The 72,089-nt window shown below is 42.0% G+C and overlaps 3 protein-coding genes across 5 annotated transcripts; 1 reads left to right on the top strand and 2 right to left on the bottom strand.

The window, feature by feature from the left end:
* Nucleotides 1–42,599: 42,599 nt before the first annotated feature.
* Nucleotides 42,600–45,353, top strand: EMB3129 (GTP-binding family protein). The gene is made up of 9 exons (XM_048684129.2): nucleotides 42,600–42,870; nucleotides 43,034–43,177; nucleotides 43,315–43,431; nucleotides 43,513–43,656; nucleotides 43,752–43,838; nucleotides 44,201–44,316; nucleotides 44,444–44,625; nucleotides 44,762–44,819; nucleotides 44,909–45,353. Exons 1-9 carry the CDS (start codon nucleotides 42,724–42,726, stop codon nucleotides 45,030–45,032), a joined length of 1,119 nt encoding a protein of 372 aa, XP_048540086.1. The 5' UTR covers nucleotides 42,600–42,723; the 3' UTR covers nucleotides 45,033–45,353.
* A 124-nt stretch (nucleotides 45,354–45,477) lies between these two features.
* On the bottom strand, nucleotides 45,478–52,768 carry LOC125519238 (protein PSK SIMULATOR 1). Of its 3 annotated transcripts, none has more exons than XM_048684107.2 (13): nucleotides 52,562–52,767; nucleotides 51,815–52,444; nucleotides 50,543–50,868; nucleotides 50,060–50,152; nucleotides 49,886–49,976; nucleotides 49,221–49,308; nucleotides 48,173–48,270; nucleotides 47,945–48,014; nucleotides 47,078–47,178; nucleotides 46,735–46,851; nucleotides 46,510–46,586; nucleotides 46,379–46,423; nucleotides 45,478–46,295 (listed from the first exon to the last, which is right to left on the bottom strand). In XM_048684107.2, exons 2-13 carry the CDS (start codon nucleotides 52,112–52,114, stop codon nucleotides 45,764–45,766), a joined length of 1,938 nt encoding a protein of 645 aa, XP_048540064.2. In that variant the 5' UTR covers nucleotides 52,115–52,444; nucleotides 52,562–52,767; the 3' UTR covers nucleotides 45,478–45,763. The 3 variants fall into 3 exon arrangements, with proteins under 3 accessions (XP_048540064.2, XP_048540068.2, XP_048540073.2); XM_048684111.2 differs by having other exon boundaries at nucleotides 51,815–52,440; XM_048684116.2 differs by lacking the exon at nucleotides 51,815–52,444 and having other exon boundaries at nucleotides 52,562–52,768.
* Nucleotides 52,769–58,671: 5,903 nt separating this feature from the next.
* LOC125519272 (uncharacterized) lies at nucleotides 58,672–62,172 on the bottom strand. The gene is made up of 5 exons (XM_048684133.2): nucleotides 61,640–62,172; nucleotides 60,363–60,821; nucleotides 59,870–60,247; nucleotides 59,722–59,789; nucleotides 58,672–59,489 (listed from the first exon to the last, which is right to left on the bottom strand). Exons 1-5 carry the CDS (start codon nucleotides 62,057–62,059, stop codon nucleotides 59,276–59,278), a joined length of 1,539 nt encoding a protein of 512 aa, XP_048540090.1. The 5' UTR covers nucleotides 62,060–62,172; the 3' UTR covers nucleotides 58,672–59,275.
* Between the last annotated feature and the right edge of the window lie 9,917 nt (nucleotides 62,173–72,089).

Below are 72,089 nucleotides of genomic sequence, written 5' to 3'. Positions count from 1 at the left end.
CAACGCGATAAGGGGTTGTCAATCCGTACACAGCCACTTATGAGAGTGAGATCTGATAGATATGATAAGATAATATTTTTGGTATTTTTATGATAAAGATGCAAAGCAAAGTAAAAGCAAAGTAAAAAAGCCAAGGAAATAACTAACTATTGGAAGATTAATATGATGAAGATAGACCCGGGGGCCATAGGTTTCACTAGTGGCTTATCTCAAGAGCATAAGTATTTTACGGTGGGTGAACGAATTACTATTGAGAAATTGACAGAATTGAGCATAGTTATGAGAATATCTAGGTATGATCATGTATACAGGCATCACGTCCGAGACAAGTAGACCGGCTCCTGCCTGCATCTACTACTATTACTCCACTGATCGACCGCTATCTAGCATGCATCTAGAGTATTAAGTTCATGAAAAACAGAGTAACGCCTTAAGCAAGATGACATGATGTAGAGGGATAAACTCATGCAATATGATGAAAACCCCATCTTGTTATCCTCGATGGCAATAATACAATACGTGCCTTGATGCCCCTACTGTCACTGGGAAAGGACACCGCAAGATTGAACCCAAAGCTAAGCACTTCTCCCATTGCAAGAAAGATCAATCTAGTAGGCCAAAACAAACTGATAATTCGAAGAGACTTGCAAAGATAACCAATCATACATAAAAGAATTCAGAGAAGATTCAAATATTGTTCATAGATAGACTTGATCATAAACCCACAATTCATCGGTCTCAACAAACACACCGCAAAAAGAAGATTACGTCGAATAGATCTCCACAAGAGAGGGGGAGAACATTGTATTGAGATCCAAAAAGAGAGAAGAAGCCATCTAGCTAATAACTATGGACCTGTAGGTCTGAGGTAAACTACTCACACTTCATCGGAGAGGCTATGGTGATGATGTAGAAGCCCTCCGTGATGGATACCCCCTCCCGCGGAGCTCCGGAACATGCCCCAAGATGGGATCTCGTGGATACAGAAAGTTACGGCGGTGGAATTAGGGTTTTGGCTCCATATCTGATCGTTTGGGGGTACGTAGGTATATATAGGAGGAAGGAGTACGTCGGTGGAGCAACAGGGGGGCCACGAGGGTGGAGGGCGCGCCTGGGGGGGGGGGGGTAGGCGCGCCCCCCTACCTCGTGCCTTCCTCCTTTATTTCTTGACGTAGGGTCCAAGTCTCCTGGATCATGTTCGTTCCAAAAATCACGTTCCCGAAGGTTTCATTCCGTTTGGACTCCGTTTGATATTCCTTTTCTGCAAAACTCTGAAATAGGCAAAAAACAGCAATTCTGGGCTGGGCCTCTGGTTAATAGGTTAGTCCCAAAAATAATATAAAAGTGGATAATAAAGCCCAATAATGTCCAAAACAGTAGATAATATAGCATGGAGCAATCAAAAATTATAGATACGTTGGAGACGTATCAAGCATCCCCAAGCTTAATTCCTGCTCGTCCTCAAGTAGGTAAATGATAAAAAAGATAATTTTGATGCGGAGTGCTACTTGGCATAATTTTAATGTAATTCTTCTTAATTGTGCTATGAATATTCAGATCCGAAAGATTCAAGATAAAAGTTCATATTGACATAAAAATAATAATACTTCAAGCATACTGACTAAGCAATTATGCCTTCTCGAAATAACATGGCCAAAGAAAGTACATCCCTACAAAATCATATAGTTTAGTCATGCTCCATTTTCGTCACACAAGAATGCTCTCATCATGCACAACCCCGATGACAAGCCAAGAAATTGTTTCATACTTTAGTAATCTCAAACCTATAAACTTTCACGCAATATATAGTGTTACTATTCATCACCCAGGGTGTCAATATTATTTCCTAGTTATTTCCTTTGTTTTTTACTTTGCTTTTATTTTACTTTGCATCTTTATCACAAAAATACCAAAAATATTACCCTACCATATCTATCAGATCTCACTCTCATAAGTGACCATGAAGGGATTGACAACCCCTTATCACATTGGTTGCGAGGAGTTATTTGTTTTGTGTAGGTACGAGGGACTCGCGCGTAGCCTCCTACTGGATTGATACCTTGGTTCTCAAAATCTGAGGGAAATACTTACGCTACTTTGCTGCATCATCCTTTCCTCTTCAAGGAAATCCAACGCAGTGCTCAAGAGGTAGCAAGAAGATTTCTGGCGTCGTTGCCGGGTAGTCTACGCAAAAGTCAACATACCGAGTACCCATCACAACCCTTATCTCCCGCATTACATTATTTGCCATTTGCCTCTCGTTTTCCTCTCCCCCACTTCACCATTGCCGTTTTATTCGCCCTCTCTCTCTCTATGCCCTCTCTTTCTCTATTTGCCTCTTTTTGCCCGCTTGCTTTTTGTTTGCTTGTGTGTTGTTTGCTTGTTTGTCACAATGGCTCTACCTAGATTTGGTGATCTTCGCCTTAAAAGGTTAGAAGAGATCGAAAGCAATGTCAGGAGTTTTATGATTTTGCAATTTGAGCATAATAATTTCTTCAGAAACGAGCTTAAGGAACAGAAAAGTTTTATGAGTTTTATGAATAAAGAGCTCGATGATATGTCTAAAGAATTTGATGGTTTAAGATCCCAAATTGCTCGTCTTGAGAAATTGACTACTGAAATTTCGGATAAGCAGGCTACCTTAGTTAATAGGATGGCCGCTAAACCCGATTTTTATGAAAATAAAGATGAAGATCTAAAAGTTTTTGATGTGTCCCCTATTAAATCTTTGTTTTGCAATATGAATCTTGATAATGATGGGACTGAATATGATCCACCTTTACCTAGAAGGCGTTCCAAAAATTCGAAGTTTTTAGATCTTGATGCTAAATTTGATGAAAGTGGGATTGAAGAAATTAAAACCCTAGATGTTGCTAAACCCACTATTTTGGATTTCACGGAATTTAATTATGAAAATTGCTCTTTGATTGATTGTATTTCCTTGTTGCAATCCGTGCTAAATTCTCCTCATGCTTATAGCCAAAATAAAGCGTTTACTAAACATATCCTTGATGCCTTGGTGCAATCTTATGAAGAAAAACTTGCGTTGGAAGTTTCTATCCCTAGAAAACTTTATGATGAGTGGGAACCAACTATTAAAATTAAGATTAAATATCATGAGTTCTATGCTTTATGTGATTTGGGTGCTAGTGTTTCCACGATTCCAAAGACTTTGTGTGATTTGTTAGGTTTCTGTGATTTTGATGATTGCTCTTTAAACTTGCACCTTGCGGATTCCACTATTAAGAAACCAATCGGAAGAATCAATGATGTTCTTATTGTCGCAAATAGGAATTATGTTACCGTAGATTTTATTGTTCTTGACATAGATTGCAATCCTTCATGTCCTATTATCCTTGGTAGACCTTTCCTTAGAACGATTGGTGCAATTATTGATATGAAGGAAGGAAATATTAGATTCCAATTTCCGTTAAGAAAAGGCATGGAACACTTTCCTAGAAATAAAGTTAAATTACCTTATGAATCTATTATGAGAGCCACTTATGGATTGCCTACCAAAGATGGCAATACCTAGATCTATCCTTGCTTTTTATGCCTAGCTAGGGGCGTTAAACGATAGCGCTTGTTGGGAGGCAACCCAATTTTATTTTTATTCCTTGATTTTTGCTCCTGTTTAGTAATAAATAATTTACCTAGACTCTTTTTTGGTTGTGTTTTTTGTGTTTAATTAGTGTTTGTGCCAAGTAGAACCGTTGGGAAGACTTGGGGAAAGTCTTGTTATCTTGCTGTAAAAAACAGAAACTTTAGCGCTCACGAGAACTGCTGCCATTTTTATTTGGAAAGTGATATTTAGTTAATTCTTTTTGTAGATGATTAATAGATAAATTCATCAAGTCCAGAAATTTATTTTATAATTTTTGGGGTTCCAGATCTTGCTCTAGTTACAGATTACTACAGACTGTTCTGTTTTGACAGATTCTGTTTTTCGTGTGTTGTTTGCTTATTTTGATGAATCTATGGCTAGTAAAATAGTTTATAAACCATAGAGAAGTTGGAATACAGTAGGTTTAACACCAATATAAATAAAGAATGAGTTCATTACAGTACCTTGAAGTGGTCTTTTGTTTTCTTTCGCTAACGGAGCTCACGAGATTTTTCTACTTTAAGTTTTGTGTTGTGAAGTTTTCAAGTTTTGGGTAAAGATTTGATGGATTATGGAACAAGGAGTGGCAAGAGCCTAAGCTTGGGGATTCCAATGGCACCCCAAGATAATCTAAGGACATCTAAAAGCCAAAGCTTGGGGATGCCCCGGAAGGCATCCCCTCTTTCGTCTACTTCCATCGGTAACTTTACTTGGAGCTATATTTTTATTCACCACATGATATGTGTTTTGCTTGGAGCGTCTTGTATGATTTGAGTCTTTGCTTTTTATTTTACCACAATCATACTTGCTGTACACAACTTTTGAGAGAGCCATACATGATTTGTAATTTATTAGAATACTCTATGTGCTTCACTTATATCTTTTGAGTTATATAGTTTTGCTCTAGTACTTCACTTATATCTTTTAGAGCACGGTGGTGGATTTGTTTTATAGAAACTATTGATCTCTCATGCTTCACTTAGATTATTTTGAGAGTCTTAAATAGCATGTTAATTTTCTTAAATAATCCTAATATGCTAGGTATTCAAGATTAGTAAAAAAACTTATGAGTGTTTTTAATACTAAGAGAAGTTTGATTCTTGATGATTGTTTTGAGATATGGAGGTAATAATATCAAAGTCGTGCTAGTTGAGTAGTTGTGAATTTGAGAATTGCTTGTGTTGAAGTTTGCAAGTCCCGTAGCATGCACATATGGTAAACGTTATGTAACAAATTTGAAACATGAGGTGTTCTTTGATTGTCCTCCCTATGAGTGGTGGTCGGGGACGAGCGATGGTCTTTTCCTACCAATCTATCCCCCTAGGAGCATGCGCGTAGTGCTTGGGTTTTGATGACTTGTAGATTTTTGTAATAAGTATGTGAGTTCTTTATGACTAATGTTGAGTCCATGGATTATACACACTCTCACCCTTCCATCATTGCTAGCCTCTTCGGTACCGTGCATTGCCCTTTCTCACATTGAGAGTTGGTGCAAACTTCGCCAGTGCATCCAAACCCCGTGATATGATATGCTCTTTCACACATAAACCTCCTTATATCTTCCTCAAAACAGCCACCATACCTACCTATTATGGCATTTCCATAGCCATTCCGAGATATATTGCCATGCAACTTTCCACCATTCCGTTTATCATGACACATTCATCATTGTCATATTGCTTAGCATGATCATGTAGTTGACATAGTATTTGTGGCAAAGCCACCGTTCATAATTCTTTCATACATGTCACTCTTGGTTCATTGCATATCCCGGTACACCGCCGGAGGCATTCATATAGAGTCATCTTTTGTTCTAGCATCGAGTTGTAATCATTGAGTTGTAAATGAATAGAGGTGTGGTGATCATCATTTTCTAGAGCATTGTCCCAAGTGAGGAATTAAAAAAAAGGGGGGAGAGAAAGGCCATAAAAAAGAAGAGAAGGCCCAAAAAAGAGAGAAAAAGAGAGAAGGGACAATGCTACTATCCTTTGCCACACTTGTGCTTCAAAGTAGCACCATAATCTTCATGATAGAGAGTCTTTTGTTTTGTCACTTTCATATACTAGTGGGAATTTTTCATTATAGAACTTGGCCTGTATATTCCAACAATGGGTCTCCTCAAGTGCCCTAGGTCTTTGTGAGTAAGCAAGTTGGATGCACACCCACTTAGTTTCTTTTGTTTAGCTTTCATACATTTATAGAGCTAGTGCATCCATTGCATGGCAATCCCTACTCCTTGCATTAACATCAATCGATGGGCATCTCCATAGCCCATTGATTAGCCTCGTTGATGTGAGAGTTTCTCCTTTTTGTCTTCACCACATAACTCCCATCATCATATTCTATTCCATCCATAGTGTTACCAGTACGCGACTATTGCTTTCGCTTTCACCACTCGTAATAATAGTGATCTTATATTTGTATTGCAAAATGGAGAGGGCAGATCCCATTCCTCGAATGCAAAGGACAAGAAAGACGGATTCTGGCTAGAAGGAAGGGTTCTCGTATTGGTTCTTCTGGTGCCATATTTTTATCAAAAGCATGGAAACTATCTAATCGAAGATAGAATTCACGCCTGTGAAAAGTAAGCAATTTCATCATTTTCCTTCGCAACACAGCTCACTAGTGTTATGTCCATGGCTCGCGCTCATATATTGCGTGAAAGTTTATAGGTTTGAGAATACTAAAGTATGAAACAATTTCTTGGCTTGTCATCGGGGTTGTGCATGATGAGAGCATTCTTGTATGACGAAAATGGAGCATGACTAAACTATATGATTTTGTAGGGATGAACTTTCTTTGGCCATGTTATTTCGAGAAGACATAATTGCTTAGTCAGTATGCTTGAAGTATTATTATTTTTATGTCAATATGAACTTTTATCTTGAATCTTTCGGATCTGAATATTCATAGCACAATTAAGAAGAATTACATTAAAATTATGCCAAGTAGCACTCCGCATCAAAATTATCTTTTTTATCATTTACCTACTTGAGGACGAGCAGGAATTAAGCTTGGGGATGCTTGATACGTCTCCAACGTATCTATAATTTTTGATTGCTCCATGCTATATTATCTACTGTTTTGGACATTATTGGGCTTTATTATCCACTTTTATATTATTTTTGGGACTAACCTATTAACCAGAGGCCCAGCCCAGAATTGCTGTTTTTTGCCTATTTCAGAGTTTTGCAGAAAAGGAATATCAAACGGAGTCCAAACGGAATGAAACCTTCGGGAACGTGATTTTTGGAACGAACATGATCCAGGAGACTTGGACCCTACGTCAAGAAATAAAGGAGGAAGGCACGAGGTAGGGGGGCGCGCCTACCCCCCCCCCCCCCAGGCGCGCCCTCCACCCTCGTGGGCCCCCTGTTGCTCCACTGACACTCCTTCCTCCTATATATACCTACGTACCCCCAAACGATCAGATACGGAGCCAAAAACCTAATTCCACCGCCGCAACCTTTTGTATCCACGAGATCCCATCTTGGGGCCTGTTATGGAGCTTCGCCGGAGGGGGCATCCATCACGGAGGGCTTCTACATCAACACCATAGCCTCTTCGATGAAGTGTGAGTAGTTTACCTCAGACCTTCGGGGCCATAGTTATTAGCTAGATGGCTTCTTCTCTCTTTTTGGATCTCAATACAATGTTCTCCCCCTCTCTTGTGGAGATCTATTCGATGTAATCTTCTTTTTGCGGTGTGTTTGTTGAGACCGATGAATTGTGGGTTTATGATCAAGATTATCTATGAACAATATTTGAATCTTCTCTGAATTATTTTATGTATGTGATGTCTACTACACAACCTTCTTCTTGTAGACGTTGTTGGGCCTCCAAGTGCAGAGGTTTGTAGGACAGTAGCAAATTTCCCTTAAGTGGATGACCTAAGGTTTATCAATCTGTGGGAGGCGTAGGATGAAGATGGTCTCTCTCAAGCAACCCTGCAACCAAATAACAAAGAGTCTCTTGTGTCCCCAACACACCCAATACAATGGTAAATTGTATAGGTGCACTAGTTCGGCGAAGAGATGGTGATACAAGTGCAATATGGATAGAAGGTAATAGTTTTTGTAATCTGAAAATATAAAAACAGCAAGGCAACTAATGGTAAAAGTGAGCATAAACGGTATTGCAATGATAGGAAACAAGGCCTAGGGTTCATACTTTCACTAGTGCAAGTCCTCTCAACAATAATAACATAATTGGATCATATAACTATCCCTCAACATGTAACAAAGAGTCACTCCAAAGTCACTAATAGCGGAGAACAAACGAAGAGATTATGGTAGGGTACGAAACCACCTCAAAGTTATTCTTTCCAATCAATCCGTTGGGCTATTCCTAAAAGTGTCACAAACAGCCCTAGAGTTCGTACTAGAATAACACCTTAAGACACAAATCAACCAAAACCCTAATGTCACCTAGATACTCCAATGTCACCTCAAGTATCCATGGGTATGATTATACGATATGCATCACACAATCTCAGATTCATCTATTCAACCAACACATAGGACCTCAAAGAGTGCCCCATAGTTTCTACCGGAGAATCACGATGAAAACGTGTGCCAACCCCTATGCATAGGTGCATGGGCTGAACCCGCAAGTTGATCACCAAAACATACATCAAGTGAATCACGTGGTATCCCATTGTCACCACAGATACGCACGGCAAGACATACATCAAGTGTTCTCAAATCTTTAAAGACTCAATCGGATAAGATAACTTCAAAGGGGAAACTCAATACATTACAAGAGAGTAGAGGGGGGAGAAACATCATAGGATCCAAATATAATAGCAAAGCTCGCGATACATCAAGATCGTATCACCTCAAGAACACGAGAGAGAGAGAGAGAGAGAGAGATCAAACACATAGCTACTGGTACATACCCTCAGCCTCGAGGGAGAACTACTCCCTCCTCGTCATGGAGAGCACCGGGATGATGAAGATGGCCACCGGAGAGGGATTGCCCCCTCCGGCAGGGTGCCAGAACAGGTCTAGATTGGTTTTCGGTGGCTACAGAGGCTTCTGACGACGGAACTCCCGATCTATTGTGCTCCCAGATGTTTTTAGGGTATATGGATATATATAGGAGGAATAAGTACGTCAGGGGGGCCACGAGGGGCCCACGAGGGTGGAGGGCGCGCCTAGGGGGGTGGGCGCGCCCCCTGCCTCGTGGCTTCCTCGTTGATCCCCTGACGTGCACTCCAAGTCTTCTGGGCTTCTTCTGATCCAAAAATAAGTTCCGTGAAGTTTCAGGTCAATTGGACTCCGATTGATTTTCTTTTCTGCGATACTCTAAAACAAGGAAAAAACAGAAACTGGCACTTGGCTCTGGGTTAATAGGTTAGCCCCAAAAATCATATAAAACAGCATATAAATGCATATAAAACATCCAAGGTTGATAATATAATAGCATGGAACAACCAAAAATTATAGATACGTTGGATACGTATCAGCATCCCCAAGCTTAATTACTGCTCGTCCTCGAGTAGGTAAATGATAAAAACAGAATTTTTGATGTGGAATGCTACCTAACATATTTATCCATGTAATTCACTTTATTGTGGCAAGAATATTCTGATCCATAAGATTCAAGATAAAAGTTTAATATTGACATAAAAATAATAATACTTCAAGCATACTAACAAAGTAATCACGTCTTCTCAAAATAACATGGCCAAAGAATGTTCATCCCTACAAAATCATATAGTCTGGCTATGCTCCATCTTCACCACACAACATATTTAAATCATGCACAACCCCGATGACAAGCCAAGCAATTGTTTCATAATTTTGATGTTCTCAAACTTTTTCAATCTTCACGCAATACATGAGCGTGAGCCATGGATATAGCACTGTAGGTGGAATAGAATGGTGGTTGTGGAGAAGACAAAAAAGGAGAAGATAGTATCACATCAACTAGGCGTATCAACGGGCTATGGAGATGCCCATTAATAGATATCAATGTGAGTGAGTAGGGATTGCCATGCAACAGATGCACTAGAGCTATAAGTGTATGAAAGCTCAACAAAAGAAACTAGTGGGTATGCATCCAACTTTCTTGCTCACGAAGACCTAGGGCATTTTGAGGAAGCCCATCATTGGAATATACAAGCCAAGTTCTATAATGAAAGATTCCCACTAGTAAACGAAAGTGAAAACATAGGAGACTCTCTATCATGAAGATCATGGTGTTACTTTGAAGCACAAGTGTGGTAAAAGGATAGTAGCATTGCCCCTTCTCTCTTTTTCTCTCATTTTTTATATATTATTTTTTATTTGGGCTTTCTCCTCTTTCTTTTTTATGGCCTCTTTTCTCTTCTTCTTTTTTATTTGGGCTTCTTTGGCCTCTTTTATTTATTTATTTTCGTCCGGAGTCTCATCCCGACTTGTGGGGGAATCATAGTCTCCATCATTCTTTCCTCACTGGGACAATGCTCTAATAATGATGATCATCACACTTTTATTTACTTACAACTCAAGAATTACAACTCGATACTTAGAACAAGATATGACTCTATATGAATGCCTCCGGCGGTGTACCGGGATATGCAATGAATCAAGAGTGGCATGTATGAAAGAATTATGAATGGTGGCTTTGCCACAAATACAATGTCAACTACATGATCATGCAAAGCAATATGACAATGATGGAGTGTGTCATAATAAACGGAACGGTGGAAAGTTGCATGGCAATATATCTCGGAATGGCTATGGAAACGCCATAATAGGTAGGTATGGTGGCTGTTTTGAGGAAGGTATATGGTGGGTTTATGGTATCGGCGAAAGTTGCGCGGTACTAGAGAGGCTAGCAATGGTGGAAGGGTGAGAGTGCTATAATCCATGGACTCAATATTAGTCATAAAGAACTCATATACTTATTGCAAAAAATCTATTAGTTATCGAAACAAAGTACTACGCGCATGCTCCTAGGGGGATAGATTGGTAGGAAAATACCATTGCTCGTCCCCGACCGCTACTCATAAGGAAGGCAATCAATAAATAAATCATGCTCCGACTTCATCACATAACGGTTCACCATACGTGCATGCTACGGGAATCACAAACTTCAACAGAAGTATTTCTCAAATTCACAACTACTCAACTAGCATGACTCTAATATCACCATCTTCATATCTCAAAACAATCATCAAGTATCAAACTTCTCATAGTATTCAATGCACTCTATATGAAAGTTTTTATTATATCCCTCTTGGATGCCCATCATATTAGGACTAATTTCATAACCAAAGCAAATTACCATGCTGTTTAGGACTCTCAAAAATTATATAAGTGAAGCATGAGAGTTCATCTATTTCTATAAAATAAAACCACCACCGTGCTCTAAAAGTATAGGTGAAGCACTAGAGCAACAACAAACTACTCTGAAAGATATAAGTGAAGATCAATGAGTAGTCGAATAATTATGCAACTATGTGAAGACTCTCTAACATTTAAGAATTTCAGATCTTGGTATTTTATTCAAACAGCAATAAAAGCAAAATAAAATGACATTCTAAGAATAGCAAACATCATGTGAAGAAGCAAAAACTTAGGATCGACCGAAACTAACCAATAGTTGTTGAAGAAGAAAGGTGGGATGCCAACCGGGGCATACCCAAACTTAAACGCTTGAGACTTCTTGAAATATTATATTGGGATGCCTTGGGCATCCCCAAGCTTGAGCTTCTGTGTCTCCTTAATACCTCTCATATCACGGTCTCCCTAAATCTCAAAAGCTTCATCCACACAAAACTCAACAAGGACTCATGAGATAAGTTAGTATAAACCATTGCAAAAACCTTATCATCCTCTACTGTAGAAAATCATTAAAATTATTATTCAACATTGCATACTAAATGCCTCTGCATATTTAATAGTCCTATCCTCAAATAGAATCATTAAAGAAGCAAACATATGCAAACAATGCAAACATAACAGCAATCTGCCTAAACAGGACAGTCTGTAAAGAATGCAGCAACATCCATACTTCTATAGCTCCAAAAATTATGAAAGAAAATTCACACTGTATTAAATTTATCAGATCTTAATATGCAAAAGGTTTCAACATTTTATCACATTCTGAATTTTCTAGGGAATTATTGCAACAACGGTAAACTTTCTGTTTTCAAACAGCAACATGAAGACTTGTGAAATGGGCATAGTAAAGGCTATCAATGCCACTTTTATTGAAATAAGAGATGAAAAACATTGTTATAAATAACAGCAAGCAAATCCTAACAAAATAAATTGACGCTCCAAGCAAAACACATATCATGTGGTGAATAAAAATATAGCTCCAAGTAAAGTTACCGATGAACGAAGACGAAAGAGGGGATGCCTTCCGGGGCATCCCCAAGCTTAGGCTCTTGGTCATCCTTGAATATTACCTTGGGGTGCCTTGTGAATCCCCAATCTTAGGCTCTTTCCACTCCTTATTCCATAGTCCATCGAATCTTTACCCAAAACTTGAAAACTTCACAACACAAAACTTAACAGAAAACTCATAAGCCCCGTTAGTATAAGAAAATAAATCACCACTTAGGTACTGTTGTGAACTCATTATAAATTCATATTGGTGTAATATCTACTGTATTCCAACTTATCTATGGTTCATACCCTCCGATACTACTCATAGATTCATCAAAATAAGCAAACAACACATCGAAAACAGAATCTGTCAAAAACAGAACAGTCTGTAGTAATCTGGATCAAACGTATACTTCTGGAACTAATAAAATTCTAAAATAAATTTCTGGACGTGAGGAATTTATCTATTAATCATCTTTAAAAAGAATTAACTAAATATCACTCTCCAATAAAAAATGGAAGCAATTCTCGTGAGCGCTAAAGTTTCTATTTTTTACAGCAAGATCAACAAGACTTTCCCCAAGTCTTCCCAAAGGTTCTACTTGGCACAAACACTAATTAAAAGCATAAAATCATAACAGAGGCTAGATAAATTATTTATTGCTAAACAGGATCAAAAGGCAAGGAACAAAAATAAAGTTGGGTTGCCTCCCAACAAGCGCTATCGTTTAACGCCCCTAGCTAGGCATGATGATTTCAATGATGCTCACATAAAAGATAAGAATTGAAACATAAAGAGAGCATCATGAAGAATATAACTAGTACATTTAAGCCTAACCCACTTCCTATGCATAGGAATTTTGTGAGCAAACAACTTGTGCGAACAATAATCAACTAGCATAGGAAGGTAAAACAAGCATAACTTCAAAACTTTAAGCACATAGAGAGGAAACTTGATATTATTGCAATTCCTACAAGCATATATTCCTCCCTCATAATAATTTTCAGTAGCATCATGAATGAATTCAACAATATAGCCAGCACCTAAAGCATTCTTTTCATGATCTACAAGCATAGAAAATTTACTACTCTCCACATAAGCAAGATTCTTCTCATTCAGAATAGTGGGAGTATCATAAGAGACCCGAATACTATAAATTGTTTCCACATTAAAAGAGTAATGTTCAGAAAAGGGATAACCATAATAATGACAAGTTTTATAAATATAATCACTACTTTTTATAGCATAAGTATCATCACAATAATCATCATAAGTAGGAGGCATGCTATCACCATTATAAATTTGCATATCAAAACTTGGGAGACTAAAAATATCATCTTCATTAAGCGTAGCATCCCCAAGCATGGGACAAACATTAATTGCAGCAAATATATTCTCAAAAACATCATCTTCATCAAACATAGCATCCCCAAGCTTGGGCCTTTTCATATCATAAGCATAATCACTCTCATCATTAATACTATGGATAGCACCAATAGTATAGCAATTATCATATTCTTCCAAGCAAGTGCCAAAAAGATTTTCAAGATCATAAGAAGTATCATTATCTTCCACAATTGTATTTTCATGAGGCACAATAGTAATAGGAGCAGCATTATTTGGGGGATATATCTTTTTACCTCTCTTACTTTTTCTTTTCTTTATGTAATTGGCAATATAAGGATTTTCAATGCAATTCACCGCACAATACATATAAATTTCCTCTAGATTAAAATGAAGAACTCTATCAAGGGAAAATTTTGGAATATCCTTAGCTATACATTTCATTTCTTCATAACCCAAGAGCAAACTAAGTTCATTATGATGTGCAAGGGAAATCAAGTCATCACAATTTTTGGACACGATACGATCATGAAACAATTTGCATTGGGTACTGAAATGATCATGTTCATTGCAGAGTTCACAAGTATGGCTAAGAAAGTTTAAATTTTCAGCACAATCATCTAGCTTTTCTTGCAATAATTTAGTTTCTAAGTACTTATGCCTCTTGCAATATCTATCTTCCCTATTTGGTGTGTACTTACAAACCCAATGCACTCCACAAAAATTGACATGTTTATAGGAGACATTTTCATCATAACTAGTCTAATCATCATTAGTACTATGGATATTCAAGGAGTTCATACTAACAACATTGCAATCATGCTCATCATTCAGATATTCAGTGCCAAACATTTTAATGCATTCTTCTTCTAACACTTTGGCACAATTTTCCTTTCCATCATACTCACGAAAGATATTAAAAAGATGAAGCGTATGAGACAAACTCAATTCAATTTTTTTATAGTTTTCTTTTATAAACTAAACTAGTGATAAAACAAGAAACTAAAAGACTTGATTGCAAGATCTAAAGATATACCTTCAAGCACTCACCTCCTCGGCGACGGCGCCAGAAAAGAGCTTGATGTCTACTACACAACCTTCTTCTTGTAGACGTTGTTGGGCCTCCAAGTGCAGAGGTTTGTAGGACAGTAGAAAATTTCCCTCAAGTGGATGACCTAAGGTTTATCAATCCGTGAGAGGCGTAGGATGAAGATGGTCTCTCTCAAGCAACCCTGCAACCAAATAACAAAGAGTCTCTTGTGTCCCCAACACACCCAATACAATGGTAAATTGTATAGGTGCACTAGTTCGGCGAAGAGATGGTGATACAAGTGCAATATGGATAGAAGATAATAGTTTTTGTAATCTGAAAATATAAAAACAGCAAGGTAACTAATGGTAAAAGTGAGCATAAACGGTATTGCAATGATAGGAAACAAGGCCTAGGGTTCATACTTTCACTAGTGCAAGTCCTCTCAACAATAATAACATAATTGGATCATATAACTATCCCTCAACATGCAACAAAGAGTCACTCCAAAGTCACTAATGGCGGAGAACAAACGAAGAGATTATGGTAGGGTACGAAACCACCTCAAAGTTTTTCTTTCCAATCAATCCGTTGGGCTATTCCTAAAAGTGTCACAAATAGCCCTAGAGTTTGTACTAGAATAACACCTTAAGACACAAATCAACGAAAACCCTAATGTCACCTAGATACTCCAATGTCACCTCAAGTATCCGTGGGTATGATTATACGATATGCATCACACAATCTCATATTCATCTATTCAACCAACACATAGGACCTCAAAGAGTGCCCCATAGTTTCTACCGGAGAATCATGATGAAAACGTGTGCCAACCCCTATGCATAGGTTCATGGGCGGAACCTGCAAGTTGATCACCAAAACATACATCAAGTGAATCACGTGGTATCCCATTGTCACCACAGATACGCACGGCAAGACATACATCAAGTGTTCTCAAATCTTTAAAGACTCAATCGGATAAGATAACTTCAAAGGGGAAACTCAATCCATTACAAGAGAGTAGAGGGGGGAAGAAACATCATAGGGTCCAAATATGATAGCAAAGCTCGCGATACATCAAGATAGTATCACCTCAAGAACACGAGAGAGAGAGAGAGAGAGAGAGATCAAACACATAGCTACTGGTACATACCCTCAGCCCCGAGGGAGAACTACTCCCTCCTCGTCATGGAGAGCACCGGGATGATGAAGATGGCCACCGGAGAGGGATTGCCCCCTCCGGCAGGGTGCCGGAATGGGTCTAGATTGGTTTTCGGTGGCTACGGAGGCTTCTAGCGGCAGAACTCCCGATCTATTGTGCTCCCGGATGTTTCTAGGGTATATGGATATATATAGGAGGAAGAAGTACGTCAGGGGGGCCACGAGGGGCCCACGAGGGTGGAGGGCGTGCCTAGGGGGTGGGCGCGCCCCCTGCCTCGTGGCTTCCTCGTTGATCCCCTGACGTGCACTCCAAGTCTTCTGGGCTTCTTCTGGTCCAAAAATAAGTTCCGTGAAGTTTCAGGTCAATTGGACTTTGTTTGATTTTCCTTTTCTACGATACTCTAAAACAAGGAAAAAACAGAAACTAGCTCTGGGCTCTGGGTTAATAGGTTAGTCCCAAAAATCATATAAAATAGCATATAAATGCATATAAAACATCCAAGGTTGATAATATAATAGCATGGAACAATCAAAAATTATAGATACGTTGGAGACGTATCAGTATGATTGGTTATCTTTGCAAGTCTCTTCGAATTATCAGTTTGGTTTGGCCTACTAGATTGATCTTTCTTGCAATGGGAGAAGTGCTTAGCTTTGGGTTCAATCTTGCGGTGTCCTTTCCCAGTGACAGTAGGGACATCAAGGCACGTATTGTATTGTTGCCATCGAGGATAACAAGATGGTTTTTTTATCATATTGCATGAATTTACCCCTCTACATCATGTCATCTTGCTTAAGGCGTTACTCTGTTTTCATGAACTTAATACTCTAGATGCATGCTGGATAGCGGTCGATGAGTGGAGTAATAGTAGTAGATGCAGGCAGGAGTCGGTCTACTTGTCTCAGACGTGATGCCTATATACATGATCATACCTAGATATTCTCATAACTATGCTCAATTCTGTCAATTGCTCAACAGTAATTCGTTCACCCATCGTAAAATACTTATGCTCTTGATAGAAGCCACTAGTGAAACCTATGGCCCCCGGGTCTATCTTCATCATATTAATCTTCTAATGCTTAGTTATTTCCTTTGCTTTTTTACTTTGCTTTTATTTTACTTTGCATCTTTATCACAAAAATACCAAAAATATTATCCTATCATATCTATCAGATCTCACTCTCGTAAGTGACCGTGAAGGGATTGACAACCCCTTATCGCATTGGTTGCGAGGATTTATTTGTTTTGTGCAGGTACGAGGGACTCGCGCGTAGCCTCCTACTGGATTGATAACTTGGTTCTCAAAAACTGAGGTAAATACTTACGCTACTTTGCTGCATCATCCTTTCCTCTTCAAGGAAATCCAACGCAGTGCTCAAGAGGTAGCACTCAACAACGCCAATGATTCAATCAAGCAAGGGGCTCCTAAGTCGGGGAAGGCTCTGATACCAACTTGTAACACCCATGATGCGGCTATATCTCCCACGTGTCGGAGCACGACTTAGAGGCATAGCCGCATGGTAGGTTTTTCGCAAGAGGGGTAATCTTCACACAATCCCATGTACTGAATAGAAAGGGATAAAGAGTTGGCTTACAATCGTCACTTCAAACAATACATAAATATTATACATCATCCAGAATACAATCAAGGTCCGACTACGGAACCAAAAGAAAGAAAGACAACCCCAAATGCTAGATCCCCGATCGTCTGAACTGGGCTCCACTACTGATCCACTGGAAAAGAAACAACACAATGAACACGATCTTCATCTAGCTCCCATTTGAGCTCGGTTGTGCCACCTGCACTGGTATCATCGGCGCCTGCAACTATTTGGAAGTATCTGTGAGTTACGAGGACTCCGCAATCTCACACCCACGAGATCAAGACTATTTAAGCTTATGGGTAGGAAAGGGTAGTGAGGTGGAGCTGCAGCAAGCACTAGCATATATGGTGGCTAACATACGCAAATAGGAGCGAGAAGAGAAGCAATGCAATGGTCGTGAACTAGGAGTGATCAAGAAGTGATCCTGAAACTACTTACGTTCAAACATAACTCCAAAACCGTGTTCACTTCTCGGACTCCGCCGGAAAGAGACCATCACGGCTACACACGCGGTTGATGCATTATAATTAAGTTAAGTGTCAAGTTCTCTACAACCGGATATTAACAAATTCCCATCTGCCACATAACCGCAGGCACGACTTCCGAAAGTTCAAACCCTGCCGGGGTGTCCCAACTTAGCCCATCACAAGCTCTCACGGTCAACGAAGGACATTCCTTCTCCCAGGAAGACCCGATCAGACTCGGAATCCTGGTTACAAGACATTTCGACAATGGTAAAACAAGACCAGCAAGACCGCCCGATGCGCCAACATCCCGATAGGAGCTGCACATATCTCGTTCTCAGGGCAACACCGGATAAGATAAGCGTACAGGTACCAACATAACCCAAGTTGCCAAGGGACGGTCCCGCACGGTGCTCTGGTTCGGACTAACACTTAGACAAGCACTGGTCCAGGGGGGTTAAAATAAGATGATCCTCGGGAGAGCGACTCCCAAGGGAAAAGTAGGTGGTGGTGAGGCAAATGGTAAAACCAAGGTTGGGCCTTGCTGGAGGAGTTTTATTCAAAGCAAATTGTCAAGGGGTCCCCATAACACCCAACCGTGTAAGGAACGCAAAATCAAGGAACATAACACCGGTATGACGGAAACTAGGGCGGCAAGAGTGGAACAAAACACCAGGCATAAGGCCGAGCCTTCCACCCTTTACCAAGTATATAGATGCATTAATTCAAATAAGAGATATTGTGATATCCCAACATAACCATGTTCCAACATGGAACAAACTGAATCTTCACCTGCAACTAGCAACGCTATAAGAGGGGCTGAGCAAAGCGGTAAAATAGCCAAACAACAGTTTGCTAGGAAAGGTGGGTTAGAGGCTTGACATGGCAAAATGGGAGGCATGATATAGGAAGTGGTAGGTATCGCGTCATAGCAATAGAACGAGCAACTAGCAAGCAAATATAGAAGTAATTTCGAGGGTATGGTCATCTTCCTGAGATCCCGCAAGGAAGAAGAACGAGTCCATGAAGAAGACAAACAGACGTAGTCGAACGGATCCTCACAAACACGACGTTATTAGAACTAACCTGAAGAAGCAACACCGGAAAGAAGCAAACAACATAGTAAACAACCACCACATAAGCATGGCATGATGCACAACCAAGTATGATGCATGTCCGGATTAATGAGGCATGGCATGGCAAGGTGCACAAGCCAAACTACAAATTAAGTGGAGCTCAATATGCAACGAGTTGCATATTGATGGAACACCACATGTCTTATTTAGTTCTCTCTCGTTTAGGTACCCAACAATATTAAAAGTTGTTAAACATGTCAAGAGATGAAGCATAATAAAACTACCTAACTCGGCAAGTTTAAATGAGGCTAGAAACAACAAGCAACAAGTCCGGAAAACCTCATGTGCATATATTAGGTTTGGTACTGTTCTGCCCTAAATCATATTTTAGGGTTGTTAAACAAGAAAGAAGAGTGCACCATGTTAAACTGGCATTTTTCTACCCCATTTACATATAAAATTTATTAGATTTGGAGCTACAGTTAATTAGTTATGAATTAAAGCATTTTAACATGGCATAGGAGAAAATTTAACCAAACAACATTTTAAACATGTAAAACATTCATGAAAATTGCAAGTTATTAATCTACAAAAAATTCTAAGCATATTTCATACATAATGTTTTTACATATGATGCACGGTTGTTGAGTTTTAATATGCATGGAGTATGAGGGTTTTTCTGCAAAACTGGAAATCCTGGAATAAAAGATTAACAACGCAGCGCAGGAAGAAAATCTATGGGCCGAAACTGGCAGGCCCAACTGCACAGGGGAAGGTGGGCAACTGCTCACCACTGGGCCAAGCCAAAGTTGGTGGAGAGGGGAGAGACCGGCAGGCTTCGGCTGGGCCTTGAGGCGCTGCAAGAGGAGGCCCACGCACGGTCAACGCGAGCGCTCTGGCAGCGCAGCTCGATGCAGAAAAGTACTCGCTCATCTTCAGCGAAGAGGAAGCAGGGGTGCGGCGGCTGGGAGCCGAACTCCAACGAGCGGGGCAAAGGGGCGGCGAGACGAGGGACTTGGCGACGGCGGCGGACTACAGGTGCGGCGGCCTGGAGCGGCATCGATCCAGTCATCGCAGCGGGCGTTGGAGCGGCGAGGCTCGATGTAGAGGAGGCGCACCCTCTGCTCGACAGGAAGCAACGGCGGCAGCGAAAACTGGCAGCGGGCTTGACGCGGGAGGAACCGGGAAGCATGGCGGTGGCGCTCCTCGAGGAAGGGTCTTGCAGCGAAGAACTCCGGTGAAGAAAGGGAACGGGGTGGTTGCGCCATTGCGGGTGACGAACTTGGCGACAGGGACGACGCGGGGACGGCCTGATCCGGGCGGCGGCTCTGCGAGGGACTTGATGCGGGCTTCGACAGGGACGCAGGGTCGAAGACGAAGGCGCGAGCGAGCGAGGATCGAGCTCGTGCATCCGTGACGTCCTGCGGGGCAAAGACAACATAGAGAAATTTGAGCGACACAGAGAGAGAGAACTCGAGGAAGAGGGAAGGAAGCATGGGCACAACCTTGGTTCGGGAGGAGCTCGTCTCCATCAATGGAGGAAGCAAGAGGCGCGAATCCAGGGAGATGGTCGGAGGCGGGAGAGGATCTGGATCGGGTGCGGCTTCGGTTGGTCTGATGCTGCAAACAAGGGAAGGAGAGAGGCTGGCTGCGGGCTTGGATCCCGAGGGGGATTTGGTGGAGTGGCGGCGGCTGCGGGATGGAATGGAATAGATGGATTGGACAGGTAGGGGCTAGGGTTTAGACTGTTATAAATAGCACGTGGGTTTTTGGTTAGGGACTAAATAGGACCCTCCGATCTTAATCAGACAGTCCCGGATAAATAGGCTAGAGAGTCCAAATGAGAAACCGGTGATGTTTTGTAGATGTTTGGGGATGATCCGGACCCGTCGGTAACGACAGAGCGGGTCGGGTTCGGGATAGCTTTCGGACGCGTGCGCGAGGAGGGTCGCGGGCTAACGAGAGAGGTTAGATTGGACCTGGCGGTAGGTAGTGGACTGTGCAGAAAGCCTTGGGCTGAGAGAAGAGAAGAGAGAGAGGCCCGGCGCTGTTTTCGGAGACCAAAAACGTCCGACGATAGACCGGCTATACTGCCGCTATAATTATCCGCTCGGTCGTCAAACAGACTCCAAATGTGATGAAACTTGACAGGCGGTCTATCTACGCTATAATAAGACCACACGTCAAATTTCATCCCATTCCGAGAACATTTCCCAGCCACTTATAAAATAAATATTTCGGACGTGCCGCGGGCGCGTGCAAGTGTGTATGGGCTCATAACGGACAACGGGGAGAACTGGGGGACCCGTACGGATGCAAGTTTTGAAAACATGATGATGCAATGCACATGATGACATGGCAAGATGCAACACACAAGCGAAAGACAAGGCAACAACAATGAATAACTGGAAGACACCTGGCACATCGGACTCGGGGCGTCATAGCCATCCTCAGTCTTGGGGGACACGAAGGTCTCTGGCGCTCCCTTAGGACTTCTTATTTGTACTTGGCCAAGTGGGCCCTTTGTAGACATCGAGGCCGGGCTCCCTTGAGAGAGCCACCCCCGGTGCAGGACACTGCCAACGGCCTAGATTGCATATCCTCCCTGTAGAACCCTAGCCTCCAACGCTTATATAAGGGGAGTCAGGGGAACACCTACGGATCCAATATAGAGAAGAACAATTGTTGGTAGCAAACCCGTACTCCATTGTAATTCCTCACACTAGGTTTTCCCATCACCATTAATAACAAGAAGTAGGATGTAGGATATTACTCTCCGAGGGACGGATCTGGGTAACTTGTGCGTGCGGGCACCGTCCCAGTGAAGGAAATATGCCCTAGAGGCAATAATAAAGTTATTATTTATTTCCTTATATCATGATAAATGTTTATTATTCATGCTAGAATTGTATTAACCGGAAACATGATACATGTGTGAATACATAGACAAACAGAGCGTCACTAGTATGCCTCTACTTGACTAGCTCATTAATCAAAGATGGTTATGTTTCCTAGCCATAGACAAAGAGTTGTCATTTGATTAACAGGATCACATCATTAGGAGAATGATGTGATTGACTTGACCCGTTCTGTTAGCTTAGCACTTGATCGTTTAAGTTTGTTGCTATTGCTTTCTTCATGACTTATGCATGTTCCTATGACTATGAGATTATGCAACTCCCGTTTACCGGAGGAACACTTTGTGTGCTACCAAACGTTACAACGTAACTGGGTGATTATAAAGGTGCTCTACAGGTGTCTCCGAAGGTACTTGTTGGGTTGGCGTATTTCGAGATTAGGATTTGTCACTCTGATTGTCGGAGAGGTATCTCTGGGCCCACTCGGTAATACACATCACTCAAGCCTTGCAAGCATTGCAACTAATGAGTTAGTTGCGGGATGATGTATTATGGAACGAGTAAAGAGACTTGCCGATAACGAGACTGAACTAGGTATTGAGATACCGACGATCAAATCTCGGGCAAGTAACATACCGATGACAAAAGGAACAATGTATGTTGTTATGCGGTTTGACCGATAAAGATCTTCGTAGAATATGTAGGAGCCAATGTGAGCATCCAGGTTCCGCTATTGGTTATTAACCGGAGACGTGTCTTGGTCATGTCTACATAGTTCTCGAACTCGTAGGGTCCGCACGCTTAAAGTTCGATGACAGTTATATTATGAGTTTATGGTTTTTGATGTACCGAAGGTAGTTCGGTGTCCCGGATATGATCACGGACACGACGAGGAGTCTCAAAATGTTCGAGACGTAAATATCGATATATTGGACGACTATATTTGGATACTGGAATGGTTCCGGGTAAGATCGGGATAATACCGGAGCATCAGGAGGTTATCGGAACCCCCCGGGAGGTATATGGGCCTTAATGGACTTTAGTGGAAGGAGGGGAAAGGAGCAAGGGAGGCCCCCCCCAAGCCCAATCCGAATTGAGAAGGCCCCCCCTTTCCTTCCTCCCTCCTTCCTCTTCCTTCCCTCTCCTTCTCCAAATAGGAAAAGGAGGAGTCCTACTCCCGGTGGGAGTAGGACTCCCCCCTTGGGCGCGCCTCCTCCCCTCCTTTATATACGGAGGAGAGGGGCACCCCATAGACACAACAATTGATCTCTTGGATCTTTTAGCCATGTGCAGTGCCTCTCTCCACCATAGTCCACCTCGGTAATATTGTAGCAGCGCTTAGGCAAAGCCCTGCGACAATAGAACATCATCATCGTCACCACACCGTCGTGCTGACGAAACTCTCCCTCAAAGCTCGGCTGGATCGGAGTTCGAGGGACGTCATCGAGTTGAACGCGTGCAGAACTCGGAGGTGCCGTGCGTTCGGTACTTGACCGGTCGGATCGTGAAGACGTACGACTACATCAACCGCGTTGTGCTAACGCTTCCGCTTTCGGTCTACGAGGGTACGTGGACACACTCTCCCCTCTCGTTGCTATGCATCACCATGATCTTGCATGTGCGTAGGAATTTTTTTGAAATTACTATGTTCCCCAACAGTGGCATCCGAGCCAGGTTATATGCATTGATGTTATATGCACGAGTAGAACACAAGTGAGTTGTGGGCAATACAAGTCATACTGCTTACCAGCATGTCATACTTTGGTTCGGCGCTATTGTTGGATGAAGCGGCCCGGACCGACATTACGCGTACGCTTATGCGAGACTGGTTCTACCGGCATGCTTTACACACAGGTGGCTGGCGGGTGTCAGTTTCTCCAACTTTAGTTGAACCGAGTGTGGCTACGCCCGATCCTTGAGAAGGTTAAAATAGCACTAAATTGACGAACTATCGTTGTGGTTTTGATGCGTAGGTAAGAACGGTTCTTGCTCAGCCCGTAGCAGCCATGTAAAACTTGCAACAACAAAGTAGAAGACGTCTAACTTGTTTTTGCAGGGCATGTTGTGATGTGATATGGTCTAGACATGATGCTATATTTTATTGTATGAGATGATCATGTTTTGTAACCAAGTTATCGGCAACTGGCAGGAGCCATATGGTTGTCGCTTTATTGTATGCAATGCAATCGCCCTGTAATTGCTTTACTTTATCACTAAGCGGTGGTGATAGTCGTAGAAGCAATAGTTGGCGAGACGACAACGATGCTACGATGGAGATCAAGGTGTCGCACCGGTGACGATGGTGATCATGACGGTGCTTCGGAGATGGAGATCACAAGCACAAGATGATGATGGCCATATCATATCACTTATATTGATTGCATGTGATGTTTATTTTTTATGCATCTTATTTTGCTTTGATTGACGGTAGCATTATAAGATGATCTCTCACTAAATTTCAAGATAAAAGTGTTCTCCCTGAGTATGCACCGTTGCCAAAGTTTGTCGTGCCCAGACACCACGTGATGATCGGGTGTGATAAGCTCTACGTCCATCTACAACGGGTGCAAGCCAGTTTTGCACACGCAGAATACTCAGGTTAAACTTGACGAGCCTAGCATATGCATATATGGCCTCGGAACACTGAGGCCGAAAGGTCGAGCGTGAATCATATAGTAGATATGATCAACATAGTGATGTTCACCATTGAAAACTACTCCATTTCACGTGATGATCGGTTATGGTTTAGTTGATTTGGATCATGTGATCACTTAGATGATTAGAGGGATGTCTATCTAAGTGGGAGTTCTTAAGTAATATGATTAATTGAACCTAAATTTATCATGAACTTAGTACCTGATAGTATTTTGCATGTCTATGTTTGTTGTAGATAGATGACTCGTGCTGTTGTTCCGTTGAATTTTAATGCGTTCCTTGAGAAAGCAAAGTTGAAAGATGATGGTAGCAATTACACGGACTAGGTCCGTAACTTGAGGATTATCCTCATTGCTGCACAGAAGAATTACGTTCTGGAAGCACCGCTAAGTGCCAAACCTGCTGCAGGAGCAACACCAGATGTTATGAGCACCTGGCAGAGCAAAGCTGATGACTACTCGATAGTTCAGTGTGCCATGCTTTACGGCTTAGAACCAGGACTTCAATGATGTTTTGAACGTCATGGAGCATATGAGATGTTCCAGGAGTTGAAGTTAATATTTCAAGCAAATGCTCGAATTGAGAGATATGAAGTCTCCAATAAGTTCTATAGCTGCAAGATGGAGGAGAATAGTTCTTTCAGTGAGCATATACTCAAAATGTCTGGGTACCATAATCACTTGACTCAACTGGGAGTTAATCTTCCTGTTGATAGTGTCATTGACAGAGTTCTTCAATCACTATCACCAAGCTACAAGAGCTTCGTGATGAACTATAATATGCAAGGGATGAATAAGACAATTCCCGAGCTCTTCGCAATGCTAAAGGCTGTGGAGGCAGAAATCAAAAAGGAGCATCAAGTGTTGATGGTCAATAAGACCGCCAGTTTCAAGAAAAAGGGCAAAGGGAAGAAGAAGGGGAACTTCAAGAAGAACAGCAAACAAGTTGCTGCTCAGGACCTAAGCCTGAGACTGAGTGCTTCTACTGCAAACAGACTGGTCACTGGAAGCGGAACTGCCCCAAGTATTTGGCGGGTAAGAAGGATGGCAAGGTTGTTGGAAATATGCCCTAGAGGCAATAATAAAATGGTTATTATTATATTTCCTTGTTCATGATAATTGTCTATTGTTCATGCTATAATTGTGTTATCCGGAAATCGTAATACATGTGTGAATACATAGACCACAACACGTCCCTAGTGAGCCTCTAGTTGACTAGCTCGTTAATCAAAAGATAGTCATGGTTTCCTGACTATGGACATTAGATGTCATTGATAACGGGATCACATCATTAGGAGAATGATGTGATGGACAAGACCCAATCCTAAGCATAGCTCAAAGATCGTGTAGTTCGTTTGCTAGAGCTTTTCCGAATGTCAAGTATCATTTCCTTAGACCATGAGATTGTGCAACTCCCGAATGCCGTAGGAGTGCTTTGGGTGTGCCAAACGTCACAACGTAACTGGGTGACTATAAAGGTGCACTACGGGTATCTCCGAAAGTGTTTGTTGGGTTGGCACGAATCGAGACTGGGATTTGTCACTCCGTATGACGGAGAGGTATCTCTGGGCCCACTCGGTAATGCATCATCATAATGAGCTCAGTGTGACCAAGTGGTTGATCACGGGATCATGCATTACGGTACGAGTAAAGTGACTTGCCGGTAACGAGATTGAACGAGGTATTGGGATACCGACGATCGAGTCTCGGGCGAGTAACGTACCGATTGACAAAGGGAATTGTATACGGGATTGATTGAATCCTCGACATCGTGGTTCATCCGATGAGATCATCGAGGAGCATGTGGGAGCCAACATGGGTATCCAGATCCCGCTGTTGGTTATTGACCGAAGAGTCGTCTCGGTCATGTCTGCGTGTCTCCCGAACCCGCAGGGTCTACACACTTAAGGTTCGGTGACGCTAGGGTTGTTGAGATATTAGTATGCGGTAGTAACCCGAAAGTTGTTCGGAGTCCCGGATGAGATCCCGGACGTCACGAGGAGTTCCGGAATGGTCCGGAGGTGAAGAATTATATATAGGAAGTCCAGTTTCGGCCACCGGGAAGGTTTCGGGGGTCACCGGTATTGTACCGGGACCACCGGAAGGGTCTCGGGGGTCCACCGGGTGGGGCCACCTATCCCGGAGGGCCCCATGGGATGAAGTGGGAGGGGAACCAGCCCTTGATGGGCTGGTGCGCCCCCCTTGGGCCTCCCCCTGCGCCTAGGGTTGGAAACCCTAGGGGTGGGGGCGCCCCACTTGGCTTGGGGGGCAAGCCACCCCCCTTGGCCGCCGCCCCCCCATCTAGATGGGATCTAGAGGGGTCGGCGCCCCCCTAGACCCCTATATAAAGAGGGGGGAGGGAGGGCTGCGCACCCAAGCCCCTGGCGCCTCCCTCTCCCTCCTGTGACACCTCTCCCTCTCGCTGAGCTTGGCGAAGCCCTGCCGAGATCACCGCTACTTCCACCACCACGCCGTTGTGCTGCTGGATCTCCATCAACATCTCCTTCTCCCTTACTGGATCAAGAAGGAGGAGACGTCTTCCCCAACCGTACGTGTGTTGAACGCGGAGGTGCCGTTGGTTTGGCGCTCGGTCATCGGTGATTTGGATCACGACGAGTACAACTCCATCAACCCCGTTCTCTTGAACGCTTCCGCTCGCGATCTACAAGGGTATGTAGATGCACTCCCCTTTCCCTCGTTGCTAGATAACTCCATAGATTGATCTTGGTGATGCGTAGAAAATTTTAAATTCTGCTACGTTCCCCAACAAAGGTATATGTTATATACATGTTATTGATGTGTACCTTACCAGAGCTCGCAGTAGCACCTGGGTATTTGATACTGGTTCTGTTGCTAATATTTGCAACTCGAAACAAGGACTACGGATTAAGCGAACACTGGCTAAGGACAAGGTGACGATGCGCGTGGGAAATGGTTCCAAAGTTGATGTGATCGCCGTCGGCACGCTACCTCTACATCTACCTTCGGGATTAGTTTTAGACCTAAATAATTGTTATTTGGTGCCAGTGTTGAGCATGAACATTATATCTAGATCTTGTTTAATGCGAGACGGTTATTCATTTAAATCTGAGAATAATGGTTGTTCTGAGTAATATCTTCTATGGTCATGCACCCTTGAAGAGTGGTCTATTTTTGATGAATCTCGATAGTAGTGATACACATATTCATAATGTTGAAACCAAAATATGCAGAGTTGATAATGATAGTGCAACTTATTTGTGGCACTGCCGTTTGGGTCATATTGGTATAAAGCGCATGAAAAAACTCCATACTGATGGACTTTTGGAATCACTTGATTATGAATCACATGGTACTTGTGAACCATGCCTCATGGGCAAGATGACTAAAACGCCGTTCTCCGGAACTATGGAGCGAGCAACTGATTTGTTGGAGATCATACATACCGATGTATGTGGTCCAATGAATATTGAGGCTCGTGGCGGGTATCGTTATTTTCTCACCTTCACAGATGATTTAAGCAGATATGGGTATATCTACTTCATGAAACATAAGTCTGAAACATTTGAAAAGTTTAAAGAATTTCAGAGTGAAGTTGAAAATCATCGTAACAAGAAAATAAAGTTTCTACGATCTGATCATGGAGGAGAATATTTGAGTTACGAGTTTGGTCTACATTTGAAACAATGCGGAATAGTTTCGCAACTCACGCCACCCGGAACACCACAGCTTAATGGTGTGTTCGAACGTCGTAATCATACTTTACTAGATATGGTGCGATCTATCATGTCTCTTACTGATTTACCGCTATCATTTTGGGGTTATGCTTTAGAGACGGTCGCATTCACGTTAAATAGGGCACCATCAAAATCTGTTGAGACGACACCTTATGAACTATGGTTTGGCAAGAAACCAAAGTTGTCGTTTCTTAAAGTTTGGGGCTGCGATGCTTATGTGAAAAAAACTTCAACCTGATAAGCTCGAACCCAAATCGGAGAAATGTGTCTTCATAGGATACCCAAAAGAAAAAGTTGGGCACACCTTCTATCACAGATCCAAGGGAAAGACATCCGTTGCTAAGAATGGATCCTTTCTAGAGAAGGAGTTTCTCTCGAAAGAAGTCAGTGGGAGCAAAGTAGAACTTGATGAGGTAACAGTACATGCCCCCTTATTGGAAAGTAGTTCATCACAGAAATCGGTTCCTGTGACACCTACACCAATTAGTGAGGAAGTTAATGATGATGATCATGAAACTTCAGATCAAGTTGTTACTGAACCTCATAGGTCAAACAGAGTAAGATCCGCACCAGAGTGGTACAGCAATCCTGTTCTGGAGGTTATGTTACTAGACCATGACGAACCTACGAATTATGAAGAAGCGATGGTGAGCCCAGATTCCGCAAAATGGCTTGAGGCCATGAAATCTGAGATGGGATCCATGTATGAGAACAAAGTGTGGACTTTGGTTGATTTGCCCGATGATCGGCAAGCCATTGAAAATAAATGGATCTTCAAGAAGAAGACTGACGCTGACGGTAATATTACTGTCTATAAAGCTTGACTTGTTGCAAAAGGTTTTTGACAAGTTCAAGGGATTGACTACGATGATACTTTCTCACCCGTAGCGATGCTTAAGTCTGTCCGAATCATGTTAGCAATTGCTGCATTTTATGATTATGAAATTTGGCAAATGGATGTCAAAATTGCATTCCTGAATGGATTTCTGGAAAAAGAGTTGTATATGATGCAACCGGAAGGTTTTGTCAATCCAAAGGGAGCTAAAAAAGTGTGCAAGCTCCAGCAATCCATTTATGGACTGGTGCAAGCCTCTCGGAGTTGGAATAAACATTTTGATAGTGTGATCAAAGCATATGGTTTTATACAGACTTTTGGAGAAGCCTGTATTTACAAGAAAGTGAGTGGGAGCTCTGTAGCATTTCTAATATTATATGTGGATGACATATTGTTGATTGGAAATGATATAGAATTTCTGGATAGCATAAAAGGATATTTGAATAAGAGTTTTTCAATGAAAGACCTCGGTGAAGCTGCTTATATATTGGGCATCAAGATCTATAGAGATAGATCGAGACGCTTAATTGGACTTTCACAAAGCACATACCTTGACAAAGTTTTGAAGAAGTTCAAAATGGATCAAGCAAAGAAAGGGTTCTTGCCTGTGTTACAAGGTGTGAAGTTGAGTAAGACCCAATTGTAAGTGCATCTAGTGCCACCCCTAGTTGGTTTTGGAGTATTGACGACAAACCTAGTTGAGGGACTAATGTGTTTGTGAGAATTGCAGGATAACACAGGTAGAAGTCCCTCATTGATTTGGTTTTCCTACCAGAGATGACCCCTAAAAATGTATAAAGACATTGAAGTCAAAGGTGGTATATGAAGATATTCACATTGAAGACTATGACAAGAGAAGACACCACATGAAGCCTATGGAGCTCGAAGACTTAGATCTTTCGTAGTTCTCTTTCTTCTGTGTTGAGTCATAGGAACCACCGTAATGTTAAGTGGGGTCCAAGAGAACCAGTCAGAATGACTGAAGTGATGCTTAAACAAAACCTATGTCTTCGAGTGAAGACTTTGAGAGCGAATCTTGTCCAGAGTCGGGCAAGTCAGCTTTGCTTGAAGCCCAAGTAAAGTTGCCGTGTGAGTTTGAAATCTGACCGTTGGAACACGTGTCAGTTCCTTAGTGACCCAGGGTCATTTCGGACAAATCAGGTCGGGTTGCCAAGTGGCTATAAATAGCCCACCCCCTACAACCATAAACGGTTGGCTGCTCAGATTCAGAGTACGGCTTTTGTCGTTTGAGAGCAACCCACCTCGAAGCCTTTGAGAGAGAATTCCTTGCGAGGATAAAGCCCTAACCACCCAGAGCCAAAGAGAATTAGGCATCACTTAAGTCTTCTTGTCTATGTGATCTGAAGACTTATTACACTTGAGGACTGTGCATCCTCCAGCCGGTTAGGCGTCGCGTTCTGAGCATCCAAGAGACATTGTGGATTGCCGGTGAACGAAGTTTGTGAAGGTTTGGGAGTCTACCTTGAAGACTTACCAGAGTGATTTGGCGAGGTCTGTGTGACCTTAGCTCAAGGGGAATACGGTGAGGACTGGGTGTCCTGAGCTGCGTGTTCAGGACTGGGTGTCCGGGACTGTGTGTCCTAAGGTTTAAATACCTAGCCGCCCTAACCAGACGTACAGTTGTCACAGCAACTGGAACTGGTCCAACAAATCATTGTCTTCAGCGAGTCACTGGTTTCATCTTCCCTTCCCTTTACTTACTGTTACTCCTTGTGAAGTCATTGTATGTTCGCACTATCTTTTGTCTTCACTGAGTGACTGCGTGTTCTGTGTGGCTTCACAATATCTTCCTACCTGATCCTTACTACATTGCTGCTATTAGTCATTGTGCTTTCACTCTATTGAATACTTGACTATGGCTTGCCTAGTGTAGTCTACCTTCCGCTGCAGGGTAATAGGTTTATTTCTATCGTTTGTCTTCATAACTTCCACGTTTTGAAGACTTTCATAAAAATCGCCTATTCACCCCCCCTCTAGTCGATATAACGCACTTTCACCAATGCCCAACCACTACAGAAGATAGAGAGAAAATGAAAGATGTTCCCTATGTTTCAGCCATAGGCTCTATCATGTATGCAATGCTGTGTACCAGACCTGATGTGTGCCTTGCTATTAGTTTAGCAGGGAGGTACCAAAGTAATCCAGGAGTGGATCACTGGACAGCGGTCAAGAACATCCTGAAATACCTGAAAAGGACGAAGGATATGTTTCTCGTTTATGGAGGTGACAAAGAGCTCGTCGTAAATGGTTACGTTGATGCAAGTTTTGACACTGATCCAGACGATTCTAAATTGCAAACCGGATACGTATTTTTATTAAACGGTGGAGCTGTCAGTTGGTGCAGTTCTAAACAAAGCATCGTAGCGGGATCTACATGTGAAGCGGAGTACATAGTTGCTTCGAAAGTAGCAAATGAAGGAGTCTGGATGAAAGAGTTCATATCCGATCTAGGTGTCATACCTAGTGCATCGGGTCCAATGAAAATCTTTTGTGACAATACTGGTGCAATTGCTTTAGCAAAGGAATCCAGATTTCACAAGAGAACCAAGCACATCAAGAGACGCTTCAACTCCATCCGGGATCAAGTCCAGGTGGGAGACATAGAGATTTGCAAGATACATACGGATCTGAATGTTACAGACCCGTTGATTAAGCCTCTTCCACGAGCAAAACATGATCAGCACCAAGACTCCATGGGTGTTAGAATCATTACCGTGTAATCTAGATTATTGACTCTAGTGCAAGTGGGATACTGAAGGAAATATGCCCTAGAGGCAATAATAAAGTTATTATTTATTTACTTTTATCATGATAAATGTTTATTATTCATGCTAGAATTGTATTAACCGGAAACATGATACATGTGTGAATACATAGACAAACAGAGCGCCACTAGTATGCCTCTACTTGACTGGCTCATTAATCAAAGATGGTTATGTTTCCTAGCCATAGACAAAGAGTTGTCATTTGATTAACGGGATCACATCATTAGGAGAATGATGTGATTGACTTGACCCATTCCGTTAGCTTAGCACTTGATCGTTTAAGTTTGTTGCTATTGCTTTCTTCATGACTTATGCATGTTCCTATGACTATGAGATTATGCAACTCACGTTTACCGGAGGAACACTTTGTGTGCTACCAAACGTCACAACGTAACTGGGTGATTATAAAGGTGCTCTACAGGTGTATCCGAAGGTACTTGTTGGGTTGGCGTATTTCGAGATTAGGATTTGTCACTCCGATTGTCGGAGAGGTATCTCTGGGCCCACTCGGTAATACACATCACTTAAGCCTTGCAAGCATTGCAACTAATGAGTTAGTTGTGGGATGATGTATTACGGAACGAGTAAAGAGACTTGCCGGTAACGAGATTGAACTAGGTATTGAGATACCGACGATCAAATCTCGGGCAAGTAACATACCGATGACAAAAGGAACAATGTATGTTGTTATGCGGTTTGACCGATAAAGATCTTCGTAGAATATGTAGGAGCCAATGTGAGCATCCAGGTTCCGCTATTGGTTATTGACCGGAGACGTGTCTCGGTCATGTCTACATAGTTCTCGAACCCGTAGGGTCCGCACGCTTAAAGTTCGATGACGGTTATATTATGAGTTTATGGTTTTTGATGTACCGAAGGTAGTTCGGAGTCCCGTATATGATCACGGACATGATGAGGAGTCTCGAAATGTTCAAGATGTAAAGATCGATATATTGGACGACTATATTTGGATACCGGAATGGTTCCGGGTAAGATCGGGATAATACCGAAGCACCGGGAGGTTATCGGAACCCCCCGGGAGGTATATGGGCCTTAATGGGCTTTAGTGGAAAGGAGCAAGGGAGGACCCCCCAAGCCCAATCCGAATTGGGAAGGGGGCCGCCCACCTTTCCTTCCTCCCTCCTTCCTCTTCCTTCCCTCTCCTTCTCCAAATAGGAAAAGGAGGAGTCCTACTCCCGGTGGGAGTAGGACTCCCCCCTTGGGCGCGCCTCCTCCCCTTGGCCGGCCCTCTCCTCCCCTCATTTATATACGGAGGAGAGGGGCACCCCATAGACACAACAACTGATCTCTTGGATCTTTTAGCCGTGTGTGGTGCCTCTCTCCACCATAGTCCACCTCGATAATATTGTAGGCAGTGCTTAGTCAAAGCTCTGCGACAGTAGAACATCATTATTGTCACCACGCCGCCGTGCTGATGAAACTCTCCCTCAAAGCTCGGCTGGATCGAAGTTCGAGGGATGTCATCGAGTTGAACATGTGCAGAACTCGGAGGTGCCGTGCGTTCGGTACTTGATCGGTCGGATCGTGAAGACGTACGACCACATCAACCGCGTGTGCTAACACTTTCGCTTTCGGTCTACGAGGGTACGTGGACACACTCTCCCCTCTCGTTGTTATGTATCACCATGATCTTGCGTGTGCGTAGGAATTTTTTTGAAATTACTACGTTCCCCAACACCCGGAACTTCCAACCACGTTAGGAACCCTACCGAGGGGTCTGACAGTATTTTGCACCGTCAGAAAGGTTGGAGGAAAAAAAGGCATGCAACCTTTTTCATCCCCCGTGGCTTATAAAGATGTGCACAGAGCATGAAATGGAAACATGGTCCTCGGAAGTAGGGCGACGTGTGGATCCTTGGCACGGGAGGCGAGATGAAATTACTGTTACAAATTAACTGGGTCGCGACTCGCTGGGGGAGGTTTTCTGTGATCCCGCAAGACCGGGTCCGACCCTCTTGATGGGTCGTCGTCATGGCCTTCCCGTCAAGGATTCGGCTCAAAAGCAAGAATGGAAGCCGCGAGAGACGGGGATGGCCGCTCATTGCGACGCGAGATGGAGGCCGAAAGACCTCGGGCAGCAGAAGTGTTGCCCACAAGCTACAAGGCCTGGGGCCATGAAGATGTGCCGTTGTCGTCACCTTTAAGGCACAATCTGTGGGAGGCCATGAAATCCACTAGCTCGAAAGCTTCAAGAAGCCAAACCAGGAAAGACGGAATGCATCTGTCACTAGAACCAAAAGAGTCCACCTGGGTTTCATCCCCAAAGAACATGAGACTCCAAAATCCAGTCACGCTCGAGGGCTACTGACGATGCAATACACCAGGGGATGGCCCATCGACCGATGAGCACAATGTTGGGTTGGCCTCAAGATCCAGGAGGCAGCCTGGCTCCAGGAAGCAGTCCAGGGGACCTAGCACAGGGCAAAAGAAGCATCTTGAAGAGTTGGAGTACACGCAAAGGAACCCTCGGTACAATGTTGTTTAGTGAGTCTGTAAACCCTAATTCTCGCTCCCTTTATAAGGCGAGGTTAGGGGTAGTTTTCAGCCATCTACTCCGTAGACATACTCTTGGTAGCTATATTCATCATCCCCTTTGTAACCCCCTAGCACGAGGTGCTCCACTATTAATACACATCCGAAACACGACGTATGGTATTACCTCACCGTTAGGGCCTGAACCTAGGTAACTCCTTGTGCAAACTCCCTTCTGTCACTTCCGAACGCGTTCACCACATGTAAGTTTTTCGTACCGTGAATGACCACCTTATCTCGGAAATCAAAAGCCACTTGTTATGTAAGATTACTGATACGTCCCCGTCATATCTATAATTTTTTATTGTTACATGCCAATATTATACAACTTTCATATACTTTTGGAAACTTTTTATACTATTTTTTGGGACTAACATATTGATCCAGTGCCTAGTGCCAGTTCTTGTTTGTTGCATGTTTTTTGTTTCGTAGTAAATCCATATCAAACGGAGTCCAAATGGGATAAAAACTGACGGAGATTTTTTTTGGAATATATGTGATTTTTGGGAAGAAGAATCAACGCGAGACGATGCCCGAGGGGGCACGAGGCAGGGGGGCGCGCCCCAGGGGGTCAGGCGCGCCCTGGGCCCTTGTGGCCACCCCTTAAGGCTGTTGATGCCCTTCTTTCGCTGCAATAAAGCTAATATCCGGATAGAGATCGTGTTAAAATTTGAACCCAATCGGAGTTACGGATCTTCGGGAATTTAAGAAACGGTGAAAGGGCAGAATCAGAGAACGCAGAAACAGAGAGAGGCAAAGAGACAGATCCAATCTCGGAGGGACTCTCGCCCCTCCCATGCCATGGAGACCAAGGACCAGAGGGGAAACCCTTCTCCCATCTAGGGAGGAGGTCAAGGAAGAAGAAGAAGGAGGGGGGCTCTCTCCCCCTCGCTTCCGGTGGCACCGGAGTGCCACCGGGGGCCATCATCATCACCTCAATTTTCACCAACAACTTCACCGCCATCATCACCAACTCTTCACCCTCTATGCAGCGGTGTAACCCCTCTTTTACCCGTTGTAATGTCTACTTTAACATGGTGCTCAACGCTATATATTATTTCCCAATGATGTATGGCTATCCTATGATGTTTGAGTAGATTCGTTTTGTCCTATGGGTTAATTGATGATCGTGATTGGTTTGAATTGCATGTTTTATTATTGGTGATGTCCTATGGTGCTCTCCGTGTCGCGCAAGCGTGAGGGATTCCCGCTGTAGGTTTTTGCAATATGTTCATGATTTGCTTATGGTGGGTGGCGTGAGTGACAGAAGCACAGACCCGAGTAAGTAGGTTGTTTGCGTATGGGATAAAGAGGACTTGATACTTTAATGCTATGGTTGGGTTTTACCTTAATGATCTTTAGTAGTTGCGGATGCTTGCTAGAGTTCCAATCATAAGCGCATATGATCCAAGAAGAGAAAGTATGTTAGCTTATGCCTCTCCCTCATATAAAATTGCAATAATGATTACCGGTCTAGTTATCGATTGCCTAGGGACAAATAACTTTCTCATAACAAAAAGCTCTTTACTAAAACTAACTTAGTTGTATCTTCATCTAAAAAGCCCCTACTTTTTATTTACGCGCAGTTTATTATCTTGCAAACCTATCCAACAACACCTACAAAGTACTTCTAGTTTCATACTTGTTCTAGGTAAAGCGAACGTCAAGCCTGCGTAGAGTTGTATCGGTGGTCGATAGAACTTGAGGGAATATTTGCTCCACCTTTAGCTCCTTGTTGGGTTCGACACTCTTACTTATCGAAAACTGTTGCGATCCCCTATACTTGTGGGTTATCAAGACCTTTTTCTGGCGTCGTTGTGGGGGAGTCATAGCGTGGGGTGAATATTCTTGTGTGTGCTTGTTTGCTTTATCACTAAGTAATTTTTATTTGCTGTTCTTAGTTGTTTTCTATCTTTAGTTATGGGTAGGAAATGCAAAATACAAAAAAAATTAGTTGTACCTACTAAACCAATGGTTGAAGAACCACTCAAAATCTATCACACTCCTGAAGCTTATTACTTGGATCATCTTCGATCCCTATGTGCTCGTGCTGAAACCCCAACTAGCTTAGTTGAGGGCAAATCCTTAGATGAGCATGCTTGTTATGTGCGACACCGTATATCTGAAAAAGGGAAACGTTTACTGGATCAAATTCATCATTTGCAATGCTATGCTTGGAATTTATGTGAAATATATGATGTTACTTGTTGTTCTGAAGACCGTAAGAAACACCTTCCCTACCAATGTTTGTTTAGTGATAATGGAATCGTATCTTCTTATGCTAAGGGTGTTTATAATTACTATGATGTTCAACAAATTGAAGAATTTGTTGCTTTTAAGGGTGCTTATGAAATTGCTTCTTTGATTGAAATGTATGATGCTACTCTTTACAAATCTGAAAATTTTACCATACTTGAATATTGTTATGAGAATTATGCTTCTAATGCCTATGTTAAACCATATATCGAGGTCTCCTCCGCTGTCCAAGAAGAGACTAATATTTTGCAGGAGTCTATGGAAGAAGAAATTTATGAAATTATGAGCTCATTGGATGAAAAAGATGATGAGGAGAGCGAAGAACAAATGGAGGAAGAGCGGATTAGCACCCGTGCCCACCTTCTAATGAGAGTAACTCTTCAACTCATACATTGTTTAATTTCCCTTCGTGCTTACCGAAGGATGATTGTTATGATTCCGTTGATTCTCTTTAAATATCCCTTTTTGATAATGCTTGCTATGCTTGTGGCCAAGACGCCAATATGAATTATGCTTATGGAGATGAACTTGCTATAGTTCCTTATGTTAAACATGAAATTGTCGCTATTGCACCCACACACAATAGTCCTATTATCTTTTTGAATTCTCCAAACTACACTATATCGGAGAAGTTTGCTCTTATTAAGGATTATGTTGATGGGTTGCATTTTACCTTTGCACATGATGATTTTGATGAATGTAATATGCATGTGCTTGCTGATCCTACTTGCAATTATTATTAGAGAGTAACTACATCTCCACCTCTCTATGTTTCCAACACGATAAAATTGCAAGAAACTGTTTATACTATGCATTGGCCTTTACTATGTGTGCATGAATTGTTCTTTTATGACATGCCGATGCATAGGAAGAGAGTTAGACTTCGTTGTTGCATGATATATGTTACTTTGTGCTCACTACTAAATGCCAAATCATTGCTAATTCAAATTGGCTTTGATATACCTTGGGATCCGGGTGGATCCATTACTTGAGCACTATATGCCTAGCTTAATGGCTTTAAAGAAAGCGATGCCAGGGAGACAACCCGGAATTTTAGAGAGTCATTTACTTCTGTTGAGTGCTTTTATATAGTTTAAAAACAAAAAAATAAAGAGGGGAACCTAAAACTTTTTCAAAAAGAAAAGCGAAAGTGAGAAAGACGATCATTGTTAAAATGGGAACTAGCCTTGAACTTCATGCCCATGGAAACTTTGTGAATCTTGATTACAGAAACTTTTCAACAAAAATAAGTATCCCCTTGTACAATTCCTTTGTATTATAAAAATAATGTGCCAAAGTTTGCCTTTAGGATGTTTACATTGCTTGTTGGTTTGTGCGGTGCAGAACAGAACCTTTGGCTGTAGTGCGTGATTTTACCTTTTTTGCTGGAACGTCAAACGGTTCTGAAACTTTTTGCAATGTATTTATATACAAATTTTTTATTTTTCCTAATTTTTTCAGAATTTTTGGAGTACCAGAGGTATGGTGAATGTTCAGATTACTACAGACTATCCTGTTTAAGACAGATTCTGTTTTTGATGCATAATTTGCTTGTTTTGATGAAACTATCGATTTCTATCAGTGTATTAAGCCTTTTAAAAGTTATATTAAAGCAGCTACAATGAAAAAAACAAAATATGAATTGGTTTTCAACAGTACTCAGAGTAGTGATTTGCTTTATTATACTAATGGATCTTACCGAGTTTTCTGTTGAGTTTTGTGTGGATAAAGTGTTCGGAGATCGAGGAGGTCTCGATGTGAGAAGAAGGAGGAGAGGCAAGAGCTCAAGCTTGGGGATGCCCAAGGCACCCCAAGTAAATATTCAAGGAGACTCAAGCATTTAAGCTTGGGGATGCCCCGGAAGGCATCCCATCTTTCTTCAATAAGTATCGGTATGTTTTCGGATTCGTTTCGTTCATGCGATATGTGCAAATCTTGGAGCGTCTTTTGCATTTAGTTTTCATTTTTCTTTTATGCACCATGCTGGTATGAGATAGTCCATGGTTGATTTATAGAGTGCTTATTGCACTTCACTTATATCTTTTGAGTATGGCTTTATAGAATGCTTCATGTGCTTCACTTATATCTATTGAAGTTTGGATTGCTTGTTTCTCTTCACATAGAAAACCGCCATTTGTAGAATGCTCTTTTGCTTCACTTATATTTGTTAGAGCGTGGGCATATCTTTTGTAGAAAGAATTAAACTCTCTTGCTTCACTTATATCTATTTAGAGAGATGACGGGAATTGGTCATTCACATGGTTAGTCATAAAATCCTACATAAAACTTGTAGATCACTGAATATGATATGTTTGATTCCTTGCAATAGTTTTGTAATATAAAGATGGTGATATTAGAGTCATGCTAGTGGGTAGTTGTGGATTGTAGAAATACTTGTGTTGAAGTTTGTGATTCCCGTAGCATGCATGTATGGTGAACCGTTATGTGATGAAGTCGGAGCATGAGGTATTTATTGATTGTCTTCCTTATGAGTGGCGGTCGGGGATGAGTGATGGTCTTTTCCTACCAATCTATCCTCCTAGGAGCATGCGCGTAGTACTTTTGTTTCGATGACTAATAGATCTTTGCAATAAGTATGTGAATTCTTTATGACTAATGTTGAGTCCATGGATTATACGCACTCTCACCCTTCCATCATTGCTAGCCTCTTCGGTACCATTAATTGCCCTTTCTCACCTCAAGAGTTGGTGCAAACTTCGCTGGTGCATCCAAACCCCGTGATATGATACGCTCTATCACACATAAGCCTCCTTATATCTTCCTCAAAACAGTCACCATACCTACCTATCATGGCATTTTCATAGCCATTCCGAGATATATTGCCATGCAACTTCCATCATCATCATATACATGACTTGAGCATTCATTGTTATATTGCTTTGCATGATCGTAAGATAGCTAGCATAATGTTTTCATGGCTTGTCCGTTTTTTGATGGCATTGCTATGCTAGATCATTGCACATCCCGGTACACCGCCGGAGGCATTCATATAGAGTCATATCTTTGTTCTAGTATCGAGTTGTAATATTGAGTTGTAAGTAAATAAAATTGTGATGATCATCATTATTAGAACATTGTCCCATGTGAGGTTATCAAAATAAAAGAGGCCAAAGAATCCCCCAAAAAAGAGGCCAAAGAAGCCCACCAAAAAAGGAAATAAAAATAAAAAAATGAGAGAAAAGAGAGAAGGGGCAATGTTACTATCCTTTTACCACACTTGTGCTTCAGAGTGACACCATGTTCTTCATTTAGAGAGTCTCTTGAGTTATCACTTTCATATACTAGTTGGAATTTTCATTATAGAACTTGGCTTGTATATTCCAACGATGGGCTTCCTCAAGTGCCCTAGGTCTTCATGAACAAGCAAGTTGGATGCATACCCACTTAGTTTCAGTTTGAGATTTCATACACTTATAGCTCTAGTGCATCTGTTGCATGGCAATCCCTACTCTTCGCATTGACATCAATTGATGGGAATCTCCATAGCCCGTTGGTTAGCCGCGTTGATGTGAGACTTTCTCCTTTTTGTCTTCTCCACACAACCTCCACCATCATATTCTATTCCACCTATAGTGCTATGTCCATGGCTCACGCTCATGTATTGCGTGAAAGTTGAAAAGGTTTGAGAACATCAAAAGTATGAAACAATTGCTTGGCTTGTCATCGGGGTTGTGCATGATTTGAATACTTTGTGTGGTAAAGATGGAGCATAGCCAGAGCATATGATTTTGTAGGGATAACTTTTTTGGCCTTGTTATTTTGAAAAGACATGATTGCTTTATTAGTATGCTTGAAGTATTATTGTCTTAATGTCAAATGATAGACTATTGCCTTGAATCACTCGTGTCTTAATATTCATGCCATGATTAGATTACATGATCAAGATTATGCTAGGTAGCATTCCACATCAAAAATTATCTTTTTTATCATTTACCTACTCGAGGATGAGCAGGAATTAAGCTTGGGGATGCTGATACGTCTCCGTCGTATCTATAATTTTTTACTGTTCCATGCCAATATTATACAACTTTCATATACGTTTAGAAACTTTTTATACTATTTTTTGGGACTAACATATTGATCCAGTGCCCAGTGACAGTTCTTGTTTGTTGCATATTTTTTTGTTTCGCAGTAAATCCATATCAAACGGAGTCCAAACGGGATAAAAATTGACGGAGATTTTTTTGAATATATGTGATTTTTGGGAAGAAGAATCAACGTGAGATGATGCCCAAGGGGGCCACGAGGCAGGGGGGCGCTCCCCACGGGGTCAGGCGCGCCCTGGGCCCTTGTGGCCATCCCGTAAGGCGGTTGATGCCCTTCTTTCGCCGCAAGAAAGCTAATATCCAGATAGAGACCGTGTTAAAATTTCAACCCAAATCGGAGTTACGGATCTCCGGGAATTTAAGAAACGGTGAAAGGACAGAATCAGAGAACGCAGAAACAAAGAGAGGCAGAGAGACAGATCCAATCTCGGAGGGGCTCTCGCCCCTCCCATGCCATGGAGACCAAGGACCAGAGGGGAAACCCTTCTCCCATCTAGGAAGGAGGTCAAGGAAGAAGAAGAAGGAGGGGGGCTCTCTCCCCCTCGCTTCCGGTGGCACCGGAGTGCCACCGGGGGCCATCATCATCACCGCAATCTTCACCAACAACTTCACCGCCATCATCACCAACTCTTCCCCCCTCTATGCAGCGGTGTAACCCCTCTTTTACCCGCTGTAATATCTACTTTAACATGATGCTCAACGCTATATATTATTTCCCAATGATGTATGGCTATCCTATGATGTTTGAGTAGATTCGTTTTGTCCTATGGGTTAATTGATGATCGTGATTGGTTTGAGTTGCATGTTTTATTATTGGTGTTGTCCTATGGTGCTCTCCGTGACGCGCAAGCGTGAGGGATTCCCGCTGTAGGGTTTGCAATATGTTCATGATTTGCTTATGGTGGGTGGCGTGAGTGACAGAAGCACAACCCCGAGTAAGTAGGTTGTTTGCGTATGGGATAAAGAGGACTTGATACTTTAATGCTATGGTTGGGTTTTACCTTAATGGTCTTTAGTAGTTGCGGATGCTTGCTAGAGTTCCAATCATAAGTGCATATGATCCAAGAAGAGAAAGTATGTTAGCTTATGTCTCTCCCTCAAATAAAATTGCAATAATGATTACCGGTCTAGTTATCGATTACCTAGGGACAAATAACTTTCTCATAACAAAAAGCTCTTTACTAAAACTAACTTAGGTGTGTCTTCATCTAAACAGCCCCTACTTTTTATTTACGCGCACTTTATTATGTTGCAAACCTATCCAACAACACCTACAAAGTACTTCTAGTTTCATACTTGTTTTAGGTAAAGCGAACGTCAAGCCTGCATAGAGTTGTATCGGTGGTCGATAGAACTTGAGGTAATATTTGCTCTACCTTTAGCTCCTCGTTGGGTTCGACACTCTTACTTATCGAAAACTGTTGCGATCCTCTATACTTGTGGGTTATCAATTACTTGTGAACATAATTGGGTTACAAACTGTTTGGCTGGCCATGGAAGAATGGAGGGTAGGACTCACTCTGTGCATTTTGAAACCGAACCAAAAAACCATGCCGAAAATAAACCAAACCGAACCAATTTTATAGATTTTATGGTTTCTGGTTTTGGTATGGTATGTACTTTTCATACCGTTTTGAATTTTGGTTTTTATGGTATATACCGAAAAATCGAATGGTTAACCGAATAAAATCAAAGTAAAAATAAATTAATATTTCTTGAGGCAAACAACCATACAAGTTGTCATTTTTCTTGTAGATGAGTCAAATTCACTACCAAGCACGTACATTTTTCTTGTAACAGTCATTTTTCTCTTTAAAAAATGCTAAGCACGTTATACTAACCAATGGATGAATCCATTCATGCATATATAATATATATATATATATATAGTTATATAGAATTTGTGTAAAATTGTATGTCTTTTGAGTCATAAATTTGTAAATTGTTATGACGTCATTTTCAAATTCGTGTCAACTTTGGTTATTATGGTATATACCGAAACTATACCGAAATAATTTGATATATACCGAAACCGAATAGTATTTACTGAAGTATTAATACCGTACAGACCGAAAAACTGTATAAACCGAACCATGTAAACTGAATAAACCGAAAGCAAGTGAGGTAGGACTGCTTGTTGGCTATGTGAAATTCCTGTGTGTACCGAGCTACTAGTTCCAGCTGATTGTAACTCTGTTTCTGCGGAAAAAATAATTGTGCTGACTACAGTATAGTAAAATTTACAGAAAGAGAAAAGAAAGCGAGAAAGATAAGGTTTGGGCCACCCAGCCATAATCCCTCTCCCTCGCTGCACACAGTGGGCACCCGAGCTCCGCTCAGCTCGACCCCTCTCAGACCTACTTCGCCGGCTTCCTTCCACGCCGCCGCCCCCATGCTCCTCCCGACGCGCCGCCTCCCCGCTGCCCCTTCCGGCCCAGCCGTCCACCCGTACATCTCCCCTGCGCGGCCCTCCCTCCGGTTCCGGCGACAGCATGGTCGAGCGGCGACGGCGAGGGCGACGTCAGCGACACCTCCCGTGGTACGATGCTCCTGCCTCGTGGATTCGATTCCTGCAGATAATCAAACAGAGAATTAGGGCATCGAATTAGGGATGCTGCTTACAGAAAATTATGAGTTTATCAGTTGGGATGGTGAAAATTGTATTGCTCTGATGTTTACATTGCTTTGCTTCAAATGATTAGTTTGGTGACACACTGCTGGGTCTGTACGAGAAAGAGAGGTTAGGCCTCTCGCGGTACGCCGACGAGGAGTCCAGAGAAGACGTGTTCTGGGAAACCTTGGACGCTGATTTGCAGTACTGGACCAGATCCCTGCGCCCGGTGCAGGTATAAATCAGGTGTGCTTTAATAATGGAATTAACACTCATTACATATATGCTCAACGTAGTAACAGTTCTAGTTTATCAAAATCAGCTACTAATGTTCAGTGTGTTCATTATCTCATTGCTATCTGCACCTTGCAGTGGTATCCTGGTCATATTGCAAAAACAGAGAAGGAACTGAAAGGACAGCTAAAGCTCATGGATGTTGTCATAGAGGTCCGGGATGCTAGAATTCCCTTGGCAACCACCCATCCTAAGGTAGTGGTCTTGGCGGTTTCTCGTGTTTATTTCTAGAAGCGGCGGCGTTTGATTGTGCTGAGACATGTTTTGAATGACCAGATGGATTCCTGGCTAGGCAACAGGAGAAGGATCATAGTGATGAACCGCGAGGACATGGTGTCGGCCGACGACAGAAATGCATGGGCAACTTACTTTTCTAGTCAGGGTATCAAAGTTATTTACTCAAATGGCCAGCTGGGCATGGTAAGACAGCCGTTATGTAATCTCTGTTGCCAACTGGTCAGGTATATACTGGCTTATGCCCTGATGCAGTATATCACTTTCCCGTTCGTGGTCAGGGTACGATGAAATTAGGCAGAATGGCAAAATCAGCAGCATCTACTGTGAACACAAGGCGAAGAGAAAAGGGATTGCTTCCTCGTCCGGTAACTCAATTGATTTGTTTTGCTTTCTGTCATTTTTTCCCTCTATACATGCAAATTATTTTTTCGGGAACTTTTCAATAAGAAGAGGTACACTCTGCAACTTGGTTACGATATCATAGAATGTTTGCGTGCATCCCTTCTGAACTCTAAAAAACTTCGGTTTCATATAGGCCGCAGTTAGATTTGTTTGGAAGACTTGTGTAAAGTCATTGGTTTGTTAGTTACATTAGATTTATTTGGCAGACTTGTGGAAAGGCAATATTTCTTGATCCTTTTTCAATTTAAGTAACCATCCAGGTAACGACGATCTGTTTACCTTATTCATTGTCTCTGTTGTACTTGTACCTTGTTTTTGTTTGAAGGTTCGAGCTGGAATTGTTGGATATCCAAATGTCGGTAAATCTTCCTTGATTAATCGCTTGCTAAAACGAAGAATGTGTCCAGCAGCACCTAGACCAGGTGTCACAAGAGAACTGAAGTGAGTTACTCTGCTGCATACGTGGTCTTAACATTGATGGTTGTTCTATACACATATTGTAGTTTCTCTTAGTAGGAAACAATGTGATGTTTTCTCTATTCAAATTCTAACATTTGAAACCTCACAGGTGGGTTCGTTTTGGGAAGGATCTAGAGCTATTAGACTCACCTGGAATTTTGCCAATGAGAATTAGTGATCAGGCAGCTGCACTTAAGCTTGCTATCTGTGATGATATTGGAGAAAGGTCATATGATTTTGCTGATGTGGCAGCAATTCTTGTGCAGATATTGTTAAGACATCCGGCTGTGGGTGAGTGGTCCGACAATCTAATGATATGTTGCATACTCTCTCCAGTTGCAAAGAAAAATAACATTTTCTACGTACCATTCCATCATCAAGTGTGGGTGCGAATCAAAATCATTACTAACAGGTTTGTGTGAAACAGGTTCTGAGGCATTTCGAAAACGATACAAGATTGATGTAGACAGTGACTGCGGCAAATTGTATGTTTTGATCAACTCAGTTCTTTGAAATGATATTAGAACTTTTGGAGTTGAGCCAATGTTCTTATACCATAGTTGACATTTTACAGGTTTGTCACAAAGCTCTCGGTCCACTTGTTCAATGGAGATACCACCCAAGCAGCTTTCCGCATCTTATCCGACTTCCGGAAAGGAAGATTTGGTTGGGTTGCCCTAGAGAGACCTCCAACATGAACAATGAATATAACACTTTACCAGAGATCATACTCACCGTACGACGCACGTCAATCACAATGTCGCCATCATAGGACAATTTCTCTGGACCTTAACCTATGTGTGGAGTGAGGAATCTATTGAGCATAGGGTGGCTATATTCCTACATCACAAGTCTTGATGGCACATCAGAAATTGCCATGTAGTTACATGGTTGTCAAGGCCTCTAGGGGTCTGAGCTGATCTGTATGAGCATATGAAAGTTGGTTTAACTCTATTTTGTAATCTGCTACAGAATAAGTATGAATAAATGGAACTTGGTTCCAATTTTGCGCAATTAAATGCTCGCTCGCATTTACCAGACTACCCATGGCTACTTTGGTGAAATTTGATTGGCCTTACATCCACATTTGAAATGTTATGCTGTTAAACAATTCATCAAGCACTGGAATTTGCAGGCCATGTATATTCACAACACAGATATCCTATTTTCTTCAAAACTTGTGTTTTATACAAGCAACTAAACATTAGATAGTTTTTACAATAACTCCGCTCTTCTGTTCAGAACATGGCATATAATACAATGTTTGCTACACCAGTTACTCTCAAATTGACATACTGCTAGGACTTCACCTTGGACGGGTGGCCTCGCGTAGCCTGTAGGTAAACACCGACTTTTTACATCCTTGCCAGAGCTATGGATTTCAGGATAGAAGATGACTACACAGTATCCAGGTTCATTCACATTTCTTTCAGTTGATTCCTGACTGAATTTCCAGACCATCAAGCCTGTCAATCAAATCCAAAGCCTTTGTCCTATCAATCTCGAAGTCTATGACAGGGAGCATGGAGAACCTCCTAAATGATAGCAGATCTTTCCTGTTGCCACTGGTTGGAGAATGGCTATTGCTCTTGCACAATCTGCTATGTTTGTCGTGCCTCGACTTTGTGTCGAATTCTTGACTTTTGCTTATCCCAGGGACGAATTTCCTGTACTTGACACACCTTAGCATATCCTGATCCTCTGGTGTGAGAATCGGCGATGAATTGTTCGCTGGGTCCAGCTGCAACCTAATTGTATGACCCTTTTGTGTCGGTGAACGGACAGGAGATTTGATAGGAGACCTTATATCTCCATTGGCTGTTCTGGATTTACTGATGAGATGATGAAGCCACACAACAAGCTCAAGGATATGTGCTTCAGTCTTGTCCTTCTCAGCATGATACAGTGTCTCGATCCGGGTCAAGTCCATCTGTCCTGATAGCTTGCAGCTCAGCTCAGATCTGCATAGAACAAAAAGATTGACACTCTTGAGAAATTCTATTTTCGTTAGTTATCTTCAAAATTATTGCAATCATAAGCTAACCCTGTATTTGCCCACTCTCCAACCCAACCAAAGCCGTGGTGTGCCCTGATATGAATAGATAATCACATTCTCAGTCAGATATGGATAGTTTTTGTAATTAAAAAGAACAGGTCATAGGTGATAATAAGTACTTAGTCGTATTATGGGCAATAGGGACAAGCCATCGCAAAGTTTTCTCCATTTCAGCTTTGATTTGAGAAACCGTAAGCTGCATCCATTTAGCATAACCATGTTCCAGTGTTATAAGATACATCACCATAGCAAGGAATTATGATTCACGATTCCACAGCATGGCATCGCGATTCACAACTGTCTACTCATAGTAGAAGCGAATATGAGCCCCCAGTGTGGCATACCTCTTCTTTTATCTCAAAAGATTGTAGCTTAGGCCGGAGAGCAGATTTGACAGTAGGCGGCAAACCTTGGTATAGATTATCCCTCATGTTTGAAGAGATAGAACTTGACCGGGAAACCTGCCAAGTCGCAAATCCTTTTTAGATAATGGGTGCCCAAAACCAATGACAATTGCGTGAGCCACAACAAAGGGTGACTGCACAACATATGTAGCCTATGAAAATGTTGCTAATTTTGTAAGAATCTTGAACTGGAGCAGACATCTTTGTATTAGAGATAGATCAGAATCTGTGATATTACTGTGATTGCAGAATAGTTGTGATATTTCCAGTAGAGTTAACTTACAAGTGTATCAATCTGACTGATGATATTTGCATAATGGAGCGCAAGGCCTGCTGGTCCCAATCTATTATGGCGTTTCACGGGTTCTTGTGGTTCTTCACTCTCTACAGTTAATAGGAGCAGGAACCTCTAAATCATTGCCACAATTCATAATAAGATCACAATGTTTTGACAAGAATCAGCCTACACTTACGTTACCTATTGAGGTAAACAATTTAGATTACCATATTGCAGGGTTAAAGTGTGTGTTCATGCATGCACAAAAGCCATTCTTTCCCAAAAAACCATTGCACACTCCATAGCAAGTACATGCAATTAAACTGAGCACCGGACATACTAACATATTTTCGATAGCTGCGATAAAAACCCAAGAACACATTTATACTATAGCATGGAACATACTCCCTCCGTCCCGAATTACTTGTCGCAGAAATGGATAGAAATGGGATGTATCTAGAACTAAAAATACGTCTAGATACATCCATTTCTGCGACAAGTAAATTCCGGACAGAGGTAGTATGTACCTTATCCCCCCTTGCTGAGTGTGAATAAGTTCAGGGCATGTCCTCAATAAAGACACATTACCTTTGCTTGGCTAAGGGTGCAAAACTAGCTAAATTCTATAAGAGGTTTATTCGATATGGATGAAAAGAAACTGAGGGTCATCTATCCAGGCAAAAGAACCAACCCCTTTAAGTTTTTTTTAGTGAACAAATATCAGAAAAACTTAACCAAAGACATCAGAATGCATTCTTAAATCATATGCGGGGGAAGTTGATTATAGCAAAGCATATATATGATCCTTCGAACCACCATAATTACTAGCAACAACATTCACTCTTGTAAGACAGCAGCCATAAGTATCAATACCAGCATGACCAAAGGCATCATAAATTTCCAGATCTAAGAAGTGGACGATGTCTACAAGCTTTTCAATCACCTGCAAAAAGAGTAGTTTTCTTCAAATCTGGGAGCATGAGGTGATATATCCACGTAGTTTAAACATCTAGTGCTAACCTACAACAGAACCAATGCCTTCCTAGAGCCAGCATTTCTTATTGTAATAGATTTTATTATACCAAACTCTGTACTACTGACCTCTTCCAAATTCTTGGACCAAAGTGACTTTCTTTTCAAACTTTTAACATGCTTACTTTGGCTCTTCACTTCCTGCTTTAGTATATGCAGATTGTCACCTGTAAATAAATCATAAGTTTTCCTTTAGCTCGTCACTAGCATCCCTCTGAGTGCAATGCACATTTTACACATTATATATTGCATGAATGCATACTGACAAATGAAACCGAGGCGAGGAGGTATATATCATAACTCATAACAATTATGTAGTGAGATAAGCACCCAAGAGAAGGGGCCAAGGGGAGCACCCTCCGCAACAGCACAGCGTGCAAATGGAAGAGGGTGAATATGCTAGAATTTGAAACGTCAAGATGTAAAGGGCAATTAGTTGGTGAAAACTAGTAGTTGTGCAATTAAGAGGGTGATGCTGTGTGAGTGATGATAGTGCAAGGCTCCAACGTATTTTCTCATCCATTGGACCAGTCCCGCTTGGTTGGTCTGGATTGATTAGATTGAACTTAACTCGCGATTCTTATGTAGCTATAGATTATAGTTTTACAGATAAGCGGCATCCAATGATAAATATCAATCCTTAAAGACTTTTCTAATGGAAAGCCCACAAATCATTGAGATGCACCATATTATTGTATTCTGTACTACTATGCACACAAGAAAGGAATTACTTTGGGATGAGTTTTTAGCTATGTTTTTAAGGCGACGCCTTACCGCCTTAGGGAGGGGGGGCGCTTTGGCGCCTAGGCGACGCCTAGGCGGGCGCTTTGGACGCCTAGGCGCCCAAAGCGGAGGGGGAGCGCTTCGACGCCTAGGCGTCGCCTTAGGGACGCTTTAAAAACATAGGTTTTTAGAGAATATCGATAAATGGCAACATAAGAACTATACAAGCAACCTAGTCGAAGACTGCATCTAATGGGATATATGTTTATTCATAAAAAGTAATGGAGTATTTCTTAAATAGTTAGAGAACAGGACAAACCCAGCTAAAAACATGCAAAATGTGCAGCTAGGCCTGATAAATCAAACAGGCCTGCAGTTCAGAAACAAAAATAACCTGTTAAATTCAAGTCATCATGTTCTTGATGTTTACGACGATAGTCTTGCTCAAACCTATCCAATGCATGCAACTCATGATATAATTCCTGAGGGGAGAAATGTAAATAAGTGAAGCAAAGTCAATAACATGAAATCAATAAACAGAATAACTCATGTTATTAAAAAAAGACCAGAATAATATCAGAAGTTCAAAAGACGGACATCTAGCAAAAGCCGAAAAAATATAGGTCGTTTTGGGAATTTACAGTCCACAAGATACCAGTTTGATTATGAATTTCAATCACAATACATTGTTGCTTTCAAGACGAATCTATTAGTATGCAGCCAATCTTATTGATGGTCAAAACTGAAAATGTTTGATGCTTACTTTTCAAACTAGAAGGAGTACACTACATGGTTCTTTGCACTTGCAGGCTTGGAGCAAATGCAACAGTTACTAGAAAAATCCAAGTAAACGAACAAATTTGATCATGGACCACTCAAACGAAGTATTGACAACTGAAATGGCCCAGATATTGCTACGTTCTATTCAGCATGTAGCTATCATTCAGTGCTAAATTCATTGCACAGTTACGATCATGTGCAAAATTTAAGTAATCAAAATGGCACATAATGCAAATGACTTATTTAAAAACCATGCTAAATTAGCATGGTGATCCTTACAGCTGTATACTGAACACAAATTATCAACTGCTGCATCACGGTCTCGGCATCTCGTTTCAGGGAATGCTGGGAAGTTCTTTCTGACACCAACCTAAGAATGGCAACAGTGAAACACAAGTTAGTACCTTATAATAATCACCTTTGCCAAAGACACGGATAGAAAACGAACTGTACTTTTCGAAGTAGCGGTCCAAGTTGTGCCACTGAGGATCCTTGCAACGATTGCCAAAACGAATAATCTCTTTTGAAAATACATCTAACTCTTCCCTGTTGGAATCAAACAAAACAATTAACCACTTGACAAGAAGATGCAAGAAAGGTTCTGCTGAAGTTCTCCGAATAGTGAATACAGTTCTACTGGGGTAATGAAATGACTCCCTTTGTTTTGTTATATCTGTCATCAGCCTACCATACGCACAGACGAAGGTAGCACAAATCTTACATATATTTAATGAAAAATCATCATGCATCCCCCTATAAAATGGCATGCTACCACTTAACTCCTTCCAAAGCATTAAAGTACGGGCAAAGTATTGAAATATTAACTGCATTCTCAATTACTTCAATGGTCATATATTTTTAAATGGCCACTCATAAGGCCGGTGATAGATATATTAAAATGGAGGGAGTAATAAGCAGTGTAGATTCAACACTTACCTTTTGTCAGCAGCTGCAATCTCAAGTAGTTCATCCATATCTTTGGATATCAGGTGTTGGACACCTTCTGAATGAAGCACCACTTCTTTTATATGCTTTATGTTAGAATTTGACAGAGAACGCATTAGATTGGAACCCTTAACTATTGTATTTGCCACCTCAAAAGCCAAAATAGATATTTTATTTCCCTTTGCTCCAGAACTTGAAACAAAGCCACTGCTAGCATTTAAACTCGCCATGCTACTACCAAGTGTGTCTAGAACCTCCACAGCTTTCCCAAGTCCAACAGTGCTAGCTCTACCTAAAATTGTGCTCATTTCCGAAACCTGTTTCAATAGTCAGTATAGCAAGCAAACATTAAGCAGCCTAACAATGTTTTATGGAATGAACACTCTAGACACTCGAAAAGAGCAAAGACAAGTGTAGACCTAATTTAAATGCAAAAAACAAAGTGGTCCTTATAGTAGGAAAAGCTCACAAAAATTGCATCTTTTATTGGCTATTACATAATAATTTTCATAGCATGACAATTTTTGCTATTTAAGCCCGAGAAGCCCAAAATAATTGAAGAATTTTTTGCTGCTTGCATGGAACAACCTTGCATAGGATAGCCAGGAAGGATGAGCTCATTATGTGCAAAGTCATGCATCTGGCCGTTTGGTTTATTTTGCAAGATGACATGAGTTTTTCCTCGGCATTAAATAATTCAAAAGTAACTGCAGAATATTGTTAATCACACTTAGCTCACGACTATATATCACAAATCGTTCGCGGTTGTTAATCAAGACTTTTAAACAGGGGTGAGTGTTATATACTCATTGAAGTGTTTGCTTGGAAGTTATAACTTAGGATTTCTAATTCCCTGCTTTAGCATATCAGTACCGCGAAAAGATCAGAAAATATCCAACCCACTACAGTTGGATTCGATACAATGCGCTCACTAGACTCAACTACATGTGCACCATCTAGAATAAGGAAAAAAGGGCACTTGGAGTAATGGACACTTTATTTCGTAAGGTTGCTAATAAGTAATAAGCAAAACTATTCTTCATAAGATAGCTACCTGACTAATTATTCTTCTTACAGTAAAAAAAAAACATAGTACCTATGCATATGATAAAACAGGAACGCCATATGTCACTACAATCATGGTACAATCTAACAAACTAAGGACCGGAGAATTACTTTGAAAAGCTATCAGTTAACGAAATGCGGTACCCTGCGGCCTAGTTCGTCATAGATTGAAAGAAATGGCACAAAAACTCCTCTAACCTTGGCCTTGCCCAGACCAGCCCTTTGCGACAGTGTCCGAGCCAGTTGTGGTGTCCTGGACCCTGTGTGCTCAGCATCTGTACCATTGTACGCAGCAAGGCCGGGCACGACGCTCTCCAAGAACGAGAAAGACTGCTGCTCTTCCACCCTCTTCGTCGCGGCCTCTTCGGACACCGACTTCTTCTCCTCCTCCTCCTTCAACAACACCACCGGCTCATGATCGAACACCTGGTTCCTGCCGAGCGCGGTGTCGCTCGGCGACTTGTCTACTGCCGAGACCTTTGAGCAGAGGCCTCCCATCCCCCTCCTTCCTAACCAAAATCCCCCCTGATCCCCACCTTATGCCTAATCCAACTGCTCACCTCCCATGCACCGTGATACCGTATTATTCCGTAACCCTCCACAAAGCTAAAGCGGTCTAGCGACTCCAATTCCACCAGCTTCCAGAATTCCCCAAACAGCTCCTCCTCCAGGAACCACTCAGTCCACCAAGACCTGACCAAACCAACCAACCAGGCCGAACCGGGCCAGCTCAGGCACGAGGGTTTACGCCGCGGCACGATCCCAGCAGCGCCAATCCATGTAACGAGGGCCTACCTGCCTAGCTTCAAAAAAAAAGAGCCTGCCTGCCTGCCAGAAACCAGAGAACGGCGCAGCTCAGAAACGGCGCCCAATTTCCTGTCTTTCCCGGAGAAAGGACATGATACTTGAAGCGGAATCTGAGCGGGAAAAGCGGCGGAGACGGACCTTGTGAGGATCGGCCGGGGGCCGCAGCACTCCGCGGGGGCGCGCGAGGAGATCGTGGATTGGCGTTGGGGTTCGACGGATTTGGGGAAGAGGAGCGGCGGAGACGGGGATCAGGGGAGGGGAGAGGAGCTTCGGCTGCTGTTGCGGAGACGCGAGTGGACGAGTTCACACGGTCAACTGCTACTGCCACACAGTCGCGTGTACACACAGCCCGAATTGTTTTGTTGCTTCGGCACAAAATCATTCTTTGTGCGGCATGGTCTAAATTTTGTGTGGTGTTTATCTTGAGCAATAACTCAGAAAAATGTATGGTATGATTTGCGTGCGTTACATGTGCCGATCACGTCTTCGCTCGTAAAATGTCTGATTTACTGGTGGCCCCCACCTTCACTCGATTATTTCTTGGAAAACTATCATGGTTGCCATTCATTATGTGGGCGACATACATGTATTTTTTTTCCTCGCAAAAAAAAGACATACATGTATTTTTGAGATAATTTCTTTTTATAGAATGTTAGAAACTAGGATGTCCTAAGTATTTAAACGACTAATGCAATGTAATGAAAAACAACTTCCGTTACAAGGCACAAAAAGCTTGCTGTAGTACTTAAAAAGAAAATACTCTAAGTATTATTGTAACTATGGGTGACTGCGGTTAGGCGTATTAAATATATCCAATGTAATGAAATACAATTATGAATCCATATTGAATAGATAACTTTTAAATATATCCAAACAGTAAACCATGCGAAACTACATTGTTCATTGCCCCCCAGTTAGGCGTATAGGAAATTGCCATATTTTGGCTTCATCAATCTTGAGACATGTCGACTCAATCTCTCGGAGGTGCTTATCGAGTAGGATGTGTGTATGTGTACAATAGCGAATCTTGAATAAGAATGAAGGGCAGGCTGAACTTGAGTACAAGAGATTGGGACGGGGAAACAACATGCTAGACACTTAGACAGTGGGTTGAGATGGGCTGGGAACTAGTAGTGAATTTTTGTTTTTCAATTTTAAAGGGCAAGCTTGAGCGTGTTGAAGCATGTCCAGTAGAATCGCCACTGTATATGTACATACATAAAGATGGGTGTACATACTTGTTTGTGAGCATATGTGACATGTGTCGCAAAAAGTAAAACGAGTCTCGGTAAATCGTGTAACAACTTACATTTTACAAAGAATTATCCTAACTCCAGAAGAAAAACATACTCTAAAGAAAAGCACCAGCACGTTAAGCACTCAGATATATTTTTGCTATTCCTTTTGAGACAATGTAGTCGGTCAATACGGAATACCAGGCTTCTGCACTCTCCTTGGAATGGTGCAACTAGTGGGCGGCGACCACCAATACACGCCGCGAGTAAACAATAATGAAGGTAGAGCCGTGAACTCTAAGAGCATCTCTAACAGCCGTGCCACGCGCCACGCTAAAAAACTATTTTGCCGCGTGTCTTTTGTTTGGTTTTGTGCGTCCGGTAGCGTTGGCTTCAACAACCGCGTTAAAATGCAGCGCGTGCGACTCGCCGGGGCATTGCATATGTTGCATTTTGGACACAAAATGAATTTAAAACCGTGAGAGCTTCGGGGGGGGTGGGGGGGGAGGGGGCGGCGGCGGCACGGGGCGCCGCCGGCGCGACGCCACCCGTCGCCGTGGTCATCCGCGGCGGCATGAAGAGGCCGCGCGCGAGGCCGATGCTCGGAGGAGCTCTGGCGGTGGCGAGGCCAACGCCCCCACGCTAGGGTTTCCGGCGGCGACGGCGGGAGAGGGGTCGCGGCTGTAGGATCGGGTGAGCGGGGTGCCGACGCGTGCGTCCATCGGGTCAAGTTCGCCGGCGCTGGCGTGCGTGGGGCGAAGGTGGCGCGGAGGAGAGAGTGTGGCACGAGCGTTCGTGTGTGCCGCGCGCGGAAGCCAGTGCCCCAAATACACAGCGCGAGTTGGCGTTTCGGACCGCGCGCCCAACTACATATGCCGCGCGCGGTTATTATGCGCCCGCTGGAACTTGTCTATAGGTTACGCGCGCGTTAAAATGATAAAATTTGCAACACGGCACTTGTTTAACGCGGCTGTTGGAGATGATCTAAGTTGAAGAGCACTAGTAGAAGAAGAGAAGACAAATCCAAGTGCGATGGTGGCAAATTTGGAACACCAAACCAGCCGCTTGCTTGCTCCGTTGCTTAGTTCTTTTTTTTCCTGAGAGAAATTTTTAATCTACTCATCAATTATGGCAGTACAAAGAACGCAACAAATATCTGTTATTTATGGCATGCCTTTGCCGGTAGTACGCAAGAATAAAACTGTTGTGAAATCAGGTCCTGGTTTAATGCTAGTTTGTACAGTATAGAACTAAAACCATGTCAGTTACTTCCTTCGACCTGTAATATAAGAGCGTTTTGACACTATACTAATGTAGAAAACATTTTTATATTATAAAACGAAAGGAGTATTTTTGAACAACTGGAGTATCTGCTTTCTTCTTTATATTTCTCTCTTCTTCTTTTTCTTTTTTTGCCTAATGACATCTGGGTTCATAACTGAGGGGTGGAATGGCGTCATTCCTGTAGACGGCCTACCAAGTAGTAGTACACTGAAAAGTGCAAGCCGTTTATAAAAGCCCGTAATTATCCATAGAAAAGTGCGATCGTGGTTTCCAGCTGGACTTCAGACAGGAACATCCTCACTCTGCCAGTCAACTTACAGCATTTAATTGAGTGTGTTATGCTAAATGAACCCCAGCAGCACGCACCTAGTATTCGCTTGCAAACAGAGCATGGTACTCTCTCCGTTTTTATTTACTGTGCATATTAGAGTTGACTGAAGTCAAATTTTGTTAAGTTTGATCAAATATATAGAAAAAATATAAATATTTACCATAAAAAATCTATATGATGTAGAAGTACATTCAACAATGAATCCAATGGTATTGACTTGTTAGTGTATATGTTAATATTTTAGTTTATAAATTTTGTCAAAGTTTGCAAAGCTTGACTTTGACCAAATCTAATATGCGGAGTAAATAAAAACGGAGGAAGTATTTCTACTGCTTAATTAACGGGGATTGTTTATGAAAATATACAGGTGAACATGGTTTCACGCGCATCTACATGAACAGTAAATTTTAAAACAAATAATAAATTATGAAAATTTGGGGTGTTAAATTTGGCCGACCATTCTGCTTATTTTCATGTAAAATTTCGTGAAGGAATGAAATCTGGGGTATTCCATAGTGAAGAAAATATAATCGGCCTTACTATTCCTTCAAACAGTGTTCTCGTATATAGATAGATTTTGTCATTTTGCCTAGAATATTACCGATGCCATTTCTTTGTGAAAATTCATACGCGGATATACCAGTCAACCATGTGTTAATCAGCTGTTTTTTAATTTTTTTCATAGTATTTTTTCAAATTACTATTCATAGTGGTTCAAATCTGCATCCAGATCATATGAATGTCTACACGAGTCAACCATGTAGTGATCAGGTGTTTTTTTTTTTCATTTTTCTCGAATTACTCCCTCCGTAAAGAAATATAAAAGCATTTAGATAACTACTTTAGTGATCTAAACACTCTTACATTTCTTTACAGAGAAAGTACTATTCGCAGGGGTTCCCATGGAATCATGTTCCACAAATTCACACGTTGTTTGATTTTTCTCAAATTTCAGTCATCCCTTTGGATCAACACTCAACCATTCTCTCATCTCCACCCGACTCAAAATGAATTGTTATCCCCCGGTTTCCCGCAGATTAAGTGCACAACTTGAATCTACCTTTATAAAATAACTCAAGTATTGAGGGACCATTTTATTAAAAAAATGTATTGTTTACAAACCAAAAAAATCAGCGGTTTGCTAAAGTAATGCACAATTTTAGGTTAGCAAAAAAAATGAGCACCTAAGAATTAGCAAAAAATTATGAGGTAAATACACCGGTGGTGCTTTAACTTGCCATGTACGTTCACTTTAGTGCCTGAACTTAAAAAATACGCCGAATTGGTTCTGAAACTTGGCATGAACGTGCAAATACGGTGATAATCCGGTCTATAGACATAAAGTGCGTCGACATGGCACAGTATATGGCTGAGGTGGCACTGAAATGGCATGGGGCCCACTTATATCTACAAAACACAATTACTTGAATACTATCTGTCTCTATGATTAGTGGGCCTGCCTGTCAGTACGTTAGCAAAATTAATATGAAAAATGCGCCGGAAGGGACTTGAACTAGCAAACCTGCTGCTTGTGAGCTGGTCGCACTAGCCACAACATAGAATATGATTTGATAACTAAGACGGCCTCTCATTCTTAATGTATTTTAACTAAAACTCTTCTGTCCATAAATGGACTGCAGCCAGTGGCTCATTTTACACACGTTATTTTTTTAAAAGTAAATAATAATCATAATAAGAAAAGTTAGATTCAAATATTCATGTGTTATTAATAATTACCTCATGCCACACAAATATCAGTGTGCACAAAATATAAATATCTAAAGGTATACAATAAAATAACTTATTAAAACTGTATTTTTTAGAAATATTAACTTATACTTTAGAAATTTCTACTCCTATAAAAGATTCAGTTGGTGATGATGGTGTGTCTGCTATCCGTAATTTTTGACTATTAGATCTACATCTAAAAACGGTGAGGTAAGTTGTGACCTTTTTGTAAAAATAGCTCACTTCTCTGCTCCAATGTCGAGAAAACACCTTAGTATCTTGAAACCAACCATATCTCTTCCTCACCTCATCAAAACAGCCCGAGAAATATTTTTGAGTGAAACATAATATATTTTTAGTGATATATGTATATCAAAACTAAGTATTTTTTTCAAGTTTGTGGACAAGTATTATTTTACTTTGGATCCGTTGCAACGCACGGGCACATTGCTAGTTAATATTTTAAATATAACCCATGACTACTTAAAAATGTTTGCAAATACAAACATTTAAAATATGCATATAAATATTAAAATGTTTGAATAATTGAAAGAATATGTACAAAACTGTAATATAAATGAAATATATTATTTATATTATACAAACATTTTTATTATTCATATATTATTTCATTACTATATATTTTAATTATTCATATAATTGTTAAATATAATCCATGACTGTGTATTTTAAATGTTTGTATTTACAACATTTTTTAATACCAATTGATTATTATGATTATTTTATTGCAAACCGCTTTATATTTATTTGGTCTGCACACGGATATTTGTGTAGCATGAGGTAATTATTTATTACACGTGAATATTTGAATCTAACTTTAATTATTATGATTATTATTTACATAATTTTTACATTAAAAATAGCCTGTGTAAAATGGGCCACTACCTGCAGCCCGTTGATGTACACGACTGTTTTTGGTTCAACCACATTAAGCCAGAAGGGCCACCATTATCGTCAATACAATTCTGGTTTTGTTGGCTAGCGAAGCATGGACCAAGCGTCATGTTGCAGGTTCGATTCCCGTCAAGGCATTTTTATGTTAATTTTCCTAATTACTGACAGGCGGGCCCACTAATCATAGAGTCATAGATTACTAAGTTATCATGTTTCATAGCTACAAGTGGGCCCCTTGCAATGTCAGTGCCATGTCAGCCACATACGAATCCACGTCGACGTACTTTATGTCTACGGACAGGATTAGCACCGTATTTGCATGTTCGTGCCAAGTTTTAGAACCAGTTTGGCGTATTTTTCAAGTTCAGGCACTAAAGTGACCATCCACGGCAAGTTCAAGCACCACGGATGTATTTACCTCAAACATGTTCAAGCACCACGGATATATTTACCTCAAAAATTATTAATACGTACTCCCCAGAGCAAGGGAAAATAGTGAAAGCTTCTCCCCAGAGCAAGGTGCCAGTGACTGTTAAATGAAATCCAACGTCTCTCTTTCTGTACATGTGTGCGATTTTTGCGTGGCAAAGACTTCGGTCAACATGCATTGATCTATCTATTTACATGCTTTAGTTGTTTAAATGCATGTGGCTTACTTCAAGAAACGTGGTTAACACATGGCTGCTTGTTTTACATGCTTGTGGCATCAACCAATCACAATCTTCTAGAACTGTTCAAAGCATCTTTCAGAAAAGTTAATTCTGAGTAACACGACATACAGCATTTTTAAACCGAACACATGACACACAGGTAAACTTCCAGATGACTAAACCACAGTAAACAAGTGGACGGCACATTTAGCCAACGATGTAGTACCAGTTCTTGATCCTCTCTAAACAAAATGCAGCCAGCAACAAAACATGCGGTACACACATCGGTCCTCCTGACCATAGTTCAGATAAACTGAGGCTAATGCTAGATAAACATGGGCTAATGCTACCACAGAACGTGAAACTACCAGTGAGATCGCCAATTTACAAGATGGGGATACGGACACACTACTCTACATCATCTGCTAGCATAAGGCAAAGCTAATAGGTCTAGCGAAAAGCATCAGCGATTTTTACAAGGTCAGTGAGCTGAGGGTCCTGCGTTTGGTTGCCTACCACAACTATGGCTTGCCACAACCTGCTTAGCCTCATGGCCAATCTGTCACAGGCACTGGTCTTTTTAGCTAAGCTTGTCGTGCTTGTGGCTCCTTTTCCTTGGCCATGAGACAGATTTCGACAAAAAGTTAGCATGATTATGGCATTCTTAGCCTTCAACCAAACAGGCCCAGGTACTTCGGAAGCCGAGGCCTTAAGTTGGGAGATATGAAGACATGGCTCTTCTGAAATCCAGATTCATTGCAGAGCCGGCGAAAGGCGGCACACCTTCAGGGACCCACAAACCGCCTTTGTTAGGGAACATGATCTTTGGATTCATGCGGTCCTTCTCAGTGCTTGTTTGCTCAGATGGAGCTTCCTTTTTGTTATTCACGAATTCAAAGAACTCTGCAACTTGCTGGGCATACCTGCATGGGCAAAAAGATCCGAACTTAAAAGGGAACACATGATTTTAGAAGTACCTAGGTGTAGTTACTTTCTGATGTTTATATCCAGTAACTAGTAAATAGAACAGCACAGCGATGCCTAATTGAACATATAAGTAACACAGCCACACAAAATGCTTAGAAAGCTGATTATTCAAATATAGTTGGCGCTACACAACATTTAATTAGTACAGCAAAGGTTTGCAGAACTCACTGTCGTTTCGCTTGTATGTCTCTGTTGAAATCAATGTCAGGTTCACAATCCAAGACCAGAGCAGGAACCTACATACCAAAAAAGTCTCAAATGTAACTGAGGTGCTTCAGAACTAGAGAAGTATACACAAGCAGGAGAATGTACCTACCTTTTGGATACTAGAATGCATGTGATCTCCTTCCAGGTAAAAGACACGATCCCTTATCCCTGGAGGCAAGTTGCCCTCCATCTGTGTGGGCAGCTGACTAACTGATAATACACCACGGCCTCCTCCTTTCGAAGGAAACAGCCAGCTCTCATGTTTCTCATGCAAACCTTGCAAGTAGTCAAGACTAACACCACCTTCCTCTGATCTTTTCCGGAGCATCATCCTTTTATGGCAAGTATCTGGGCTGGCTCTTAGATAAATAAATCCATCTGGGATAAGACCTGGGAGCGATGACACCACAGGATCGAACCAGGAATCATAGATGCTGATCTCCATCTCATTCATCCAGTTAGCTTCGTGAACAGCACGGACAAATACCTGGTGAATATTAGAATTTAGTTGCACGGCATATACTAGTCAATCAAACCAGGAAAAGAAAAAGAAATACCCAGTTCACGTATGAACTAGCATTAGCACGTAAGATAAGACCTACCATCCTGTCACTAAAAACACTTCTTTCCATTAGTCTGAGAGGTTTGATGCCACCTGAAGATTCCCTTTCTTGCATAACTCTTGTCACAAACACATAGTTCTGAAACGTGTAAGCATATCTCTGGGGCTCAGCGTAGAAGGCATCCAGTATATTGAAGTGGTCAGGGCCAACATCCTGCCACTTAGCAACAGGTTCAGGTACAATTTCAACAAGATCACGTAGTTCAATAGTCTCATTAGCTATTCTCTGGAGAAAAGTGCTCTTTCCAACACTGATATTTCCTTCCACACAAAAGGTTAGCCTCTTCTTCTGTGGAGGCTTAGATGAGCTGGTATCATCTAACTCCTCAACAACACTATCTTTAATGAATGAAGTGATACTCTCAGCATGATTCTTATGTATGATGCCAACCGAGCTCTGCAAGAACTCAACCATCTTCTCACTAGACTTTCCAAAGAACTGCACATCATGTAAATTACAAAAAAAGTTAGGAGAGCAGCACTCAAAATAAGTACATAATATTACACTACAATGTAGCCAACACAACAAACAAAAGAATAGAGTCGCTATAGTATCCTATTTGTTAACTTCCACACCACTTCAGAATTCAAACGTCTCTTCTGGAACCAGAATGAAATAATAACTTGTTTATCTGAGAACACAAGAACATGTGACATAATCAATCTAGACTTAGATTTTCTGGACGCCAAGTCCAGAATAGAAAGAAAAAAAGTATCAGAGCTCCCTGAGTATTACAAGGGAAAAATAAGTACATAATATTACACTACAATGTAGCCAACACACAACAAACAAACAAAAAGCATCAGAGCTCCCTGGGTATTCGCAATCTCAAGAGCTCAAAAGAAGTACATAATATTACACTTCAATGTAGCCAACACAACAAAATAAAATAAAAAAGCATCAGAGCTCCCTGAGTATTCGCAATGCCATGGGCTCCATTATAAGATATCAAAAGCTCAAATGGCAGGTAGCACCATTTTCATGTGGTGCACCCTTTTGTCTTGTGGGCGGGTCCGAAACATAGCCAATGTGGGCTATGGAAATCATACAACATAGATGTAACAAGACTTGCACGAGAGTTGTTAAACAAAACTAAAAGCTGGAGGTGGCCACATGTATGCGCTGTGACACTTTTTTTGACTTATATTATAGGTACTACTCCGTGGATAAGAGTTTGTATTCTTGCCTTGGGGCGTGACAGAAACGCGCGTATTGGGTGGTAGCATTTCGAGCAATCCAAGCAGGGGAACACGCACCTTATCCCTGTAGAGCTGCTTGAGATGCGCGACGCCCTCGAAGCCGTTGTCGACGAGCTTCCTGAGGTTGCGCGGGCCGACGCCGGGGATGGCGAGGAGCTCGCCGCTGCCCGCCACGGCGCTGACGCCCCGCAGCCTCCTCTCGGCCGCCGCGCGGGCCCCGTCCCCGCCCCCGCCCCGCCTCTCGTCCTCCGGCCCGCCGTCCGCGCGCCTGGAGGCCTCGAGGGTGCAGAACGCGCCCCTCCTCGCCCCGCCGCCGCAGCGCAGCCATGGCGGCGGGCCCCGGCGCGCGGCGAGGAGCGCGGGGGAGCCGAGGCGGAGGGAGGGCATGGGGGAGGACGGGAGCAGGAAGGGCGCCGTGGCGGCGTCAATGAAGGCGGTCGCTGCGGCGGCGGCGGGGAGGAGGGAGAGCCTGTGCATCTACGGCAGCGGCGGCGGCGGCGGAGGTCATCAACGGGTGGGCGGGTGGGGGCGGGCTAGGGTTTGGGGAGGGTTTTGGCTCGGAGTTATCCCCGCGGCCTGTGACTGTCGTCGGGAAGCGGGAAGGGGAGGCGGCCGAGGTAGAGCGGTCTCGGTGGACCGCGGGTGGGTCTGCCCCGGGAGCAGTGCGCGGGAGGCTGCCGGGTGGGCCCGCCGGGACGGGGGCAGCACGGGCGGCGGAATTGTTTGCGCGCGGAAGGTGGGCCTGTCGCTGTATCGGCGCCCCGGTTTCGGGAGTGTGTCGCTGGAACCGCGAAATCACTGGACAGGGGTTGGTAAATTTTTCATCTAGGACATACTCCCTCCTTTCCGGTTTATAAGGCTTAACTCAAAAATCTCATCAATCAAGATAGATGATGGGTGGTGGAATATTTTTTGTAGTTTGCAAAAGCACTCAATTAATATTCTTGTTTTCCTCAAAAAATTATGTTTACGAATGCATTAATTGCAATGCTTGCATGTATAAAATGCATGCATTGGTCAGTTTTCTTTTAATACTTGCATGCAATGATTTAATGCACCTTAAAGTCTGAACATGTGATGGGGAACAATCAAATTGAGCCTTATAAAATGAAAAAACTAAAATTTTGAGATAAGCCCTATAAACCGGAAAGGAGGGAGTAGTGATGATGTGGCATGTATTAAATGTAGAGAGAGAGCAAAGTTATATGTAGATTAACCAACAACCTTTGCACAAGCTTTAAGGTGAAATAGAGAGCAATCACATTTATTGTCTCACCATCTATTGGATAGCTTACATACAACCCATTGGAGTAGTTGTATGATAGCTTGTTGGTTGATGGACCAACAAGCTATCATACAACTACTCCAATGGGTTGTATGTAAGCTATCCAATAGATGGTGAGACTCAACCAACAAGCTATCATACAACTACTCCAATGGGTTGTATGTAAGCTATCCAATAGATGGTGAGACAATAAATGTGATTGCTTTCTATTTCACCTTAGAGCTTGTGCAAAGGTTGTTGGTTAATCTACATACAACTTTGCTCTCTCTTCACATTTAATACATGCTACATCATCACTATGTCCTAGGTGGCAAATTTACCAACACCTATCTCACAACTGTTGGAGATGCCCTAATTAATACTCGTTGCAAAGAGCACTCCACTTTCCCAGGTCGTGACAAGTGGCGCACATGCAGCGCGTCACTTGTCGTAACCTGGGAGTCTTACCTTTTTTCGTAGATCCGTTTATTCAAAACATTTTATCTCTTAAACCGTGCGTCCAAATCTCGAATCGTTTTCACCGTTGGATTCCTCGCGTCGAGATCTTCAAAATTAGATCCCATGTTGATAGGTTTTGACGAACTTTTTTTATGAAAAAATCAGATGAAAAAACCGGGCGAAAAAACCGGACCGGAAGCAAGGTTTTTTTCCCTTTCCGAAAGAGGCACGTCCGTGCCTCTCGCGAAATCACAACCGTGCCTCTCGTGGAAGCAAAACCGTGACTCTCGTGGAAGGAAAAAACAGAAAACACATTTTTTTTGTTTCCGAGAGGCACGGCCGTGACTTTCGCGAAAACACAACCGTGCCTCTCGCGAAAGCAAAACCGTAACTTTCGCGAAAGAAAAAAACAGAAAACACGTTTTTTCCCTTTCCAAGAGGCACGGCCGTGACTTTCGCGAAAGCACAACCGTGCCTCTCGCGGAAGCAAAACCGTGACTCCCGAAAGAAAAATAAAATAAAAAACGCGTTTTGTTTTTCCCTTTCCGAGAGGCACGACCGTGACTCTCGCGAAAATACAACCGTGCCTCTCACAGAAGCAAAACCGTGACTCTGGCGAAAGAAAAAAAAACAGAAAATGCGTTTTTTTCGTTTCTGAAAGGCACGGCCGTGACTCTTGCTAAAGTACAACCGTGCCTCTCGCGGAAGAAAAACCGTGACTTTCGCGAAAGGAAAAAAAAAGAAAATGCGTTTTTTCGCGCAAAAAAGTTTATTTTTTTGAAAAAAAATTGATCGAAAAGCTAAAAAAGATAGGGAAAAAACCAAAACGTCGAAAAAACCCGGAAAAAAAACCGTTTAAAAAGCCAAAAACACGTGCGAAAAAATAAAAAAACAAAATCCGAAGAGAACGTCCAGAACGCGTCACGTGGCAAAATGGCTGAGAGCACACCAAATAGCGCTGATCATTGTGAGGCTCCCGAAGGAGCACTCGTTAACGTTAACTAGTTGCTCCCAAACCGGTGTATGGGCGTGTCGCTCATGTGCTTTTTCATCGGCCGGAAAATGGTCACGCTTTGTACTGGTGGTCGGCTGCTTTGCCATGCGTGGAACCACCACGTGCGTTTGAATTTTGACCTTTTGAATGGTTCCGCCTTTTTTCATCTAAAAAAACGTGCGCCTTTTTTGGGTGAAACACACATCCGCACCGCTGAGCACACTGAAATCTCGAAAATTTAACATTTGTGCCGTCAAGTTAATTAGTGGTTTTGCTGTTTGGGCCAAACCCAACTAATAGGCCCATATTTTTAGCTGGCACGCGTGGCTCGGCCCTAAATGCTTAATATTAATTTTATTTTAACAACAAATATGTATCATTTTTATTTATTTATTTTTCGGGTGGAATGTGTTTATTTTATAGATTGCTAAAAGATATTACTAAACCAACTAGTACGAAATAAAATTCTTATATTAATGATAAAATGTTCAATGTTCGGCAAAAAAACATTCCAGATTTTCTTTTTGACAAAAAAATATTTAGTGTTAAAGAAGTTCATGTATTTTAAAAAGTTAATGTATATACAAGGTAAACAATTTTGACTCAATTTCCAGCCGGTCGCCTCGTCATGCCCAGGCACGCGACCGAAGAAACAAACACAAACGTGACACGTTTTCGCGTAGGCCCAATCTTACCTCTTTCTTCCTCCCATGTCTTCGTCCCCACCTCTCTCTCTATCTCTCTCTCTCTCTCTCTCTCTCTCTCTCTTCGTTCGCCCTTTCCCATCTCACGCGGGAGGGCTCGTCCACTGCCGCGACTCGTGCCCAAACTCCTCCATGCCATTGCCAGCAAAGTTGTTGCCCAACTCCCCTCCTTTTCTCCTGATGTGTCTTTGCGGTGGCGCTCGACTGTCACTGTTCACGAGGATCAGCGAGGCACCGCTGCAAATCACGGCCAGCTGTCCTGGACGACCGGGACGAGGAGAGGTTGCTACAACCGCCGGTCGGCGGAAACTACATGGTGGTTCCACACTCATCGTGGGGAATGCTACACCTAGCGGTGGAGGGTGTTGGGAAATGTAGTATTTCAAAAAAAAAAATCATACGATCACGCAAGATCTATCTAGGAGATGCATAGCAACGAGACGGGGAGAGTGTGTCTACGTACCCTCGTAGCCCGAAAGCGAAAGCGTTTAGTAACGCGGTTGATGTAGTCGAATGTATTCACGATCCAACCGATCCAAGTACCGAACGTACGGCACCTCCGTGTTCAGCACACGTTTAGCTCGATGACGTCCCTCGAGCTCTTGATCCAGTTGAGGACGAGGGAGAGTTCCGTCAGCATGACGGCGTGACGACGGTGATGATGAAGTTATCGGCGCAGGGCTTCGCCTAAGCACTACGACGATATGACAGAGGTGTGTAACTGTAAAGGGGGGCACCGCACACGACTAAGACAAATCTTGAAGTGCCTTTGGGGTGCCCCCTGCCCACGTATATAAAGGAGGGAGGGAGAGAGACCGGCCCTCCTAGGGGTGCGCCAAGTGTAGGGAGTCCTACTAGGACTCCCAAGTCCTAGTAGGATTCCCTTTCCTTTTCGGAGTAGGAAAGAAGGAAGGGAGGGAGAGGGAGAAGGAAAGGGGGGGCCGCGCGCCCACCCCTTGTCCAATTCGGTTTGGGCAGGGGGAGGCGTGCGCCACCTCGTGGTCCTTCTTCCCTCTCTCCACTAAATCACAATAAGGCCCATTAACTCCCCCCCCCCTGCGAATTCCCGTATATCTCCGGTACTCCGAAAAATACCCGAATCACTTGGAACCATTCCGATGTCTAAATATAGCCTTCCAATATATTGATCTTTACCTCTCGACCATTTAGAGACTCCTCGTCATGTCCGTGATCTCATCCGGGACTCCGAACAAACTTCGGTCATCAAATCACATAACTCATAATATAAATCGTCATCGAACGTCAAGCGTGCGGACCCTACGGGTTCGAGAACTATGTAGACATGACCGAGACACGTCTCTGGTCAATAACCAATAGCGGAACCTAGATGCTCATATTGGATCCTACATATTCTACGAAGATCTTTATCGGTCAAACCGCATAACAACATACGCCATTCCCTTTGTCATCGGTATGTTACTTGCCCGAGACTCAATCATCGGTATTATCATATACCTAGTTCAATCTCGTTACCGACAAGTCTCTTTACTCGTTCCGTAATGCATCATCCCGCAACTAACTCATTAGTCACATTGCTTGCAAGGCTTTATAGTGATGTGCATTACCGAGAGGGCCCAGAGATACCTCTCCGATACACGGAGTGACAAATCCTAATCTCGATCTATGCCAACTCAACAAACACCTTCGGAGACACCTATAGAGCATCTTTATAATCACCCAGTTACGTTGTGACGTTTGATAGCACACAAGGTGTTCCTCCGGTATTCAGGGTTTGCATAATCTCATAGTCAAAGGAATATATATAAGTCATGAAGAAAGCAATATCAATAAAACTAAACGATCAATATGCTAAGCTAATAGATGGGTCTTGTCCATCACATCATTCTCCTAATGATGTGATCTCGTTCATCAAATGACAACACATGTCTATGGTTAGGAAACTTAACAATCTTTGATTAACGAGCTAGTCAAGTAGAGGCATACTAGGGACACTCTGTTTTGTCTATGTATTCACACATGTACTAAGTTTCCGGTTAATACAACTCTAGCATGAATAATAAACATTTATCATTATATAAGGAAATATTAATAACAACTTTATTATTGCCTCTAGGCATATTTCCTTCAGTCTCCCACTTGCACTAGAGTCAATAAGCTAGTTCACATCTTCATGTGATTTAACACCAATAGTTCACATCTTTATGTGATTAGTTCACATCTCCATGTGACTAACACCCAAAGGGTTTACTAGAGTCAATAATCTAGTTCACATCGCTATGTGATTAACACCCAAAGAGTACTAAGGTGTGATCATGTTTTTCTTGCGAGAGAAGTTTAGTCAACGGGTCTGCCACATTCAGAGCCACATGTATTTTGCAAATTTTCTATGTCTACAATGCTCTACATGGAACTACTCTAGCTAATTGCTCCCACTTTCAATATGTATCCAGATTGAGACTTCGAGTCATCCGGATCAATGTCAAAGCTTGCATCGACATGACCCTTTACGACGAACTTTTTGTCACCTCCATAACCGAGAAATGTTTCCTTAGTCCTCTAAGGATAATTTTGACCGTTGTCCAATGATCTACACCTAGATCACTATTGTACTCCCTTGCCAAAATCATGCTAAGGTATACAGTAGGTTTGGTACACAGCATAGCATACTTTATAGAACCTATGACTGAGGTATAGGGAATGACTTTTCATTCTCTTTCTATTTTATGCCGTGGTCGGGTTTTGAGTCTTTACTCAACTTCACACCTTACAACTCAGGAAAGAACTCCTTCTTTGACTGATCCATTTTGAACTTCTTCAAAATCTTATCAAGGTATGTACTCATTGAAAGTCTTATCAAGCGTCTTGATCTATCTTTATAGATCTTGATGCCTAATATGTAAGCAACTTCACCGAGGTCTTTCATTGAAAAACTCCTTTCAAACACTTCTTCATGCTTTCCAGAAAATTCTACATCATTTTTAATCAACAATATGTCATTCACATATACTTATCAAAAAGGCTGTACTACTCCCACTCACTTTCTTGTAAATACAGGCTTCTCCAAAAGTATGTATAAACCATATGCTTTGATCATACTATCAAAGCGTATATTCCAACTCCGAGAGGCTTGTATCAGTCCATAAATGGATCGTTGGAGCTTGCTCACTTTGTTAGCACCTTTTGGATCGACAAAACCTTCTGGTTGTATCATATACAGCTCTTCTTTAAGAAATCCATTAAGGAATATAGTTTTGACATCCATTTGCCAGATTTCATAAAATGCGGCAACTACTAACATGATTCAGATAGACTTTTAAGCATCGATACGAGTGAGTAAATATCATCGTAGTCAACACTTTGAACTTGTCGAAAACCTTTTGCGACAATTCGAGCTTTGTAGATAGTAACACTACTATCAGCGTCCTCCTTCCTCTTGAAGATCCATTTACTCTCAATGGCTCACCGATCATCGGGCAAGTCAATCAAAGTCCATACTTTGTTCTCATACATGGATCCCATCGCAGATTTCATGGCCTCACGCCATTTTGCGGAATCTGGCCTCATCATCGCTTCCTCATAGTTCGTAGGTTCGTCATGGTCAAGTAACATGACTTCCAGAACATGATTATCGTACCACTCTGGTGTGCATCATACTCTGGTTGACCTACGAGGTTCGGTAGTAACTTGATCTGAAGTTTCATGATCATCATCATTAGCTTCCTCACTAATTGGTGTAGGAATCACTAGAACTGATTTCTGTGATGAACTACTTTCCAATAAGGGAGAAGGTATAGTTACCTCATCAAGTTCTACTTTCCTCCCACTCACTTCTTTCGAGAGAAACTCCTGCTCTAGAAAGGAGCCATTCATAGCCACGAATATCCTACCTTCGGATCTGTGATAGAAGGTGTACCCAACAGTCTCTTTTGGGTATCCTATGAAGACGCATTTCTCCGATTTGGGTTCGAGCTTATCAGGTTGAAGTTTTTTCACATAAGCATCGCGGCCCCAAACTTTAAGAAATGACAACTTGGGTTTCTTGCCAAACCACAGTTCATATGGTGTCATCTCAATGGATTTCGATGGTACCCTTTTTTAACGTGAATGCAGTTGTCTCTAATGCATAACCCCAAAATGATAGCGGTAAATCAGTAGGAGACATCATAGATCGCACCATATCTAATGAAGTGCGGTTACGACATTCGGACACACCATTACGCTGTGGTGTTCCAGGTGGCGTGAGTTGCGAAACTATTCCGCATTGTTTCAAATGAAGACCAAACTCATAACTCAAATATTCACTTCCACAATCAGATCGTAGAAACTTAATTTTCTTGTTACAATGATTTTCCACTTCACCATGAAATTGTTTGAACTTTTCAAATGTTTCAAACTTGTGTTTCATTAAGTAGATATACCCATATCTGCTCAAATCATCTGTGAAGGTCAGAAAATAACGATACCTTCCGCGAGCATCAACACTCATCGGACCGCATACATCATTATGTATTATTTCCAATAAGTTTGTTGCTCGCTCCATTGTTCCTGAGAATGGACTTAGTCATCTTGCCCATGAGGCATGGTTCGCAAGCATCAAGTGATTCATAATCAAGTGATTCCAAAAGTCCAGCTGCATGGAGTTTCTTCATGCGCTTTACACTAATATGACCTAAACGGCAGTTCCACAAGTATGTTGCACTATCATTATCAACCTTGCATCTTTTGGCATCAATATTATGAATATGTGTATCACTACGATCGAGATTCAGTAAACCATTTATATTAAGTGTATGACCATAGAAGGTTTTATTCATGTAAACAGAACAACAATTATTCTTGGACTTAAATGAATAACCGTATTGCAATAAATATTATCCAATCATATTAATGCTCAACACAAAACACCAAATAACATTTATTTTAGGTTCAACACTAATCCCGAAGGTAAAAAGAGTGTGCGATGGTGATCTTATCAACCTTGGAATCATTTCCAACACAAATCGTCACCTCATCCTTAACTAGTCTCTGTTCATTTTACAACTCCTGTTTCGAGTTACTAATCTTAGCAACTGAACCAGTATCAAATATCATGGGGTTACTATGAACACTAGTAAAGTACACATCAATAACATGTATATCAAATATACCTTTCACCTTGCCATCCTTCTTATCCGCCAAGTATTTGGGGTAGTTCCGCTTCTAGTGACCATTCCCTTTGCAGTAAAGCACTCAGTTTCAGGCTTAGGTCTAGCTTTGGGTTTCTTCACGGGAGTGGCAACTTGCTTGCCATTCTTTCTCGAAGTTCCATTTCATTTCCTTTGCCCCTTTTATTGAAACTAGTGGTCTTGTTAACCATCAACACTTGATGCTCTTTCTTGATTTCTACCTCCGCCGATTTTAGCATCGTGAAGAGCTCGGGAATCATTTTCATCATCCCTTGCATATTATAGTTCATCATGAAGTTCTAGTAACTTGGTGATATTAACTAGAGAACTCTATCAATCACTATCTTATCTGGAAGATTAACTCCCATTTGATTCAAGCGATTGTAGTACTCAGACATTCCGAGCACATGCTCACTGGTTGAGCTATTCTCCTACATCTTGTAGGCAAAGTACTTGTCAGAGGTCTCATACCTCTCGACTCGGGCATGAGTCTGAAATACCAATTTCAGCTCTTGGAACATCTTATATGCTCTATGGCATTCAAAACGTTTTTGAAGTCCCGGTTCTAAGCCGTAAAGCATGGTGCACTAAACTATCAAGTAGTCATCATACCGAGCTTGCCAAAACGTTCATAACGTCTGCATCTGATCCTGCAAAAGGTCCGTCACCTAGCGGTGCATCAAGGACATAATTCTTCTGTGCAGCAATGAGGACAATCCTCAGATTACGGATCCAGTCCGCATCATTTCTACTATCATATTTCAACTTAATTTTTCTCTAGGAACATATCAAAAATAAAACAGGGGAGCTATACGCGAGCTATTGATCTACAACATAGATATGCAAAAACTATCAGGACTAAGTTCATGATAAACTAAAGTTCAATTAATCATATTACTTAAGAACTCCCACTAAGATAGACATCCCTCTAGTCATCTAAATGATCACGTGATCCATATCAACTAAACCATGTCCGATCATCACGTGAGATGGAGTAGTTTTCAATGGTGAACATCACTATGATGATTGTCGGTGTCAGAACCGACGGATCTCGGGTAGGGGGTCCCGAACTGTGCGTCTAAGGCGGATGGTAATAGGAGGCTGGGGACACAACGTTTTACCCAGGTTTGGGCCCTCTTGATGGAGGTAAAACCCTACGTCCTGCTTGATTAATATTGATGATATGGGTAGTACAAGAGTAGATCTACCACGAGATCGGAGAGGCTAAACCCTAGAAGCTAGCCTATGGTATGATTGTCTGTTGTGTCCTACGGACTAAAACCCTCCGGTTTATATAGACACCGGAGAGGGTTAGGGTTACACAAGGTTGGTTACAAAGGAGGAGATATCCATATCCGTATTGCCTAGCTTGCCTTCCACGCCAAGTAGAGTCCTATCCGGACACGAGATGAAGTCTTCAATCTTGTATCTTCATAGTCCAACAGTCCGGCCAAAGGATATAATCCGGCTGTCCAGAGACCCCCTAATCCAGGACTCCCTTAGTAGCCCCTGAACCAGGCTTCAATGACGATGAGTCCGGCCCGCAGTATTGTCTTCGGCATTGCAAGGCAGGTTCCTCCTTCGAATACATCACAGAAGAATTTGAATACAAGGATAGTGTCCGACCCTGCAAAATAAGTTCCACATACCACCGTAGAGAGAATAATATTTCCGCAAATCTAATTTGCTGACTTGTTTTGGCAACACGACATTATGCCATGGCCCGGTGATTATTCGAACCGTGTCCTTTAACTGGCCCCGCATATAACACGAGGCAGTTTTTTGACACGTCTTGTCAAAGCAAAGATCGTGTCCCCTTATCACGGGATTCTCATCAATACGGGCGTGGGTAACCCAACCGCGCCATCGATTACGGCGCTTGGGGGATAAGCGAGTTTTACCAGGCTAGTGGGGACGCATAGTTCCGTCCGCCCATATA

The sequence above is a fragment of the Triticum urartu genome, chromosome 1A (genome assembly GCF_056163025.1).
Source record: "Triticum urartu cultivar PI428250 chromosome 1A, HENAU_Tu73, whole genome shotgun sequence".
Classification (NCBI taxonomy): Eukaryota; Viridiplantae; Streptophyta; class Magnoliopsida; order Poales; family Poaceae; genus Triticum; species Triticum urartu.
This window is presented reverse-complemented; position numbering and strand designations above follow the sequence as displayed.

What these genes read in the sequence shown, in the direction of transcription:
- EMB3129 (XM_048684129.2), top strand. Translation starts at nt 42,724, where the DNA reads ATGCTCCTCCCGACGCGCCGCCTCCCCGCTGCCCCTTCCGGCCCAGCC. An exon ending in GATCCCTGCGCCCGGTGCAG is followed by an intron (nt 43,178 to 43,314) that starts GTATAAATCAGG and finishes TGCACCTTGCAG; the next exon opens with TGGTATCCTGGTCATATTGC. An exon ending in TGGCAACCACCCATCCTAAG is followed by an intron (nt 43,432 to 43,512) that starts GTAGTGGTCTTG and finishes TTGAATGACCAG; the next exon opens with ATGGATTCCTGGCTAGGCAA.
- LOC125519238 (XM_048684107.2), bottom strand. Translation starts at nt 52,114, where the DNA reads ATGGGAGGCCTCTGCTCAAAGGTCTCGGCAGTAGACAAGTCGCCGAGC. An exon ending in ATTGCAGCTGCTGACAAAAG is followed by an intron (nt 50,153 to 50,542) that starts GTAAGTGTTGAA and finishes TGATTCCAACAG; the next exon opens with GGAAGAGTTAGATGTATTTT. An exon ending in TTTGTGTTCAGTATACAGCT is followed by an intron (nt 49,309 to 49,885) that starts GTAAGGATCACC and finishes TTCTCCCCTCAG; the next exon opens with GAATTATATCATGAGTTGCA.
- LOC125519272 (XM_048684133.2), bottom strand. Translation starts at nt 62,059, where the DNA reads ATGCACAGGCTCTCCCTCCTCCCCGCCGCCGCCGCAGCGACCGCCTTC. An exon ending in AGCAGCTCTACAGGGATAAG is followed by an intron (nt 60,822 to 61,639) that starts GTGCGTGTTCCC and finishes CATGATGTGCAG; the next exon opens with TTCTTTGGAAAGTCTAGTGA. An exon ending in GTGTTTTTAGTGACAGGATG is followed by an intron (nt 60,248 to 60,362) that starts GTAGGTCTTATC and finishes AATATTCACCAG; the next exon opens with GTATTTGTCCGTGCTGTTCA.